The 72,089-nt window shown below is 46.1% G+C and overlaps 2 protein-coding genes across 3 annotated transcripts in view; one reads left to right on the top strand and one right to left on the bottom strand.

The window, feature by feature from the left end:
• The window catches only part of LOC115777894 (uncharacterized), a 15,342-nt gene extending 15,169 nt beyond the window's left edge, over window positions 1-173 (top strand). Inside the window, exon 5 of the mRNA XM_030725920.1 lies at window positions 1-173. This exon is cut by the window's left edge and continues 12 nt beyond it. Coding sequence (XP_030581780.1) covers window positions 1-116 — 116 coding nt within the window. The 3' untranslated portion in view covers window positions 117-173.
• A 26,608-nt stretch (window positions 174-26,781) lies between these two features.
• Window positions 26,782-62,403, bottom strand: LOC115777897 (coxsackievirus and adenovirus receptor-like). Of its 2 annotated transcripts, none has more exons than XR_004019698.1 (3): window positions 62,287-62,403; window positions 30,422-30,757; window positions 26,782-30,294 (listed from the first exon to the last, which is right to left on the bottom strand). XR_004019698.1 is itself a non-coding variant. In XM_030725924.1 (3 exons), exons 1-3 carry the CDS (start codon window positions 55,057-55,059, stop codon window positions 30,212-30,214), a joined length of 483 nt encoding a protein of 160 aa, XP_030581784.1. In that variant the 5' UTR covers window positions 55,060-55,230; the 3' UTR covers window positions 26,782-30,211. The 2 variants fall into 2 exon arrangements, 1 of the variants encoding a protein (XP_030581784.1); XM_030725924.1 differs by lacking the exon at window positions 62,287-62,403 and adding an exon at window positions 54,996-55,230.
• Between the last annotated feature and the right edge of the window lie 9,686 nt (window positions 62,404-72,089).

Here is a 72,089-nt window from a genome sequence, read left to right as displayed (position 1 = left end):
CGGTGATCTACTCAACGGTGAGAACAGAAGACGTCAGTTATGGACAAACAGCCGTCACACCAAAGAGCTGCTCTGTATTTCATTCTGGAAATTTCCAATATTGTGTAAAGAAGTAAAATCAGGTCCCTAATCAAATGGGCCAAAATATATCTTGTGTTTTATCCCAGCTGCAGCGCAGCTTTGCTGGATATGATGTGTGGAATAGATGCCTTTCCCTCCCTGGAGGTCATGCTTAAAGGCTGGGGCTTAAAGGTGGGCAGCATCTTGGGATCCCTCTTCCTGTGAAGGAGCTCTGGGCTGGATGTGAGTTTTTATCCCACCTACAGTGCACTCTTCCTGGATACAATGCCTCTCCCTCACCCTGTCTCTCTCCATGCATCTGCCTTTTTGTCCTCCTTCAACACTCCACACAGTCAGTAGCATCCACTGACTGTGACGGCACGCTGACCAAAACCATATAGACACAACTTTTGAGAGTCCTGAAGACTTTAACCAGCTCCTCACCTTCCAAGGATAGTGGCCATGCTCATTCCGAGTGAGAGAGGAGGAGGAATTTGGACAAAAATTTATCAACTTAGCTCGTTCCCGACCCCAATATATGGATTTAATGCCGAGATGGGTAAAGGACTTTGCTCTCACACTCCATTGTTGGTCATCAGTACAGAAAACAGTCTGTGTGGTCTGTTTCTGGGGTTAAGACTGTGACTTCTGTTCCTGAGCCAGAGAATGAACAGAGCACGTTTCCTGCTGTGAATAAAGATGTTTTGTTTCTGAGCCTTTGAATTCAGCTGCAGAGCCTGAGCACATTAGAACTGAGTTTGATGTTTCTGAGCTGGCCAATTCCTCAGCCTGACAGTAAAGTGTCTCAGGGCAGGTCAATAATCACATAGCATTGTCTGTGTCTGAAACCGATCAATTCCGAGTGAGTCTTTCATTTTTCCAAGCAGGTTGAATCAGAAACAATGTGTTGTGCTGATCAGCCAGCTCACTCAGAGACTGCCAAACACATCACTAAATAAAAGTCTTGTTTTAAACTCCACATGTTTGATTTTGAGTCCTCCTTCATGGTCAGTAGCATCCACTGACCATAATATTACTGTAAACCCAAGTTTATTATTCTTCTGACTGCACCATTTAGCAGATCATCTGCCTCCATATCTTGTTGGATCTGTATGATGTCATAGAGGAGGAATATCCTTAATCTGCTCATCTCAAGCACTAAACCAAACTGACCTGAGGGGCAGGTAATCCTAAAAGAGGAAATGCTGGAAAATCAGCACATAAATAAGGATTTTTTTTCATAACTGAATTCTGCAAAGTCACTCCGGAAATGAGCCAAAGTTTCATTTTAAATGTGGAGAGAGATCAATTTTATTCATATAAGTGCCAAATTACAGCAGTCGCCTCATTTTATTGTAGGTAAAGACCCTACAATAATACAGAGAAATGACCTCCTATGAGCAGCACTTGGCAACAGCGGGAAGGAAAAACTCCCTTTTAACAATGAAGAAACCTCCTGCCTCAGTAGTAGACTTTCAGTCACCATCGTCTGCAGTTCACAGCTGCTTGTGGGGTAGAAACTGTAATCCCTTTTTGTATGTATTATTATATTATCTTTAGTTTACCAGGAAGTCCCACTGAGATCACAATTGCTTTTACAAGAGAGACAGCAGCCATATAAACATCTCAAAATACTGCTTACAATAAGTAGGTCAGACTTTATACACCCACGCTCAGTACACCACCACTGTGCGCCCTGCTCACAGTTAGTCTGCATTGTTGTGTAAAGTTATCAGTGACATGTGACCACAGTAACGTCACTGTTCTTTATCAGAGCTCAGCACTTTGCTCCTGTTTCCACAGCTGCGATTTGGTTTCTCTGCAGGGTTAATGAACTTTGGTTCTCTTAGTTTCTCACGTGGTTCTGCAGGTTTCACCGTTTGACTTCTGATGGAAAATTTGACTTCTTCCGGTCTGGTTGTGGCTAACCGATACACACACCTCTTCAGTGCCGAAAATAGAAAATGAGCATTAAAACAGAAACTTTTCAGCTGTTGTGAATAACTGTTGTAAGTCACTCTGAAATCAGCCATCTTCTGTTTTAATGAATTAACTGGTCTATTTTTAAAATAACCTGGAATTTCTTTGGTGGCAGCTACTTAAACATGAATCTTTTATTATCATAACTGATTACAGTCAGCATGTTAACTTGGACTGAAAGCTCACTGAGTTTATTTCTGATAAACAGATTTGTTTCTGGAAACATTCATACTCAGTACTTTAACCTGAAATCAGAGAGTTGAAGTGTTTAATTCAATTTCAATTCAATTTTATTTATATAGCACCAAATCACAACAAACAGTCGCCTGAAGGCGCTTTGTATTGTGGGTAAAGACCCTACAATAATACAGAGAAAACCCAACAGTCAAAAACGACCCCCTATGAGCAGCACTTGGTGACAGTGAGGAGGAAAAACTCCCTTTAACAGGAAGAAACCTCCAGCAGAACCAGGCTCAGGGAGGGGGGGTCATCTGCTGAGACCGGTTGGGCTGAGGGGAGAGAAAGACATGCTGTGGAAGAGAGCCAGAGATTAATATCAATTAATGATTAAATGCAGAGTGGAGTATAAACAAAGTAAATAAGGTGAATAAAGCCTAGGCCTATAGCAGCATAACTAAGGGAGGGTTCAGGGTCACCTGATCCAGCCCTAACTATAAACTTGATCAAAAAGGAAAGTTTTAAGCCTAATCTTAAAAATAGAGAGGGTGTCTGTCTCCTGAATCCAAGCTGGGAGCTGGTTCCACAGAAGAGGCGCCTGAAAGCTGAAGGCTCTGCCTCCCATTCTACTCTTAAGTATCCGAGGAACCACAAGTAAGCCAGCAGTCTGAGAGAGAAGTGCTCTGTTGGGGTGATATGTGATAATCCTTCAGCTTCCTGAGATCTGTCAGTTTCATGGTGAACTACTTTGGGTTTAAATGGCTTTTACCAAAGGCGTAGCTCCCACTGTGGTAGCTGTGGCTGTGGAGAACCTGTGACCTGTCCAGTCAGTGTGTGAGGGCCTGTGGTTAGTGGGCTCCTCTCTGTAACATGCTGACAGACATTACAGCTTTATGTTACTTTAACAAGGCTGAATCAGCTGAGTGGTAGTTTGCAGTAGCCCGATTTAAGAAGAAGGTGTGAGTTTATAGCCTGAACTAAATAAATGAGTCTGTCCCTCCAACCTCTTAATGCGGCTGCTGTCCATGGTGCTGATCAAAAGAGCAATGGATGCAGGGATGCTGCCAGTGATATTACTGATTAATGTTGTACTTATACAGTGTGTGTGTGGAAGAGCGAATGTGAGATAATGTGTTTGCTCAGATGTTTAAAAAAAAAACTTTAATCTTCCTGCTGATACTGTAACACTTCACAGGCCGTTCCACCCAGTCACACTCCTCCAGGTCTCACTCCAGGTCTCACTGTCATAGCCCATGTGAGCACTGAAGTCTCCCAGTAGGATGACGGAGTCACCATGGAGCACTCTCGAGCGCCCAGCCCAGGAACTCCAAGGAGTCCTCTTACTCTGAACTGCTGTTCAGGACATAAAATACAGTCAGGACTTGTTCCCAGACATGAAGGTGCAGGGCAGCGACCTCTCGCCCACAGGTGAAAACTCTGGTTGTACATGCAGCAGGCCAAAGAGATACAAGAATACCCACCCCAGCTCACTGCCTCTCACTCAGAACCATAAACAACCTTCAGGTCCAGGAGCTGTACCTGAAGATGCTGGGAAGCAACCCTCTTGTCTACCAGGGAAAACCTCAACGTACAGGTAGTGAACTGGGGGCATACAACTCCAGGAACTGGACCAAGAAGCAAGCCAGCAGCACCTGAAGGCTTTGGCTCTGAGGTCTGACCTCTGCTAGCATGTTCACATGGGTTTTCAGCATTAAATGCATGTTTTTTGCTGAAGATGTGGTCTTGGTGGCTTCATCGACCAATAACACAAGGTGATGGAGTACTTTGCATTCTGAAGCTATGCTGTTTTTTTATTTTGTTGTTTATTTACTGCATTTGGACAAAAGGGTGAAGTCCTAATTTACCACCTAACACTAGCGAGCTTTGTTAGCAAGGGTTAGGAAGCTGCATCCACAGACACAAAAACATGCTGGCTTTCTCATTTCTTAGATTATATCCTTGTTATGGGATGGGGTGGGTGTGTAGTGTGTGTGTGTATATGTCTGTTTCCTGGTGGTTCGGTGAGCAGGTGGTGGTGTCTCCACCCTCATGGATGACTTGCCGCCAGATTGTACACCCTCCATGGTGGTAATTCAGCGAGCCCGTTTTTTTGTGCGTAATTCTAATCTGCCTGTAACCTTGCTCCCTTCCACAGGATCGCATTACTGGAATCACAGACCTACTCAGCCTCGCCACGGAGCCAACATACTCAGCCACCATGTCTCCAGCCTCCATCTACCTGCCTACTAATCATGCCAGTCAGCACTCACCCCAGCACCAGACCCCAGAAACTCGGCGCCAGCTCGACCGCCAACTAGTTCCGCCACCGGGGCCTCGCTCTCCAAGATCTACCAGTTCACTCGCTTAAACACTCTTCCACAGTACTGCCTTTTGCCCCGTCTTAACACTCTCTCCTCTCCACAGATTCTCTGTGGATTGCCAGACAAACATTCTGTGCTCCCACCTTGCTTTATCTCCAGCTGGTTACCTCGTGCTTATACAGATAATTCTTGTTAATGAGAACTTCTAAATCTGCTCCTTCAGTCCAACCTGCCCAGCATTCATGACAATACTCAGTTTGCTCGCCTTGACTCCTCCTCTCTCATACACTTAAGGTGAAAACACTTCCACAAAAGATCGAAGTGGGCCTCCTCCATTATAGCGTCTCCTGAAACCTCATCTTCTCGGTACTCCTGATGCAGTTCAAGATGGAGCACGAACTTTGATTCCAGGCTCACATTAAAATAGTATCTATGTAGTGTTTCCAGTCCAGCAGCTCCCTCTAGTGGCCATATCTAAAGCCTGTGGGAGGATGGTGTTAATCTAAAATGTGAATCATAGTGTTCCAGTCAGTCATCAGTGTGTCTCTGCACAGCTGTCATTAACATGTGTTCAGAGGGCCTCAGTGTGTGAATGGTTCCAGTTCAGCTCCATAACAGCAGCGTCCCTGGTTTGATTCCTGTGTTTCAGCTCATATCTGCCTCTCTCACTGAGGGGGATGTGTGGCCATGTATGTATGTGTGTGTATGTGTATACTTATGCACAAAAGATATAGTCCCCCCCCCACTGCCTCTGTACCAATAGTAAAGCTGGTGCTCAGAGGAAGAGGGCGGGGCTTTACTTGGTGTCAGTGAGAGAAATGAAAAAAAGCTCAAATGAGTGAGAAGGACGATGAAGGAAACATCTGTGCTGTGTCTGCTCTGTAAGTAGAATCTCTGTGTTTGTTTGAATTATTGACCTTTGACTGTCTGCTCTCCTGATAACTGATGATGGAGGAGAAGACATGAAAAACTAATCAGGCTGAATTCAAGTTCAAACACCATGAGGACCAACTGCAGGTCTGAACTGACTCTTTATCTTTGCTCAGGAGTCCAGGAAACACAGCAGGCAGTGAAAAGCTCAAATCATTCACTGATTACATGAACACAGCTGCACAGAGGACACATGACTTTACTGTGACACTGAACAGGAGAGACTGTTGTCCAAACTTTATTGAAACTTGCTGCATCAACTCTAAAATGAGCAGATCTATCAGAGAGAGACGAGTTTGTGTGTCTGTCAGCTGTTTGTGTGGAGTTGTTCTTTGTGTTCACCTCAAACCAACCTGAGTGTCATTTCTCTTTAGTTCTGATCTCACTGCTGAGCTGCACAACAAACCAAGGTCAGTAACCTTCTTCTGTCACAGCTTCAACCTGATCAATGCTCACTAATATGACCTGTTTGGCTTCATGTTTCATTGTAACCCTCACAGCTCGTCTGACTGTGAGTCCCAGCAGCTCTCAGTTCTTTGAAGGAGACTTTGTGTCTCTGAGCTGTGAGGAGGACGACAGCTCTGCTGGATGGACTCTGAGGAGGAACACAAGCAAACGACAGAGGACTCAGTGTGGAGATGGGTGGGGAAGATGGTCTGGTTCTTCCTGTAGCATCACTGTTTTCCAATCAGACAGTGGAGTTTACTGGTGTGAGTCCAGAGAGGGTGCCATCAGTAACATGGTTAAGCTCACAGTCTCTGGTAAGCTGAGTGTGTGGAGTTAGTGTTGATGAAGCTGTGTGTAAATGGATGAAATGCTGTAGTTTGTCTCTGTGTTGAGGTGGATCAGTGATCCTGCAGAGTCCTGTCCTCCCTGTGATGGAGGGAGATGACGTCACTCTGCTCTGTCAAACAAAGACCACTCCCTCCAACCTCCCAGCTGCTTTCTATAAAGATGGCTCCCTCATCAGGAAGCAGCCTACAGGTCACATGACCATCCAGCATGTTTCCAGGTCTGATGAAGGCCTCTACAAGTGTGACATCAGCGGTCATGGAGAGTCTCCATCCAGCTGGATCACTGTCACAGGTGACACACTCACCTGTCTGTGTTTCTGCAGGTTTCAACATTCACAATGTGACCAGAACTTAATGACTGTGTTTGCTTTATTTTAGAGAGACACACCACCACACCTCCACCTACATCCACACCTCCACCTACACCTCCTCTTCTGTTCTCTCTGTGTTGTCCTCTGTTGGATCAGTCTGTGTTGTGGTTCTACTGGTGTTACTGGTTCTGCTGGTGAGACGATGTGTTCACAGGAAACCTGAAGGTGAGACTCAGACTTCCTGATCTTTCATCTTTGAGTTTGTTCAGTAGAATAAAGTTCATTCATTATGATCACAGTAACAACTTTCTTTAATCTAATCTCTGTTTACATATTTAATTTCTTTTATCGTTGATTTTGGATCATTTCAACAGATCAAGAAGCTGGAGATGATGACATCATCACTTATGTCATGTACAGTGATGTCACAACATCAAATCATCAACAACAGCCAATCAGATGAAGCAGAGGTGTGTTGTGTGTTCCTCACTTTGGCCCCTTTTTCTTGAGCCCTGTTTCTGCTTAGTTCCTTCAGTGCTCTGATGAACACATTCTGTCACATAGTAGCACATACACACATACACACATACATACATACATACACGCATACACACATACACACACACACACACATACCTACTGGCTGTAGCTCAGTAGGTAGAGCAGGTCACCTACTGATCAGAAGGTCAGCGGTTCGATTCCTGGCTACTCCAGGCTACATGCCAATGTATCCTTGGGCAAGATACTTAACCCCAAGTTGCTCTCCGACTGTCCCGTCGGAGTATGAATGTGTGCGAATGATAGTTAATTAAAAAAAAAAAGCACTTAGCTTAGCAAAACATGGAAGTGCTTGTATGAATGGGAGTGCATGGGTGAATGTAAACATGTTGTAATAGCGTTTTGAGTGCTCATACTGAGTAGAAAAGCGCTATATAAGAGCTAGTCCATTTACCATTTACATACATACATATCTATTTTATACCCTCTGACTGCACCTGTGATCGAGGCCTAAATTGGTTTCTCTCCTGTGGAAAAGACTACTTTGAATTTGGAAAATGGTAGAGTTAGTCCTGTTTATAAAAATGAACATCTGGTCACTTTCAAAACAACGGGACCAGCATTTTTCACTTTGCAGTGGAGGAACTGAAGAGCTGATACCAGAGCTGGTACACTGACTTTCAGCATGACTCTCTGAATAACAGCACCAGGACTCTTGATGTTAGCTATATCAGCCCTGTGAACATTTATCCTCTAAGTCCAGTTTCTGGCTACAGCTTGATCCTGTGAATACAGCTAGCACTGTTGGCCTGTATGCTAACTATCCTTTGCACCACCTACACTGCAACTCACCCCTCCCAGCATGTGGGGGGAGTTAGCCTACCATATATATTTCCTAACACATATTCAGCTCCCTTTGCTGAGTGAGTGACATAAGACTGTACAGTATGTTTGAGTTTAGTATGAAAGAAGACTTCAGTTCATATTATTGATTATTAGGACAGTATTAAGGGATGATCAGAGGTGGAAAATTGCAGGTTATAAAACACGTTTTCCTGGTTTGATTCTAACATCAAAACCTGAAATCACAAAATTTTAGTTTTTACTTTTGTAATAAAAGTTTTTCCTTTATCTAAGCTGATTAAAATGATCATCTGAGTCAAATATATTCTTCAGATTTTGAAGGGAGTGACTGTGTGTTTGTGGTCTGTGGGTAACTGATGCTAACAGCTCTGCTGTCGTCCAGCTTCCTGTTTCAGCTGCAGGTGTTTCAGCACAGGGCTGATTTTTTTTTCTCTAAACTCTGCACAGAGACCAGCACTTCATTCAAGCAGGATATTAATCACATTAAGAATTTCTTCAAGTATTTTTCACTGTTTTATAAATTTACCCTTTGACCTTTTATATTTACGTGACTCCAACATTTTAAATTCTCTCTCAGTCCTGATACTGAAGTTCAGAGTCTGACTTTTATAAATCATTTGGTAGTTTCTGTGACGTCCTGACATGCTGACCACAAACATTCATCCTGTTGATGATTCTAGTTTAGCTGCAGTCTGATGAACCTTCTCACTGCAGCATGTTCTGTTTTGGCTAATAATAGAGTCCGTGTTGTGAGAACATGTTTGCTTTGTGCTCTGTGGCGAAGTGTGTCACTGTGCACTGAAAGAAGATGGCAGCTTTATGGTCGTCCACCTTCCTTATCACTAAGACACCCCCCAGTTCTTTGTGGTCACTCTGTGTTTCACAGCAGAGGTTTTAAACTGTAAAAAGCTTCTGTGGTTTATAAAAGCCATCACTTAATGTCTTCAAAATGCTGCATAAAAATGTGAAACAATATAACAGTTCTGTTTCAGTCATTTCTATGTGTTTATTCTGCAGACAGTGATTCAGCTGCAGCTGACTCAGCAGTGAGAACTGAAGACATTAGTTATAGATCAACAACTATCAGATTAAGGAGGCTCAGGTACAGCTACTCTGTGTCAGAGCCAAGCTAGCTGCTCACCCTGTTTGCAGCCATTATGTTAAGCTAAGCTAAGCTAAGCTACGTTATCATGACTCTAGCGTCCCTCAAATTAAAAATTGGAAGTTGTGCACTTACTGGAAATGACAACTACTAACCCAGAAAGATATTAATAGTATATTTATTCGGGGGAGATTCTAGCTGTCAGTAGACCATCCTGGTACATAGTTCAGTATATGTAGCATACTTTTTAATGTGAACACAGTTATTGACTTACTATGGCATCTGGAACATACACTATCTGATCCATTGTTTGTTTGTGTCATTATTGTTTAACAAATGTTAGCAGGGATACATCATTGAAGGCCTCTGCCCTTTAATTCAATTAATTTTTTTTGTATAGCACCAAATAACAACAAACACTTGCCTCAAGGTGCTTGATAATGTAAAGACCCTGCAATAATTACAGGGCATCCGACTACGATACATCTTGGGTGAGATGTTTCAGGCATGTTTAATGAAGAGGAGAGATTCAGCATGAGAGATTATATCTTTGAACTGGGACTGTGTGATGCAGAGAGGTGCAGATTGGAGCTCTTGATTGAACTACAAAGCTTGTAATCATCAAACCTTAGTTGATAATCCAAAGGGGAGCCAATAACAAAGTCAATTAAAACTTAAAGACAAACGAGAGACAGCAACTGTGACCAAACGGTAACTGAAACAAACTGAAAAAATACAAGTTCAGGATGACAAGACACTGCTGAGGATAACAAAGTACAGGTGAAACTAATCAGTAAGAATGAGATGGGGATATCAAACTAAATAGAAAGGGCAATGGCCAAAAGACTATCAAAATAAAACAGGATGTAACATAAAGGGACACCTAAAATGCAGAGAGGTAACAACAAGATGCTGGAAACAGGAACAAAGGGGAGGCAGGAATAAACTAAAACCAGGAATATAAATAAACTACAACAGAACCCAGATAGCAGACTCATGCAGCTGGGACTCCTTTATTGCTTTATTTATTTACAAGTAATCCATCCATCCATCCATTTTCTTCTGCTTATCTGGGGCCAGGTCATGGAGGCAGCAGCCCAAGCAGAGAAGCCAAGACTTCCCTCTGCCCAGCCACCTCCACTAGCTCAAGACATAGTAGCCAGCTGAGAGATATAATATCTCCAGCGTGTCCTGGGTCTACCATGGTGCCTCCTCCTGGTGGGACATGCCCGGAACACCTCACCCAAGAGGCACCCAGGAGGCGTCGTCAACAGATGCCCGAGCCACCTCAACTGGCTCCTCTTGATGTGGAGGAGCAGCAGCTCTACTCTGAGCCCCTCCCGAATGGTAAAGCTCACTCACCCTAAGGGAGAGGCTAGCCAACTTTGGAGGAAACTCATTTCTGCCATTTTTATTTGCAATCTTGTTCTTTCGGTCACTACCCAAAGCTCGTGGCCATAGGTGAGGGTAGGGATGTAGATCGACCGGTAAATCGACAGCTTCACTTTTACACTCAGCTCCCTTTCACCACAACAGACCTGTGCAGTATCCGCATCACTGCAGATGCGGCCCCGATCCGTCTGTTGATCTCCTGTTCCACTCTCCCATCACTCGTGAACAAGACCCCGAGATAATTGAACTACTCCTCCTGGGGCAAGAACTCGTTCCTGAGCCGGAGAGGGCACTCCACCCTTTTCCGGCTGAGGACCATGGCCTCAGATTTAAAGGTGCTGATTCTCATGCCAGTTGCTTCACACTTGGCTGCGAACCATTCCACTGCGAGCTGGAAGCCACCACCTGATGAAGCCAGCAGGACCACGTCATCTGCAAGAAGCAGAGACAGCCACCAAGGCAGAAGCCTTCAGCCACTTGGCTACGCCTAGAAATTCTGTCCATAAAAATTATGAACAGAACTCGTGACAAAGGGCAGCCCTGACGGAGTCCAACACCCACAGAAAATGAGTCCAACCTATTGCCGGCTATACAGACCATGCTCTCACTGCAGTGGTAAAAGGATTGCAACAATGGTCCAGACACCCCATACTCCCGCAGGACCTCCCGCAGGATACCCCGAGGGATGCGGTCGAATGCCTTCTAAAAGTCCACAAAGCACATGAAGCCCTTCTCTTCCTGCTCTTGTCGGAGACGGTCGCACTATCTCTCTCTCCCTGCCCTCCCCATCTCTCCGCTTGCTGCTTGCTGTGAGAGCGTCTTTTTACACACTGTCCGAATAAGAACAAGATTGAACCATGGATCTGGCAAACTGGGCATTCTCCATCATTGATCGAATTTTTTCCACTATGAGATCCGGGACAGGGGAGCCTGCGTGTCCGAGTGGAACAGACCCGGTTGGATACGTCATCGACTCTTGGAGCTCGTGGAGACCTGTGTGCTTCTCGGCCCTTGGAGTGGAAGACGTGGAAGACGCCTACATATTCGGCTTTTTGGTAGCAGTATCTTCTCTGTTTGGGCTCGGTGGATACCTGCTTTACTGGCAAATTAAGAAAATCTGGACGGCGGTTCGACATCTGCAGAGGCTGCCGATCCAGGTGGAAGGGCTGAGCAGAGCCGTACAAACTCAGACTCAAAGCCTGGTGGACCTGAGCCGCAAGATTGAACTACTCCTCCTCCTCGCAGGCGAGAGGGGTTAGATCAGGAGATATAGTTCGGTTCTGCACAGTGAGGACGGCAATCAACTAATTTGGAATATTGGATTTTCGAATGGTTTCCCAGTAAGACTGAAGGCTGTTGGAAAAACAAGCAGCCTGTTCCAAAACAACATTTGTTATCAGGAATTCGGCTCCCCTGCCGGCCTTGGGTTGGCAACCATATCACTCTCCAGGGCTCTGTGTGTGGCTGCTCTCTCCCCCACTCCGCGTTGTGATTTGTGAAGCTGGGTCTGGTGTATCACGGCCGCTGATGAAATTCCACCGCTATCAGCGAACTGTTTTGGCTGGAACCTGGCATCTGGCTCCACAATGCCCCCACCTCTCGTCTCCGTCTGCATCCCCTCCTGACCTGACCTCACCTACCGCTGCTGTCCTTGCTTTACATGTGCAAATGCTTTGCTAAGGTGGTTTTTTTGGACCCTGGTGCAGTGCTCTTTTGAGCACTGTACCAGATGACTTTTTTTTTAACCTAACTTCCCCATGATGTGTTGTTTTCTCCTCCTGCCAAAGGTAGTGCCGCAAGAAACGGCTGCATGACCCAAGGACACATATCCCCCTATGTGTGTTGTGTTTGTGTATTTGGATGGTGTTCTGTAACTGCAATTTCCAATGTGTGAACTTGTTCACCCACATGGCAATAAAACTTCATTCATTCATTCATTCATTCATTCATTCAAGTAGACTGGTTAGGCAAACTCCCTCAAGAGGAAAAAGAGCTGGTCCGGCATTGCACAACCAGGACGAAAACCGCATTGTTCCTCTTGAATCTGGGGATCGACCAATGGACGGACCCTCTTTTCCAGCACCCTGGCATAGACCTTACCAGGGAGGCTGAGGAGTGTGATCTCCCTAAAGTTGGAGCACACCCTCTAGTCTCCCTTGTTGAAGATTGGGACCACCACCCCAGTCTGTCAATCCAGTGGCACCACCCCAGATCTACACACGATATTGCAGAGGCATGTCAACCAAGACACCTCTATAACATCCAGAGCCTTCAGGAACTCAGGGCGAATCTCATCCACCCCAGGGGCCCTACCACCAAGGAGTTGTTTAACCACCTCAGTAACCTCACCCCAGTGATGGGCAAGTGTTCCCCCTCATCCCCAGACTCTGCTTCCACTACAGAAGGTGTGTCAGTAGGATTAAGGAGGTCCTTGAAGTATTCCTTCCACCGCCTGACGATACCTTCAGCTGAAGTCAGCAGCACTGCACCTGCACTACGGACTGTCTGAGTAGAGCACCACTCCGCCCCGGAGCTGCCTGACAGTTTGCCAGAATTGCTGCGTTCCGCTTGGCCTGTCAGTTCCACCATCTGGTTCAGGGGTTACCACCACAACAGGCACCAACCACCTTGCAGCCACAGCTCTGAGCAGCAGCCTCAACAATGGAGGTGCAGAACATGGTCCATTGGCTGGAGGTGGGAGTTGAAGGTCTTGCAAACTGGGGCTTCTGCCAGGCATTCCCAGCACACCCTTTCTCTTCTTGCTCTCAGCTGAGATGGATGCCTTTTTCTTCTCTCCGTAACCCTGCCTTATCTACCCTGCTTTGCTGCTTCACTGTGCTTTAGAGCCTCTCTTCACACATCTTCCAAACTGGAAATTAAAATTATGGATTTGGTCAGCTGGTGTCTCAATGCTATTGATCAAATTTTCACCACAAGGAGACTGGGAAAAGGAGAACCCTCTTTCCTCTTGTCCAACTGACATCCCCAGCTGGCTATGTTATGGATTCCTGGGGAGAGTGGAATATGACATGCCTGGCTGTACTGTCGATTGAGCAAGTGGCATATATATTTGGCTTTGATACCAGGATTTCTTCTGATTGGACTTGGGGATACCTGGCTTATCATGAAATTTGGGAAGTCTGGGCAGCTGTTCAGGCCTTGGTAAGGTTGCCTGTGAGGGGATGCAGAGCAGTACAAACTCAAACTCAGTATATGCTGGAGGTGAATTGGAAGGGATTAGATCTTGAAGAAGTCTCTGTTTCTGCGGGGCGAGGAAAGAACCAAGAAAATTCGGATGACTGCATTGAATCATGATGAAACTTATTCTTCCGGCTCTTGACTGAAGCACACTCATTTCTCCTCCTCTCCCTGCCCTTATGTTTTACCCTGCTTTGCTGCTTGGCTGTGCTTTAAGAGCCTCTCTCTACACATACTCCCTTCTGATTGGACGTGACGGATACCTGATTTACCGCGGAAGTTGGAAGTGGGGTATGTGCAGAGCAGTACGAGCTCAGACTTTTGGAGAAATGTCTGGTCCTGTGCGGCGGCGGGAATGGAACCATGAAGTTCGGATTATTGGAGTTTTCGCCATTGAGGGTGCCCAGCAAGACTGTTAAGGCTGTCAGCAAAGTTATCAGTAACAGGCTGCACCAAAACAATGGTATTTATCTGGGATTTGGCCCTCCTACCTGGCCTTGGGACAGCTTGGAAATCTCATTATCTCCTGGAGTTATGTAAACAGATGCTTTTCCCCCACCTATCCTGTCTCTTGTGACCTGTGTCATCTGGTATCCTAGCAATCTGGCTACTGATGAACATTATTCCACTCTTATCAGTAACTGTTGAGTCAAGGACAGCTGAAAGGCTCCAAAGTATCCTGGACTTACTCGTCTCAGCTGCAAACCCCCACCCCCGACCCCACCCTACCCTCTTACTTTTCCATGCATTTATGTGTTTTTGCCTTATGCAGAGGTTTTTCAACCTCATGCTGTGCCCCCCATTATGGGGCAAAATATGAGATTATGTTTTTCTCCCTCACCTATCCTGTTTTTTCGCTTTGTTTTCCCTGTTTTGTAACAGCAGCTCCTCTCGGTGATGGTAGCAAGGCCACAGACACCTATCTCCCTATGTTTGGCTGGTTGTTTGTCTTTTTGGATGGGTGTTCTGGAACTTCTTTTCATTACATTTTTCATGTAATGACAATAAATTTATTATGATTTTTTGCCATTGAGAGGTGCCAGCAAGACTGTAAGGCTGTCAGCAAATGAATCACGTATGACAGCCTGTGAACAGATGCTCTATACCCCCACACTGTCTTGTCTTCTGACCTGTGTGAACTGGTCAGAGGTGGCCAAAGTACTGACATTCTGTACTTAAGTAGAAGTACAGCGAGCGTTGCAGGAGCCTCTCCCTGTCATGGCCGGGGAGGAAACGGACGAGGAAGGACTCACATGAAGGACTCCAGAAGCAAACATAACTAAAAAGGGGATTTATTTCAACGGGGAAACACAAATACAAAAACCTTGGAAGGGAGGCACAGGGAGACGAAGGGCAGGCACAGGGAACACAGGAACATGCGGGCACAAAACATCAACGACGCGACAGAGAACAAATGAAAACTGAGGGCTTAAATACACAATGGGTAATCAGGGCAAGAGGAAACAGCAGGGAACAACAGGTGAGGCAAATGAAACTAATTACACAGGGGAAGCAAAGCTAAACACAAAGCACAAGGAAATCACATTGGCAAAATAAAACAGGAAGTGATAAACCAAGGAACACGCAGACAAGTCCCAACACTGGGAACATGACAAACATACTGGGAGGAGAAGCTCAGGAAATAAACTAAACACAAAAACGCTGGGCAAACGGCCCAGGACGTGACAGTACCCCCCCCTTAAAGGCCGGCTCCCGACGGCCAAAACCAGAAAACAAAACCAGACAAGGGCGGGAGGCGGGGGACCAGGAGGGAGGGCCCGAAACAAAAACAGGGAGCAAAACAGAAACCACAGGGCGTGAACAAAACAAATCAAACCCGTACAGGAAGAAAACAAAAACACAGGACCAGAACAAAAGGCGACGGCACAAGGCCGGAGACAGTCCAACAGGGGGCATCAAAATGAGGCAGAGCAGAGGCAACACAGTCCAAACAAGAACAAAACACGGGGACGAGAAGCAAAAAAAAACAACCGGATGAAACAAAAAGCGACGGCACAAGGCCGGAGAGCTCCAATGTCCAAAACAGGGGGCCGAAACAAGGAACAGTCCAGGAGCTATGACAAAACAAAAAACAGCAGGGGAAAAAACAGTCCACAGTTCAGGGGAGTCAGTGGGAAAACCAAAAACAAAAAACACAGTTCAGGAGGCCGCAGAGGCCAAGGGGCCACAAAGCAAAATCCCAACGAGGGAGGCCGACCGCGCTCCCAGCGGCGGCGGCGACGAGGACGAGAAGGAATCACTGGAGGCCGACCGCGCTCCCAGCGGCGGCGGCGACGAGGACGAGAAGGAATCACTGGAGGCCGACCGCGCTCCCAGCGGCGGCGGCGACGACGAGGGGGAGTCACTGGAGGCCGACCGCGCTCCCAGCGGCGGCGGCGACGACGAGGGGGAGTCACTGGAGGCCGACCGCGCTCCCAGCGGCGGCGGCGACGACGAGGAGGAGTCACTGGAGGCCGACCGCGCTCCCAGCGGTGGCGGCGACGAGGAGGGGTCACTGGAGGCCGACCGCGGGGCGTGCGGCGGCGGCGACGGGGAGCAGACACTGGAGGCCGACCGCGGGGCATGCGGCGGCGGAGAAGGGCGACCCCGGGCTCTGGTGGGGAACCCTCGGGTGACGTGGAGCGCTCGGACTGAGCAGAGACCCCCACCGGCTCGGACTGAGCGGAGACCCCCATCGGCTCGGACTGAGCGGGACCCTCGTGCGCGGAGCGCTCGGACTGAGCGGAGACCCCCATCGGCTCGGACTGAGCGGGACCCTCTGGCGCGGAGCGCTCGGACTGAGCGGGACCCCCTGGCTCGGACTGAGCGGAGACCCCCATCGGCTCGGACTGAGCGGGACCCTCTGGCGCGGAGCGCTCGGACTGAGCGGAGACCCCCATCGGCTCGGACTGAGCGGGACCCTCTGGCGCGGAGCGCTCGGACTGAGCGGGACCCTCTGGCGCGGAGCGCTCGGACTGAGCGGAGACCCCCATCGGCTCGGACTGAGCGGGACCCTCTGGCGCGGAGCGCTCGGACTGAGCGGGACCCTCTGGCGCGGAGCGCTCGGACTGAGCGGAGACCCCCATCGGCTCGGACTGAGCGGGACCCCCTGGCTCGGACTGAGCGGAGACCCCCATCGGCTCGGACTGAGCGGGGCCCTCTGGCGCGGAGTGCTCGGACTGAGCGGAGACCCCCATCGGCTCGGAATGAGCGGAGACCCCCATCGGCTTGGAGTGAGCTGAGCCCATGGGCTGAACGGGGCCTACATAGTGAGGCACTGGATGCGTAGGCTGGGACCGCGGAACAGGGCACACTGCTGCTTTATTGAGCAGCAGGGGCTGCTCGAGGAATAGCCGAGGTGCAGGGGACTGCGTGGAAGCAGGCCGGGAGACGACTGGCTGCGTGGAAGCAGGCCGGGAGACGACTGGCTGCGTGGAAGCAGGCCGGGAGACGACTGGCTGCGTGGAAGCAGGCCGGGAGACGACTGGCTGCGTGGAAGCAGGCCGGGAGACGACTGGCTGCGTGGAAGCAGGCCGGGAGACGACTGGCTGCGTGGAAGCAGGCCGGGAGACGACTGGCTGCGTGGAAGCAGGCCGGGAGACGACTGGCTGCGTGGAAACAGACTGCGAGCGAGAGAGAGCAGACTGCGTGGAAACAGACCGAGAGCTAGGGAGATCTGGCTGCGTGGAAACAGACCGAGAGCTAGGGAGATCTGGCTGCGTGGAAACAGACCGAGAGCTAGCTGACACTGGGGCCTGAGAGGGAGCTGACACTACTGGAGCTACAGAAGGAGCAGGAGCTGAGGGAACTGGGACCAAAACCGAAGGAACTAAGACAGGGGCTGAGGGAACTGACTGAGAGGGCACTGAAACAGCTGACACTGGGGACCGAGGAAGAGTTACTGGAGCTGACTGAAGGCGAGGGAGAGCGACTGGAGCTAGAGCTGACTGAGACCCTGCTGCTGCAGCTAACACAGAAAACCGATGCGAAGGCTTGGACCTGGTTGCCCCCACCCGCGGAACAGGAACGGGTGCAGAGGTCAGCCCGTCCGTGGCTGCCCCCACCCGCGGAACAGGTACGGGTGCAGAGGTCAGCCCGTCCGTGGCTGCCCCCACCCGCGGAACAGGTACGGGTGCAGAGGTCAGCCCGTCCGTGGCTGCCCCCACCCGCGGAACAGGTACGGGTGCAGAGGTCAGCCCGTCCGTGGCTGCCCCCACCCGCGGAACAGGTACGGGTGCAGAGGTCAGCCCGTCCGTGGCTGCCCCCACCCGCGGAACAGGTACGGGTGCAGAGGTCAGCCCGTCCGTGGCTGCCCCCACCCGCGGAACAGGTACGGGTGCAGGGGGAGCTGGAGCCAAGGGAGCGGGAGCAGGGTGAGCAGAGGGAGCTGGAGCTAACTGAGGGGTCTGAGACTGCGACTGAGGAGGAGCTGGAGCTACAGCTGACTGGGAACACTGCCACTGAGGAGGAGCTGGAGCTACAGCTGACTGGGAACACTGCGACTGAGGAGGAGCTGGAGCTACAGCTGACTGGGAACACTGCGACTGAGGAGGAGCTGGAGCTACAGCTGACTGGGAACACTGCGACTGAGGAGGAGCTGGAGCTACAGCTGACTGGGAACACTGCGACTGAGGAGGAGCTGGAGCTACAGCTGACTGGGAACACTGCGACTGAGGAGGAGCTGGAGCTACAGCTGACTGGGAACACTGCGACTGAGGAGGAGCTGGAGCTACAGCTGACTGGGAACACTGCGACTGAGGAGGAGCTGACACTGGAGGAACTGACACTGGAGGAACTGACACTGGAGGAACTGACAGAGTGCTAGGGTGAACAGACATTAGGGAAACCGACTGAAGGCTAGAGGGGCCTGAGTACGTCAAAACTGGCCGCGTGGAAGCAGGCCGGGAGACAGAAAGAGCAGACTGCGAGCTAGAGAGAGCAGGAGCTAAGGGCGTTAGAGCTAACTGCGAGCTAGGGGAGACTGACTGCGAGGAGACTGACTGCGAGGAGACTGACTGCGAGGAGACTGACTGCGAGGAGACTGACTGCGAGGAGACTGACTGCGAGGAGACTGACTGCGAGCTAGGGAGAGGAGCTGACTGCGTGGAAGCAGCCTGAGGCACAGCTGACTGGGGAGACTGAGACACAGCTGACACCGGGCACTGAGAATGCGCTGACACTGGGGACTGAGAATGAGCTGACACTGGGGACTGCTGTAGGTGAAGGGTGGAGGTTAAGAAATCCTGCACTAACCCATGCAGAGAGCCAAATAACCAAGGGTAATCATCGACTAGCCCTTGCAGCTGGGCCGTGAGCTGTTGCTGTTCCTGCTCACATGGGTCAGCCAGAAGGTCCATAACCAGTGAATCCACCCAACAGATAATGGTCTGCTTTGCCACCTCAGGGAGGGGAAAGGCAGGGGGGTGACGGGAATAATTGTCCGCAGGCATAGTAGCGTTGAAGCCAGTGTTACTCACGGAAACGGAGGATTGGGTGTGAAGTGGTGAAGCGGTCCGCGGCGTTATACCGCTCGGGTCTCGGGGTGCCTTCCGCCGTTGCTGCCGGGAACTCCCTCTCCTCCGCGGCTGCCGAGGAAGGGAGGGATCAGCGAAAGGGGAGGCAGGTGAGTGACGATGACGGGGACTGTTCAAAGACGCCGGGCCCCCCAGCGCTAGACGAGTGCCGTCGAAAAAATTGGAGCCGGAGGGGGTTTTGTAATGGTCGCGTCGTTCTGTCATGGCCGGGGAGGAAACGGACGAGGAAGGACTCACATGAAGGACTCCAGAAGCAAACATAACTAAAAAGGGGATTTATTTCAACGGGGAAACACAAATACAAAAACCTTGGAAGGGAGGCACAGGGAGACGAAGGGCAGGCACAGGGAACACAGGAACATGCGGGCACAAAACATCAACGACGCGACAGAGAACAAATGAAAACTGAGGGCTTAAATACACAATGGGTAATCAGGGCAAGAGGAAACAGCAGGGAACAACAGGTGAGGCAAATGAAACTAATTACACAGGGGAAGCAAAGCTAAACACAAAGCACAAGGAAATCACATTGGCAAAATAAAACAGGAAGTGATAAACCAAGGAACACGCAGACAAGTCCCAACACTGGGAACATGACAAACATACTGGGAGGAGAAGCTCAGGAAATAAACTAAACACAAAAACGCTGGGCAAACGGCCCAGGACGTGACACTCCCTCTACCGTGTGGGGTGTCTGTTCCCCCCTCCTGCCCTGTTGTTGCAACTTCCAAGAAAAAAAACACTCGCAATCAAAAGCCGGCTCCTGCACTGACCGGAAATGCAAACGTTTCTCAGACGCATTAAAAATAAAGTAATGAGCTTGTTTTGAAAATGTAAGTAGAAAGTACAGATACTTGTGTAAAAATGTAGTGAGTAAAAGTTAAAAAGTTGTCAAAAAATAAATACTCAAGTAAAGTACAGATACCTGAAAAATCTGCTTAAGTACACTAACAAAGTATTTGTACTTCGTTACTGTCCACCTCTCGAACTGGTATCCCTAGACCAAGCTGCTGATGAACATTTCACCTCTAATCAGGAACTGTTAGCTGAGGGGGGAGCTGGGTCAGCTCCACAGTAACCCAAACCCACTCGCCTCCACTGGCTCCCTTCCATCCCTGCCCCTCCCCACCCTAGCGCTCCCATGCAGTATATGTGCTCACACTATGCTATGCAGAGGTTTTGCCCTGTTACGCAGCAAAGTATGAAGTATTTTTTTCTCCTCACTTACCCCATTGTGTTCACTATTTTTCCGTCTTTTTTTACACGGCAGCGCCTTTGATGGCTGCAAGGCCACAGACAGGGGCGCAGCTATATACTTTCTGAGGTGTATGTGGACACATTTTTAGCCCCCCCCTCCAACCCATGGACACACACGCTCGCGCACACACACACACACACACACACACACAACACACTGTTTCAAGGTTTACTGTGTTCATGTTTGCAGATCTCACTTATTCATGGACTGATAAAATACAAGACTTCTATTACAGGCTTTTATTTTCCATCATCTATTTTCGTTTTCATCAAGCCTCCTCTTGATACACTGACATAACTTACCGACTGTCTTTAAAGCACTTTGAAAAGCTTTTTTTCATCCCAACAACATTTTTATCCTTCTCCCTCTTTCGCTTTCTGTTTTGAGCCCCAGAGAGCTTTCTTTTTTGCCTCTCTATCTTTAGTTACCTGTCGTCCGATGATAGCATGATTCTTTTGTGTGTGTGTGTGTGTGTGTGTGTGTGTGGAGGGGGGGGGGGGGGGGGGGGGGGGGGGGCAGGAGGATTGGAGGTGAAGCAGCACAGGGGGGCGTAATCAGCACTGTGCCTCTGTTATTGATCATATCATATGCACAACTGTTAAATGCAGAAAATGCGACTAGAGAAATAATTTTCCCTCATCACTTTGGCACCCCCCCGATGTGGCCCCCCTATGCACTGCATATAGTGGATACCCCCTTTTTGTGCCACTGCACAGAGACACTTATCTCCCCTGTTTGTATGATTTGTTTGCCTTTTCTTGGATGGGTGTTCTAGAAAGTAATTTCATTGTATGTTTGACATATAATGACAATAAATTCTTCTGATTCTGATTCTCACGACACATTTAGGTGCGCCGGGTCTGTCCAGCTTCCTCCCCCGCCACCTGCTCCAACTCACCACCAGGTGGTGATAAATTGACAGCTCAGCTCCTCTCTTCACCCGAATGTCCAGAACATACGGCTGCAGATCTGATGATACGATTACAAAATCGATCATCAACCTGCGATCTAGGGTGTCCCAGTGCCACGTTCACTTATGGACATCCTTATGTTTGAATATGGTGTTCATTATGGACAAACTGCGGTTTGCACACCATTCAGGTTCAGATTAGTCAGGCCGATCCTCCCAATCATGGCCCTCCAGGTGTCACTGTCAATGCCCTTTTGAGTGTTGAAGTCTCCCAGCAAGACTATGGAGTCACCAGATGGAGCACTCTCCAGCACCCCGCCCAGCGACTCCAAAAAGGGTGGGTACTCTGAACTGTCATGTGGCGCATAAGCGCAAAGAACAGTCAGGACCCGTTGCCCGGCCCAAAGGCTCAGGGAAACAACCCTCTTGTCTACTGGTTAAATCTCTGACTTACAGGCAGCAAGCTGGGGGATAGAAGAATACCCACCCCAGCTCGCCAGGTAATTAATAATTACTTGTAATAATTCATTACTTTACAAGTAACTAATAATAAAAAAAAGAAACATTTTGCCATGTCTAAATCACACACTTCCTGCACATGATTTTTACAGTGTGGTTTGCAGCCTGAATGATGTTCCTGCTGTTTTTGGTCTGCATTTTAATGTTTGTTGTGTGCACTGCAGAGAGGTGTGTTTCAGTTTTCTGCAACCAAACAGGAACAACTCAAATTCTCCATCTGACGCCTCAGTGAAACCCACAGAACCACACGGGCAAAAGAGGCGGGGCTAAAGGTTATTAATACTAAATTGTTGCTGTGGGAACAGGTGAAGTTACTGATGACATTATACTTATTGATATGTTTTTTTTTCCCACTGTTGATTTTGCAGCAAAAATACACATTTTGAACTCCAGACAGAAATGGGCTGAATGTTTTTTTTTTTTAGTCATATGAGTCTAAATAAACTAGAATAAATGAATAAATGAGAAAAACTGGTGAAAGCAAAACTTTATTATTGGGATATAAAACATTTATTTTCCTGTTTCTGATTTTGCTGTAATATCCGTATTTAAACAGAGAATATGATTCATGACACGTTTGAGTTTAGTTCAGTGACATCAAACATCTAAAAATCTCTGTAACACATGGATGGTCTGTGAGGTGCTGGGGGAGCAGTCAGAGAGCAGCAGCTGGACGTCAGTGGTTGGACTGGTGGATACTTCAGTGAAGAGTAGACGACGTCTGGCTCTGGTTTAAAGTCTGAACACAAACACACAGTTCAAACAACAGGAAACATGATTACAAGCTTTGGAGTTCAATCAAGACCTCCAACCTGCACCTCTCTGCATCACACAGTCCCAGTTCACACTTTACTAATCTAAACTGGTTCCCAGTACAGTGTGAACTGGGACTGAGCTCTGAGCTTGAGTTAGCTTAGCTTAGCATGATGGCCGTATACATGGTGAGCAGCTAGCTTGGCTCTGTCACAGAGCAGCTGTACCTGGGCCTCCTTGATCTGATGGTTGTTGGTCCATGACTGACGTCTTCAGTTCTCACTGCTGAGTCAGCTGCAGCTGAATCAGTGTCTGCAGAATAAAACACAGTTAAATTACTGCAGGTAATTAGATTTTAGATTAAATGATAACTTTTTATTTACTGTAGACGTTTCTCATTGTAGCACTTCTGCTGTGAAACAGAGTGACCAGAAAGTAGTGGGGGAGGGGTGTTTCCTTGAAACACAGCATGTGGACGACCACAAAGCTGCTATCTTTTATTACAGTCTGACACTCTTGGCCACAGAGCACAAACAAACATGTTCTCACAGCATGAACACTATTGTTACACAAACCAAAAGTCTGATCACATTCATCAGGATGAATGTTCACCATGCAGCATCTGTCTGTCTCTGTCAGTGGGACTCACCCGTCTCTTTCTCCCGTCTCCAATCAGCCTGAGTGCTTGGACTGCACTTGCTCAGGCTCATATCTTCTAGTTAGCTGAGGTGTTGCTCTTGCCTTGTGCTTCATTGTATTCATTCACCTGTTTCTCCTGTCACCTAGATCCACCTGGAAACTCTGCCTAGGACTGACCTTCCTGACCCCTCTCAGCCACTCCTGTTGGATCTTTCTCTGGATTTCAGTTCTCCAGTTGTGTCACCACATGCAGTGAGGAAAGGAGGAGAGCCTGAGAGACTGTTTTAATCACTCATACTGTGAACCTGTAAACCACTTTCCATCTAAAGATCTCTCCTGTCTGAGTACCAATAACTGTCAGACTGTTTAATACTGATCAGCTCCCAGTTCCTGCTGTTAGAGTCACATCAGTCTGAGTCTCCTGTTTATTTACCTCCTCATAGTATCTGTATATTTACCTCCTCCAGCCTCTGGTTGTGTCTGTGCTCTGAACCTGTGAACAAACTCATTCAGCTCGTGTTCATTAAAGCTGCTGAACTTTTCCACAGTGTCCTGTGTTCAGGTGTCCCTGACATTTATTTACCCTCACTCCTACTGTCCTCACAGGTGACCACACTGTGAAGCTGCACCAATGTCCTTAAAGCAAATCTAACCAGTCAGCAGCCATCTTGGTGACACGTGTCCTTCATGAAGCTTCATCATCACTGCATGAACTGAGAAACACTGCAGTTCCTCTAACGTCCACACGAGGCTCTAAAAGTAAATCAGTCCCCACAGACTGAAGGTCCAACACAGTGACCCAAGAAAAACACTACCTCTGCTTCGTCTGATTGGCTGTTGCTGATGTGATGTGGTGACATCACTGTACATGACATGAGTGATGATGTCATCATCTCCAGCTTCTTCTTCGTGTGCTGAAATGATCCAAAATGAACAATAATAGAAATTAAATATCTAAACAGAGATTATAATAAGAAAGTGACTGTGATCATAATGAATGAACTTTATTCTACTGAACAAACTCAAAGATGAAAGATCAGAAAGTCTGAGTCTCACCTTCAGGTTTCCTGTGAACACATCGTCTCACCAGCAGAACCAGTAACACCAGTAGAACCACAACACAGACTGATCCAACAGAGGACAACACAGAGGGAAGAGGAGAGGAGGATGTAGGTGGAGGTGTGGATGTAGGTGGAGGTGTGGTGGTGTGTCTCTCTAAAATAAAGCAAACACAGTCATTAAGTTCTGGTCACATTGTGAATGTTGAAACCTGCAGAAACACAGACAGGTGAGTGTGTCACCTGTGACAGTGATCCAGCTGGATGGAGACTCTCCATGACCGCTGATGTCACACTTGTAGAGGCCTTCATCAGACCTGGAAACATGCTGGATGGTCATGTGACCTGTAGGCTGCTTCCTGATGAGGGAGCCATCTTTATAGAAAGCAGCTGGGAGGTTGGAGGGAGTGGTCTTTGTTTGACAGAGCAGAGTGACGTCATCTCCCTCCATCACAGGGAGGACAGGACTCTGCAGGATCACTGATCCACCTCAACACAGAGACAAACTACAGCATTTCATCCATTTACACACAGCTTCATCAACACTAACTCCACACACTCAGCTTACCAGAGACTGTGAGATTAACCATGTTACTGATGGCACCCTCTCTGGACTCACACCAGTAAACTCCACTTTCATGATGCATCATCATACTGATGTTACAGGAAGAACCAGCAGGTTTTCCAAACCCTTCTGTTCCACACTGACTCCTCTGTAGTTTGCTTGTGTTCCTCCTCAGAGTCCATCCAGCAGAGCTGTCGTCCTCCTCACAGCTCAGAGACACAAAGTCTCCTTTAAAGAACTGAGAGCTGCTGGGACTCACAGTCAGACGAGCTGTGAGGGTTACAATGAAACATGAAGCCAAACAGGTCATATTAGTGAGCATTTATCAGGTTGAAGCTGTGACAGAAGAAGGTTACTGACCTTGGTTTGTTGTGCAGCTCAGCAGTGAGATCAGAACTAAAGAGAAATGACACTCAGGTTGGTTTGACATGAACACACAAAGGTCAGAACAACTTTGTATTGATTTACAGTGATGCTTCCCTCTGAGAGGAGCAGAGAGCCAAAGCAGGTCAGAAAATGGTGCCCGTAGTCTAACAGAGGCTCCAGGATTGAACGTTTCATCCTCACAGTGACACAATTATAAAATAAACTGATCACAACATTTTGGACTTCATGCTCCACTAATGGAGTTCCTGCTGAACCAGGAAACGCTTAAAGTTACAGTATCATTATGACAGGAGGATTTACACAATCCCACTTTAACTGGTGTGTGTCCGCTGCACTGTTCTGTTCACACAATCAGCAACATTTGATTGAAGCTTCTCACTGTTAGATTCATCAGTAACATTGTTACACTTCCTCCTCAGACCTGCAGTTGGTCCTCGTGGTGTTTGAACTTGAATTCAGCCTGATTAGTTTTTCATGTCTTCTCCTCCATCATCAGTTATCAGGAGAGCAGACAGTCAAAGGTCAATAATTCAAACAAACACAGAGATTCTACTTACAGAGCAGACACAGCACAGATGTTTCCTTCATCGTCCTTCTCACTCATTTGAGCTTTTTTTCATTTCTCTCACTGACACCAAGTAAAGCCCCGCCCTCTTCCTCTGAGCACCAGCTTTACTATTGGTGCAGAGGCAGAGGGTGTGTGTGTGTGTGTGTGTGTGTACGTCCCCCTCAGTGAGAGAGGCAGATATGAGCTGAAACACAGGAATCAAACCAGGGACGCTGCTGTTATGGAGCTGAACTGGAACCATTCACACACTGAGGCCCTCTGAACACATTTTAATGACAGCTGTGCAGAGACACACTGATGACTGACTGGAACACTATGATTCACATTTTAGATTAACACCATCCTCCCACAGGCTTTAGATATGGACACTAGAGGGAGCTGCTGGACTGGAAACCCATCCATGCTTCTGTGTCAGGGTAACAACTTTATAATAACTATGGGAGCAAAGCAAAGTAAAGATGAGAGACCAGGAAATATAATTTTATTTGTTTATTATTTTGATGCAGTTGAACAACAGTTATAAAGTAAGATTACTGCTGATGTTTATTCATCACATGATCCTCATGACAGTGACAGCTGTGGTGTTACAGTGCATAGAAAACAACACTTCCTGTATTCAACATAGAGAGAAATCATTCATTTCTTAACAAGATTTCCATTGTGAAGCATTTGAAAATACTTTTTAACTGTAAACAAAAAACAAACAAACTAAAGAAAATAAATTAAAAATGTGTGAAACTAGAAGCACTCAGAGAGAGCAAACCTCCGCCGAGGCCATAGGGTCACTGACGCTGTGATATGTGTATCTAAATACTGTGAAATAATATTTCATGTTTCCCAGACAACAATAACCCCCTATCCTGCAATAGTGAAGAATCCTTAAAAAAATTCCTGGATCCAGATCGTGATCCGGATCACCACCAAAATTTAATCACTTCTTCCTCTTGTCATTTCCAACCACTCCACAAAATGTCATCGAAATCCGTTCATAACTTTTGGAGTAATCCTGCTGACAAACAAACAAACCAACACGACCGAAAACATAACCTCCTTAGCTGAGGTAATGACTAAACTGCAAACAAACAGACTGCAGAGCCTCCTTCATGAAAGGAAAAGTTTCACAGAAGCAGGAAAAGTCTGACTGTGCAGCTACATGGAAAACATTTGTTTTCATAACACTGTAACACTCCTTCATTTGTAGCTGATCAATTAATTCTGAACACCTATTAAATTGATGATTGTGTTTAATCAACAGTACTTCACTTTGAGTTCAGTCAGTGTGATGATGATGCTGTAACAGCTGATCTCTGCATGAGGATCAAACCTCACAGAGCAGGTGTGATCCACACACAGATGAAGATAAACACACACACTGATCCTGTAACACTGAGCACACTGAACTGCAGGATGAGCAGAAACAAACAATAAATATCAATAAACTATAATTTATGCTGACATTTGCAACACTGTGCAAAAGTCTTGAGCCAGCCCTCAGACCTTGTTGTAATTTTTCTTGAGCAGCAGCTCTGCAGGATTTCTGAAGGTCTAACAAATGCTGTTTTTGTTCATTGGCTGCTTTTTCACTCATTTTCAGTCCTGAACATTCCACAGGAATGTTTTTTCTTTGGTTTTAAGACACTGGCCTATGAAGCCTTAAAGGTTTAAAAAGGGCGCCTACCTTAAGGGATGAATCAGGGTTATATTTACACATAACTTGGCAAAAAAAAAAAAAAAATTTAAATTGTATCTTTAGGCTCTTGGTTAGTAGCAGTCTGTCCCCAAAATACTTGTTTAGATGAATCTATGAAAATGTACCAACAAGGTGATTCACAAATGGCCAAAAACCTACTCGATGATGCTGTGCAGTGTGTCTTTAAAGAAAAAAAGAAACTGGACAAGCGGGGGACAGAAGAAGTGGTAGGTTTAACACTAGAACTCCCAGAATTCTGGAACTACTAGAACTCCCATAGGTGGTCATTTTGACCACCATACATTATTTGCTTACATTTATAATAAATCAATATCATATGTACAAATATAATTTAGAATCAATTAAAAACATCAAAGATTAAATGGATCTGTAATGTTACCAATCAACTAAAGATGGTTGTGGCAAGGAACATCAGTAACCGGAACATATGTGTGTGTAGATTCCAGGTCATGGTTTTCTCAACAACTCAAAAAATGTTGAGAGGACTTCTTTAAATTTTTTTTGAAGTCGGTTCCCCTCTTATCCAAGAAGCTTCTTTAGGCTTTTCCACCAAAAGTATTTAAACCTTAATGGAGTTGTCCCCTTTGGAGGTGGTCATTGACCCACTATTATTCATGTGCTGTAGCACACAAGCTAAGGTGTAAAACAAAAGTGTGGGTCATTAACCCCAAGGTCGCACCCCCTAAAAAAAAGGTGTGAGTCAGGGTTAAGGTACCTGGGGAGGGATCTCAAGACTACACTGTAGGTAGCTGACAGCTGATGTTTCAAGCCACAATCTCAGTAATGGTCGTTTATAGTTGACATTGATGGCTTCCTTTACTCCTCTTTCAAATGATCCCACCTTCCCAGTCCAAAATGTCAACAGTTGGAAGAGTGTCCTTCATCCTTTAGGTGCAGAAGTACAGCTGAGTTTTGTCATGCTGTGATGGCCGTTCCATGTTAGGCCTTTGTTGAGTGGCTGCTCAGTTTTTCCAATGTAGAAGTCTGAGCACTCTTTGCTGCAGTGCACAGTACATTAGGATGGAGTTGTGTTTGGGAGTTTTGTCCTTGGGACCATTTTTTTGTCCTAGAGTGTGGCTGGGTTATCATGCTTGGAGAAAATTCTCCTGCATTTGCTGACAAACCTGCTACATTAGAGATATTGTTACAGGTTTGCTCTTTCTTCCTAGCTGGTGTCCGACTTTCTTTCCCGTTCATCTTCACTGAGTTGATGAAGGCCCAGTTGGAATAACCACATCTTCTGAGGATGCCACTGTTCATATTTCGGACCGAGAACAAAGATGGTTTGAAAGAGGAGTGAAATAGGCATTTATGTCCCCTGTGAACGACCATCATTGAACAGAGGTGGTGGTTTATGATACCAGCTGTCAGCTTCTTACAATACAATCTAGAGATCCCTTCCAGGTGCCTCAAACCCCACTCACACCTTACTTCAAGTTACCTATTGAGGCCACCTGAAGTGACCAGGTCTCACAGGTACCACAGTGGTTTCATAGGTCTCCCTTTGTGATAATGATCCACATGTTTTTTCACACATTGGCTCATGTGATGATGAATACCAATGGGTTTTCAACCACCTCCACAGGGTACAGCCCCCACTAGGGTTTAAATAAAGTCCAGTCACATGTTCTCAAGTTCTTGAGAATACCAAGAACGACACTTTGCCCATCAACAGCAAGTGGTAGCTATCAGGAGCCAAAAAGCATCCAATTTCACTAAATTACGCTGTATATGGATATGGTCAATATAACAGCTATGACCCTGGCCACGACAATCTTTAGTTGATTGGTAACATTACAGATCCATGTATTCTTTGATCTTTTATTGATTACTAATTATATTTATACATATATTTATTTATCACAATTTTATGTAAATAATGTTTTGTGGTCAAAATGACCACCTATGGGAGTTCTAGGTAGAAACACTCATAACCCTCTTGTGTCTTGTAATTTTTAAAAAATTACAATGTTAGAATAAAATACACACATATTTAGGAAAATTCAGGATCCTACTGTTACATGGGGTTAATAGCAAAAAAGATACTGCACTGCAAAATTTGAAAATGGTCAAAATGACCACCTTGGGAGTTCTAGTGTTAAAAAAATGATCTACAGCATCTGAAAGTCACATCCTTAAAAAACAAGAAAAACTCCAGCAAAGACCTGACACAGGAGCCAAGAGGTGCACCTGGACCTTCAGGTGATCCATCTGCTGTTCACTGCAGCCTCACCAAAAATGTTCTCAGTGGAAGGTGGCCATCAAGAAGCCGTTCTTGAGGAAGGGAATCAAGGAGAATAGACTGAGATTTGCCACATTACACAAGAACTGGACTGAAAATCAGCATCGGCAGATCTGATGGATCTAAATTTTGTTCCAGTTGTTAACCTAGAGGAGGTCAGGATGGAGGTACAACTGTGAGTGTCGACAGCCATCTGTAAACATGGTGAAAAATCTCTCATAGTTTGGGGCTGCAGTTCAGTCAGTGTTGTTGGGGAGTCTGATTAGCAACGGTTTCATTTTCAGCATGACAATGATCCCACACACACACACTACCACCTGGATATTGAAGCAGTGTGGGATCATCCTGACAGAGAACAGAACAGTTCAGCTGGAAAAAACAGATTTCAAACAGGCTGCAGCTCAGTGGGAGGCTGGTGTGGATCCTCACTCTGTTGGTCTCTAGACTGCAAAACCAACGGCAACAACAAGGAGACTGAAAACTGGCAGACCAACCATCAGTCCAGCAGCTCCTCCTCCTGGACCTGCAGGCAGAAACAGATGTGAGGTGTCAGCTGTCAGGTAGGTGATGAGTGAAGAACAGAATCCAATCCAACAACCAGGAAGCAGCTTCACCTCTGATCACAGACACAATAAACTCTGCTCACTCACCTGCAGGAACAACACTCAGGGTGATGTTTTTGATGGATTTCCATGAGCCAGTTTCTCCCACAAAGACACGACACATGTATGTTCCAGTGTCGTTGATCATCACGTTCTTCAGAATCACAGACACGTTTCCATCCTTCATCTGTTTGTCCTGCAGATCCACCCGGTTCCTAAAAGATGGATGCAGGTCATCTGGATCAGACTGACCATCCCGGTTCAAAAGGACAAATTCTGGCTTCAGGTCAGGTCTTCTCCACTCTATGACTCTGATGTCATTACTTGGAGCTCGACATGTCAGAGTGACGTTCTGTCCAGGATCAGCTGTGATGATTTTCTGCTCTGAAAGAGGAAACAACACAGAGCAGAGAGGTTAAACTGTTCACTTGTACAGGTGCTGTTCATAAAATTAGAATATCACGAATAAGTTGATTTGTTTCAGTAATTTCATTCAAAGAGTGAAACTTGTATATTATATTCATTCATTAAACACAGACTGATATATTTCAAATGTTTGTTTCTTTTAATTTTGATGATTATAACTGAGAGCTAATGAAAACCCCAAATTCAGTATCTCAGAAAATTAGAATATTATAAAAAGGTTCAATATTGAAGACACCTGGTGCCACACTCTAATCAGCTAATTAACTCCAAACACCTGCAAAGGCCTTTAAATGGTCTCTCAGTCTAGTTCTGTAGGCTACACAATCATGGGGAAGACTGCTGACTTGACAGTTGTCCAAAAGACGACCTTTGACACCTCGCACAAGGAGGGCGAGACACAAAGGTCATTGATAAAGAGGCTGCTGTTCACAGAGCTCTGTGTCCAAGCACGTTAATAGAGAGGCGAAGGGAAGGAAAAGATGTGGTAGAAAAAAGTGTCCAACAACAGGGATAACTGCACCCTGGAGAGGATTGTGGAACAAACCCATTCAAAAATGTTGGGGAGATTCACAAAGAGTGGACTGCAGCTGGAGTCAGTGCTTCAAGAACCACCAGCACAGACGTATGCAGACATGGTTTCAGCTGTCGCAGTCCTCGTGTCGAGCCGCTCTTGAACAGAGACGGCGTCAGAAGCGTCTCATCTGGACTAAAGACAAAAAGGACTGGACTGCTGCTGAGTGCTCCAAAGTTATGTTCTCTGATCAAAGTCAATGTTGAATTTCCTTTGGAAATCAAGGTCCCAGAGGAGGAAGAGAGGAGAGGCACAGAATCCACGCTGGCTGAGGTCCAGTGTAAAGTTTCCACAGTCAGTGATGGTTTGGGGTGCCATGTCATCTGCTGGTGTTGGTCCACTGTGTTTTCTGAGGTCCAAGGTCAACGCGGCCGTCTACCAGGAAGTTTTAGAGCACTTCATGCTTCCTGCTGCTGACCAACTTTATGGAGATGCAGATTTCATTTTCCAACAGGACTTGGCACCTGCACACAGTGCCAAAGCTACCAGTACCTGCTTTAAGGACCATGGTATCCCTGTTCTTCATTGGCCAGCAAACTCACCTGACCTTTAACCCCATAGAAAATCTATGGGCTAATGTGAAGAGGAAGATGTGATACGCCAGACCCAACAATTCAGAAGAGCTGAAGGCCACTATCAGAGCAACCTGGGCTCTCAACACCTGAGCAGAGCCACAGACTGATGGACTCCATGCCACGCTGCATTACTGCAGTAATCCAGGCAAAAGGAGCCCAACTAAGTACTGAGTGCTGTACATGCTCATACTTTTCATGTTCATACTTTTCAGTTGGCCAACATTTCTAAAAATCCTTTTTTTGTATTGGTCTGAAGTAATATTCAAATTTTCTGAGATACTGAATTTGGGGTTTTAATTAGTTGTCAGTTATAATCATCAAAATTAAAAGAAACAAACATTTGAAATGTATCAGTCTGTGTGTAATGAATGAATATAATGTACAAGTTTCACTTTTTAATGAAATTACTGAAATAAATCAACTTTTTCATGATATTCTAATTTTATGACCAGCACCTGTATAGCAGTCAATCCGGGGCCAGCGGTAGCATAGGACAAGGGTGGGCTCAGCCCACCCAAATTTGATTCTTGCCCACCCAATCAAAACCTCTCATACTGCCTGTGGGCAGCGAAAGGTCCTCCCATCAAGCTACGCCCACAATAGTTTTGAATTTCCACGCTTGAACGCTTTCTCACACTCTGATTCTGCGCTGCACGCAGGTTCAACTGAACAGCTCTCATTTCGTGCTCTTCCTTTATCTGGGCCACACTCTATTTTCCGTCTTAATCCTTTTGCTTCTTTTTACCGTGAGCATGTATCGCTTCTTTAAGCCTATCAGTAAGTCTAGCCCTGGAGTATCCCCAACAGCTCCCGCTGCTGCCCGTGCTGAAATCTCTCCCCCTGAGCGGGTTACCTGCTCCGTGTCCTCCTCTGTCCGATGAGCAGAAATTCTACTGACTAGTCTATCTGCATGTAATAGCACAGGCACCCCTGATGCTAGTCCTACTCTAGCCACATCCCCAGACCCAAAGCAGGTCCTTCCTCTAGCCGTTTCAGCACCAGGTGCTACCGTTGCCGACCTGAATAGCACTGTGCCCACACAGCCAGTGCTAGCTAACTATCCAAAACATGCGTTTGCCAGTACGTTCCGCTCATTCAACCCGGCGTGGTACCGCACTAGACCTTGGCTGGAATACTCTGTGGCTCGGGACGCATGTTTCTGCTTCCCGTGTCAAGCAGAGGGACGAGAGGGACACAGTCTTCACTTTGCGGGGGTTTAACAACTGGAAAGCAGCTCTTGAAAGCGGGAGGGGTTTGCAAAAGCACGCATCCAGCCACAGTCATGTGCTGGCTGCTGGAACATGGGCTGAGCAGCAGCACAGAGAGGCAACGGGAGAAACCATTGCTTCTATGCTAGTGGGTAAAACACAGGTTGAAAAAAAACGGTACTATGTTAAAAGCATTGGTGATGTCATCAAATTTATCTGCGTTAACGAGCTCCGTGGTACAACTGAGAGACTTGATGAAGGAGAAGCTGATGATGCTGCTGGTCTGTTTTTGAAACTTTTTGAGTACACCCTTGAAAAAGATAATACGTTGGCTGACATTACCAAAAACATCCCCCTAAATGCAAAATACACATCCAAAGACATACAGAATGAAATTATTGAAACATTGGCAAACATGGTAATTGAAGAGATACAGATGTAAAAATGCAGATTCCAGTGGGTTTTGTCTAAAATGTGATGGGACCAGGGATAGATGTAATGTTGAAAATCTGTCCATCATTATCAGATTTGTGTGTAAATCAGTCCCAGAAGAACATCTAATGGGCCTTTTGGACTTGCCTCAATTAGATGCTGAATACATGTCCACAGAAATACTGAGGTATCTTGCAGATGTTGGCTTCAGTGGAGAGCACATTGTGAGTCAACGTTATGATGGAGCATCAGTGATTAGTGGAGTAAAAGGTGGTGTGAAGGCATTAATTCAGAGCAAAACTGACAAATACATCCCCTACATTCACTGCTACAACCATCAGCTACACCTAGTTGTAGTACATGCAATGCAGAGTGAGCCATATGAAATTCTTTGATCTTTCCAGTTCTCTCTACAGTTTCTTTCGACACCACTTTGTGTGTCATAATTATGATGCCCCATGTCTGAAAAAGCTTTTGGAAATCAGTTGGACTAGTCATTATAATGTGACAAAATGTAATTGACAACGAGGAGCGTTGTCAAATTCTGAAGGAAATCTCAGAAGATGACAATGTCAGTACTCCTTTGTGCACAGAAGCATCAGGCCTGCTTACACAAATTAAAGGCATCAGTTCTTTGAAATTGGAAACTTTTTGGAGAGAGTACTTGTCCTTCTAAAACCTGCAAACACAATGCTGCAGTCCCACTCCACTGATATGTCTGCTGCATGTGGCTTGTCTGGAGGCCTTAAAACAACTTAGGACAGAATGCTCCACAGAACAGGCTCAGGACTTTGACGATGCTCCTCCTGCCAAGCAACAGCGGGTATTGTTTAATAAAAGAGCATCTCTCAACATATTAGACAGGGCCATTTCAGAACTAGAGAACAGATTTTCCCAAAAAAACAGAGACCTGATGGATGCCATTTCATGTCTCCTGCCCCAGTCAGCCAAACCCTTGACCCCACACTTTTGCTCCCTCTACACAGTCTTGCTGGATCTAAAGAGACTGAATGTCTCAAAAACAAAATATTTGTGGCAAAACCACTGCTGCTTAAGAAGTACCCAAATGAAAAAGACCTGTCCACTCTGTGTTTTAACCTGCAGGAATACAAGGACACCTTTCCTGAACTCCTTAAACTGTGTCACAGCACTTGTAATTGGTGTGTCTTCTGCATCCTGTGAGAGTTCCTTCTCCACACTATCAAGAGTCCTAAGCCCTTTCTGCCGCACCATGCTTAACAAGAGAAAAAGAAATTTAGTAATTTTGGCCCATGAAAAGTCTATCACAAACCAGTTAGACATGAATGAATTTGACACAAAATTTGCCCCCAAAAAAACAGAAAACTGATTCTGTAGGAGGTGGCTGGGGAGAGGGAAGCCTGGGCTTCTTTGCTTAGGCTCCTGCCCCCGCGACCCGGCCCCGGATAAGCGGGAGAGAATGGATGGATGGATGATTCTGTAGTTTTTCACATTTTGCATTTTTGCAGTTGCTGTTCTTGTTTTGTTCTACTGTTGTTGAATAAAAAAAAAAAAAAAGAATAAAAAAAAAAAAAAAACATATATATAATCCAGCGACAGAAGGTCACTAATCTGTGTACTTTCTGTGATGGTCCCAAGCCCAGATAAATGGAGAGGGTATATACAGTTGTGCTCAAAAGTTTACATACGCCGGCAGAATTTCTGCTTTCTTGGCCTTTTTTCAGAGAATATGAATGGTAACACAAAAACATCTTTTCCACTCGTGCTTAGTGGTTGGGTGAAACCATTTATTGATAAACAACTGTGTTTTCTCTTTTTAAATCATAATGACAACAAAAAACATCCAAATGACCCTGATTAGAAGTTTACATACCCTGGTGATTTTGGCCTGATAACATGCACAGAAGTTGAAACAAATGGGTTTGAATGCTACTAAAGGTAACATCCTCACCTGTGATCTATTTGCGTGTAATCAGTGTGTGTGTGCATAAAAGCTGAGTGAGTTTCTGGGATCCAGACAGACTCTTGCATCTTTCATCCAGCCACTGATGTTTCTGGATTCTGAGTCATGGGGAAAGCAAAGGAATTGTCAGCGGATCTACGGGAAAAGGTAGCTGAACTCTATAAAACAGGAAAGGGATACAAAAAGATATCCAAGGAATTGATAATGCCAGTCAGCAGTGTTCAAACTGTGATTAACAAATGGAAAATCAGGGGCTCTGTTAAAACCAAACCACGGTCAGGTAGACCAACAAAAACTTCGGCCACAACTGCCAGGAAAATTGTTCAGGATGCAAAGAAAAACCCACAAGTAACATCAGCTGAAGTACAGGACTCTCTGAAAACTGGCGGTGTGGCTGTTTCAAGATGCACAATAAGGAGGCACTTGAAGAAAAATGGGCTGCACGGTCGAGTCGCAGAAGAAAGCCATTACTGCGCAAATGCCACAAAGTATCTCACATGCAATATGCCAAACAGCACAGAGACGAGCCTCAAAACTTCTGGAACAAGGTAATTTGGAGTGATGAAACCAAAATTGAACTTTCTGGTCACAACCATAAACGTTACATTTGGAGAGGCGTCAACAAGGCCAATGATGAAAGGAACACCATTCCTACTGTAAAGCATGGAGGAGGATCACTGATGTTTCGGGGATGTGTGAGCTACAAAGGCTTCAGGAAACTTGGTCAAAGTTGAAGGAAAGATGAATGCAGCACGTTATCATCAAATACTGGAGGCAAATTTTCACTCATCAGCCCGGAAGCTGTGCATGGGACGTACTTGGATGTTCCAACATGACAACAATCCAAAGCACAAGGCCAAGTCGACCTGTCACTGGTTACAGCAGAACAAAGTGAAGGTTCTGGAGTGGCCATCTCAGTCTCCTGACCTCAATATCATTGAGCCACTCTGGGGAGATCTCAAGCGTGCAGTTCATCCAAGACAGCCCAGGAATTTACAGGAACTGGAGGCTTTTTGCCAAGAAGAATGGGCAGCTTTACCATGTGAGAAAATAAAGAGCCTCATCCACAACTACCACAAAAGACTTCAGGCTGTCATTGATGTTAGAGGGGGCAACACACGGTATTAAGAACTGGGGTATGTAAACTTTTGATCAGGGTTATTTGGATGTTTTTTGTTGTCATTATGATTTAAAAAGAGAAAACACAGTCGTTTATCAATAAATGGTTTCATCCAACCACTAAGCATGAGTGGAAAAGATGTTTTTGTGTTATCATTCATATTCTCTGAAAAAAGGCCAAGAAAGCAAAAATTCTGCCGGGGTATGTAAACTTTTGAGCACAACTGTATGTATATCTTCGTTGCTACTAGGGCTGTATTCAATCCCCATAAAACAAACAAATATAGCCTAATATTGTGTACATTTATATTTGCCCACCTACATTTTCAGTCTGCCCACCCAGCTACAGTGGGCTAGAACCGGGCCTGAGTCAATCAGAGGAATGATCAGATATGCCACATTTCCACTAGTACCTACCGGGTGAGTGGGTACTAACACACTGATCAAAGGAACTTTGAATTACCGTAATTACGCAATGTTTGTCCTCTCTGGAGCTTGAAAAAGGCGACTGGACTTCTTTTTGTTTCTTGAAGACGTTTCACCTCTCATCCGAAAGGCTTCTTCAGTTCTCAACCAAATGGTGGAGAGACCCAGGTATTTAAACCCCTGTGGCCGTAGTCCCCTGGAGGTGGTTATGACCCTCTATTGATCATGTGCGTGAACACATGTGCCCAGGTGTGAAGGGGGCGTGGGTCATATTTAATCAGTGGTTTCAGTTGAAACCAATTTAGGACTCCGCTCCATTGTTTCCTGTGGCCTATTGAGGTCACTGGAACAAAGGTGTGAATGAGAGGTGAATGAATTGAGAGGTGAAACGTCTTCAAGAAACAAAAAGAAGTCCAGTCGCCTTTTTCAAGCTCCAGAGACTACTATGACCTGGATGACTGAGAATCTACACAGACACAATGTTTGTCCTATTGGAAAAATTCAAATGGTTTCTGAAAGCTGAGAAATTGTGCTTCACAGCCAACATAGGGATGGTGGTAATTGTTGCCAACGTACTTCAAAAGTCTGCGAATGGTGGTACTTTTTAAGTATGTTGTTTCACCCTCAGTGATGGCCAATTCATCCTCCTCATCCTCGAAGTATTCCCTCCATCGCCTAACTATAGCCTCAGTTGAAGTCAGCAGCGCCCCACCAAAGACAAACCTGATCTCCTGCAGTTTGCATATAAACACCACATTGGAGTAAATGCTACTGTCTTCTCATTGCTTCACTTGCTCATTTGGAGGAACCTGGTGCTTTCAACACAATCCAATCAAATATACTCAAAGACAAGCGCACAGAGATGGGTGTAGATTCTTCCTTTGCTTCCTGTTTGCTTGACAGAAAGGCCACAGTTTGTCAGGTTGGGGAACTGTATTTGTAGGACATTAATTCAATTCAATTTTATTTATATAGCACCAAATCACAACAAACAGTCGCCTCAAGGCGCTTTGTATTGTGGGTAAAGACCCTACAATAATACAGAGAAAACCCAACAGTCAAAACGACCCCCTATGAGCAGCACTTGGCGACAGTGGGAAGGAAAAACTCCCTTTAACAGGAAGAAACCTCCATCAGAACCAGGCTCAGGGAGGGGGGGGTCATCTGCTGAGACCGGTTGGGCTGAGGGGAGAGAAAAGACATGCTGTGGAAGAGAGCCAGAGATTAATAATAATTAATGATTAAATGCAGAGTGGAGTATAAACAAAGTAAATAAGGTGAATGAAAAGAAACAGTGCATTATGGGAACCCCCCAGCAGTCTAGGCCTATAGCAGCATAACTAAGGGAGGGTTCAGGGTCACCTGATCCAGCCCTAAGCTTGATCATAAAGGAAAGTTTTAAGCCTAATCTTAAAAATAGAGAGGGTGTCTGTCTCCTGAATCCAAGCTGGGAGCTGGTTCCACAGAAGAGGGGCCTGAAAGCTGAAGGCTCTGCCTCCCATTCTACTCTTAAGTATCCTAGGAACCACAAGTAAGCCAGCAGTCTGAGAGCGAAGTGCTCTGTTGGGGTGATATGGTACTATGAGGTCTTTGAGATAAGATGGTGCCTGATTATTCAAGACCTTGTAGGTGAGGAGAAGAATTTTAAATTCTATTCTAGATTTAACAGGGAGCCAATGAAGAGAAGCCAATATGGGAGAAATCTGCTCTCTCTTTCTAGTCCCTGTCAGTACTCTAGCTGCAGCATTTTGGATCAGCTGAATGAGCAGCATTTTCCAAGGTAATGGGGATGCATCATCAGGGTGGAAAACGATTATGGTAACTCCAACGGATAGCCGAAATGGCCCAGCTTCTCCCAGCCAATAAGCAAAGATCAGGCTTATGTCAGATATAGTGACATCATTGCATCTGATGAATCAGCAGTGGCTTACAGCATTTCAAACTTCAGTGCTCTTCTGTAAATCAGGAAATTTGGCTTTGCATTCCCACCTCCCACATCGATGGCCATAACATCTGAACAATGGCAAGCTGAATGTTGAGATTGGTGCTGTTTGTGTAGGATTTCTACACACCAGTGAAATTTTTGGCATGAGGAATGATCCAATCAGATATTTGACAACTGATCGTGAACTCATCCACTTATACTCTTGCCTGATGCATGTAATTAACTATAACGATAGTGCTCAATGGTGCATTTGGTCCAGCAGGTTTGTATAACATAACACAGTGATGCAGTGTGAGATTTCCAAGTTATAAACAGTGGCTGCCTATAAATCACCATACTGAATTTAAGATTCTCTCCTCACCTACAAATCTCATCATAACCTTGCACCCCCATCCATCGCTGCTCTCATTCATTTTTACACTCCCTCATGTACACTTCACTCCTCTTCTTCCATGCTTCTCATTTCAAAGTTTATACAGAACAGCACAAAGCAAACCTGATCAAAAAGTCCACTGTGTTCACTGCTATACATCTCCACAGGTATGTCATCTGCACCAACCAACACTGCAGATCTTCTATATAGCTGTCTTCACTTCCTCCTTCCTCTACACTTCTTGATTAACGTAGTCTTCCATTCAGCCTCCTCTCTCATTTTCTTCTTTCATCAGCTTCCCTTCAAAGTACTACTTCCACCTTCTCAGCACACTCTACTAGGGATGCACCGATCCGATATGCAGTATCGGTCCGATCCTAAATTACTGGATCGGATCTCGGAAAGAAATAAAAAATGCAATCCAATCCGATCCAGCTAATGTGAGCGTTTCGCTCAGTTCTCCATCGTCTTCTTCCTCTTGTGGGTTTGTGGTCAACCAAACTAGCTTAGAGCTGCATTACCATCACCTACTGGAATGGAGTGGGTATCAGGAGTTAGTAAACAACCCCCTCAGTTCTCCGCCTCTGTGACGGATTCCCTTTGACAGTAAGTGGATCATCGCTGACATGTTTTTCCGCCTCCACCACTCTCTACCGTGTTTGTGTGCTGTGCTCACTGTGCTGAGAATCAGCTGTTATTTTTTTTCTCTACTTCAGCTCCCAGTTTAACCGCAGTTTGCTAGCAAGTGCCGCCATTAGCACTAGTGATTGTCCGGTACCGGAAGAACCCCTTCCCCGTCAAAATATTTTTGATACTTTAATCCCTGATTAGTGACTAAATATAGACCTGCAGTAAAAACGTATTTAGGAGAATGCTTTTGAATATAATGCATTACAAGATAACGCTCACGCAGCCCCCAGTTTTTCATCACAAACACTGATAACACAACAGCAGCAGTCAGCTGATTTACTGCAGTCTGTCTGCACAAGAGCAAAGAGGCGGAGCCGGCGAGCTCAGATGGAGCGGAAGGAAATTTTTCTAAATGAAGCTTTTCCCTCTGTAACCTCCATTAAACCTTTACTCTGAAACAGCTGGAGGTCCTTCATCAACCACCTGATCAGTAAGTGAAGAAAAGAACTTTGTAGCTGCTCCATCCACCCTGTTTGTTTCACACAGGGAAAAACTGCAGTACGGAAGTTAAAATATGCAGATGTACTGGTAATACAAAAAAAGTATTTCTTATCCAGTTACTTGGGTAATCGATGGAATAATCAGTAGAATACTTGATTACTAAAATAATCAATAGTTGCAGCCCTAATAAAATTTGCAACATACCATAAGCCAAAGCATCACCTTCTCACACAAGAGCAACAGGATTCAGGTGATAGAGCGATTGTTGTAAGTAAGTAAGTAAAGTTTATTTATATAGCGCTTTACACAGACAAGACAAAAAAAACAAAACAAAAAAAAAAAACACCATGGTAAAAACGTAATAATATTAACATATAAAAAAAAATAAAAATAAAGTCAACAGAAAGACTGGTTAAACAGAAAAGTTTTCTTCTGCTTTTTAAAAGATGCCACAGAGTCAGCTAAATGGAGCTGGAGTGGTAAACACTTCCAGAGCTTTGGCACCACTGCCTGAAAAGCTCTGCCCCTCCCTGGTCCTTAGTCTTGTATGTGGGACTAAAAGATTTTTGATTTTTTGTGTGACAGACTGTTGACTTATTCTAAATGTATCCAGGCATTTAAAAACAATTGGGGTTTTTTTTTTCATTTTTTTTTTTTTAAAACATCGGATTTGTATTGGTATCAGCAGATATCTAAATGTAAAATAACAGTATCGGACAAAGTGGTATCTTGCCATCCCTACACTCTACACCAGTGGTCACCAACCTTTTTGACACTGATGCTACTTTCCCACCACTGAGGAGCCAGTTCGTGTGCCAGTGCCCGTGCTGTTCCCAATGAACCGGCGAAACGCTTAAGAACGGGCCCGTGTTTCCACCGCATTTCTGTGAACTGCTCCTTTATGTATGAGTGTGGGCGGGTCCTCGTCTGGACACAGAAGCCAAAGCGCACAAATGTGGGAGAACACGCTCCCCTTTCTGTTCTGCAAATACATTTTAGGGTCCAAACCAAACTACTGCAGCATCTGTGTGCAGCACAGAGGGAAACACAGACAGATTAGAGCAAGACGACAAGTACGCACTTTGTGTCCTTTTATCTGTGATATGAACTGATACAAAGCAGCAAGTTCAGCCTTAGAGCCCAACCTAATTCACAGCCGTGAAAATCGCTTCGCTTTTCTCATGTAATACACATGTAATATGGTAGAAAACTTGATGTTGAGACGGCAGAGTCACGCCCTTCTGCTGCTTTCATCACGCGTTCTTGGTTCCAGACCAACTAGTTTGCAGGGCCGGAGTTGAACCCGTTTTTCAGCCGAGCACCGAGTGCGTTTGTGGTGGAAAACCCGCCTAACGGTTCAAATTAAGGCAACGGCTCCAGAAACCCTGTTGGTGGGAAAGAGGCTACTCCAAGGGTACTGAGTAATATAAGAATCTACTTGTTTGATACAAAACTTACAGAGTAACAAAGTTGCACAGTTCACCTTAATTAATAACAATATTAATAATAAAAACATCTGAAGAGACTGATCACTTTAGTGTTATTCATTCTTCACTATAAATATTAATGATAAATGACAGAAACATCTTTAAAATGCAACAGTATTTTTTCTGTTAATAATCAATTTCAGCATTTGTCAGAGTTACCACATCTGTTATTTTTGTAAATATTTGACTGTATGAAAACATTTTAAGCATTTTAACCAGTTATATTTTGTACAAATTAACACCTCTGTAACAGTTTTTAGGAAATCATTAGCCATCACATCAAATGTTTATAAAATTTTTGAACAAATCATGAACTCTGTGCCATGTTTCTACAAATGATCAGTTATGTCATTAATCATCACATTTGTACTAATCACCAAATCAGTAGCATTTTAACAAATTATAACATTTGTGTAAGAAAACGTGCTGTTGCCTCTCAAAGGTTGATAAAGGCCAAAGCGAGGACCGGGGATGGGAGCAGAGGGAGCGGGCTCAGTGTTTAAGTGAGGTTCAGGGATTGGAGGGTGGAGTCGAAGTGAGGTCTGAGCGATGCCAAAGTGTACAAAGGGACGCAGTTAAGAAGGCTTTATGTACACAAAACATGGTGACAGTGGAGGATTTCGCGGTTGCTAGTCGCTTTTTGGGAAGGAAAAAAAAAAAGGTCACTACGGGGTTTGAAAATCTGCTAAGTTGGCAACACTGTGCCCAACTGAGGTCCAGTTTTTCTTCGTTTGTTCCCGCTATCTACACTAACCTCACGAGAACTACCACCCAGGATACTGTAGATGGCAGTTCTCGCGAGACTAGTGACAGAATTCAGGTTGGAGCGGCACAGGAACACTTTTTGAAAATTATTATATTAATATAGGGGAAATAAACGGGAAAATAATAATACAGGAGGACGGCGGGACAGAGGGGTAAAATACGGGAGTTTCCCGGCCAAAATGGGAGAACTGACAGGTGTGCATTTTAAATAACCTTATGCTAAATGTAAAAGCTGATAGCTAAATAAGTGCCATTTCATATCATAATTATGTGATTCATAATCTGATTAGTCAACTAATCGTTTCAATAATTAATGGCTAATCGACTATCAAAATAGTCATTAGTTGCAGCCCTATTTTGCAACGTTAGGATTTCAATCTCTACCTGTCCAGCATCCAAGGTGAGCGTTGCACTGAGCTGCTCAGCAATGCGTGTCATGTCCACTTGCATGAAAGGATTTGAAATGAAGGACACACATGGCTCAAGCTGATCAAAATGTCTAAACCTGTTCTCCAGGGTTCGTACACCTTTTCCAGGATCAAATTCAAGCACCTTTTAAGCACTTCCAAGGTCAATTTTCAAGATTTTCCAACACATTAAGGGGTCATTAAGGGGTCATTCACAATTATCAACATTTTCCAAAGTTTACTCTTTTTCAGACCCCCTCCCCAAAAGTGTACAAAGAAAATGATATTTTTTCATGACATTTAATTTCTCCTGGTTTGGTGGTATTTTAATGTAATAGGAAGTATTAAAAACACATCCTGGTGTTGAAAAATTCTGGATATCTTGGTATGAAATATACTCTTGCCTATCCATTAAAACGTTGTATTGCACTGCATGTACGCAAAATGTACATGGTTTAGGGGAAGGATCCAAAAAGCTCTCTCAGAGATTTCCACTGTAAGGAACATAGTGAGGAAATGAAGACCACAGGCACAGTTCTAGTTAAGGCCTGAAGTGGCAGGACAAGAAAAACCTCAGATAGGCAGAGGAGAAGGATGGTGAGAACAGTCATAGTCAACCCACAGAGCAGCTCCAAACACCTACAACATCATGTTGCTGCAGATGGTGTCACTGTGCGTCGTTCAACTATTCAGCGCACTTTGCACATGGAGAGGCTGTATGTGAGAGTAATGCAGAAGAAGCCTTTTCTATGGTGGCCCAGAGGTGTCAGGTCAGATACAAAACCCGCAACACAAATACAAAACCCGCAACACAAATACAAATGCTGCAACGGATATAGAAAACCACAACGGAAGTGACGCAACATAAGTTTTTTTTTCTTCTTTTTTTTCAGAACTTTCAATAAAGACGGTAATTGTAATGAACAACTCAAGGAGTCTGTGGAGACGATTTAATAGAATATAGTTGAATTTATAGCTTCCAATTCGGGAGTTTCTGAGCGATCAAGTCTCCGTTTTTTGCGCCGTACTGTCGCTAAGCAACGCAAGTTATCTGAAATTGCTTCATTGTGTCGCAGAGAGAAGCCGACTCACAGCCGCCTTTCATCCCGAAGCCCTGCTGGGACTTCAACCTGTACTTTTCATGAACTTGACAGATTTCCTCAAGTAGCTCATGGCAGCTGTGTGATAAAGAACGTCACCAAATTCATAAACTATTTCATCCGAAACTGCCGGTGATTTAAATCTTTGCCACTTAAAAAGTTCACTGTCTGTGTTGCGGTGCTTATGACACGTTCTGTCTTCAGGACTTTGCTGCGCGCTTCCTGCTGTGTGACGCAGTGATGCGCTGTCAGCTCACCTGTGCAGGTCTCCCTCTGCTTCTTCTCCCATATCGAACATAGCAGGCGAGGAAAAGAAACACACGGTTTACCTCCGATGTTAGCAATCAGGTCCTTTGCATTGCTCCTGTTTCGAAAGATCCATTCTCCACTTTTCATTTGGCCTTTTTTTTTTTTTTTTTTTGGGGGGGGGGGGGTCAGGCTAGCTTAAATGTCACTGTAAAACGTGATGATTGTTGTTTTTATCAGCTGATAACTGATCATTGTGTCATTGGCAACGGAAAATGAGTTTGTGCACAGGTCTTGGCCTGCGCGGCAGCTGTTCAGTGCATTGTAGGATTTGTAGTATACGGTGGGAGCACAAGTTACCCGCTAGCCATTAATAAAAGCGATATGAAATCATCTTACGGACATATAAAATTATATCGCGACCCAGATGTGGCCCGCGGACACTGAGCCTGACACATGTGCTCTAGCTGTTGCGTCTCTCGACTATCGTCTCTGTCAGCAAGCAAAGCTTCTCTTCGTGTTGTTTCATTCAACGGGTACTGTTACTTATGTTGCAGGTTGCGTCACTTCCGTTGTGGCTTTTGTATTTGTGTTGCGACTGTTGTATTTGTGTTGCGGTTTTTGTATTTGTGTTGCGGTTTTTGTATTTGACCTGACACCTCTGAGCCACTGTACTTTTCTGCACACACACCACAAACAGAGTCGCTAAAGCATATTTGGACAAGCCAGCTTCATTTTGGAATAAGGTGCTGTGGACTGATGAAACTAAAACTGAGTTATTTGGACATAACAAGGGGCGGTATGCATGGTGGAAAAAGAACACAGCACTCCAAGACAAACACTTGGTGCCCACAGTAAAATTTGGTGGTGGTTCCATCATGCTGTGGGGCTGTGTGGCCACTGCAGGTACTGGGAATCTTGTTAAAGTTGAGGGTCGCATGGATTCCAGTCAATATCAGCAGATTCTTGAGAACAATGTTCAAGAATCAGTGACAAAGTTGAAGTTGTGCCGGGGCTGGATACTTCAACAAGACAACGACCCTAAACACTGCTCAGAATCTACTGAGGCGTTTATGCAGAGGAACAAGTACAACGTTCTGGAACGGCCGTCTCAGTCCCCAGACCTGAATATTATTGAAAATCTGTGGTGTGATTTAAAGCGGGCTGTCCGTGCTCAGAAACCATCAAACCTGACTGAACTGGAGATGTTTTGTAAAGAAGAATGGTCCAAAATACCTTCAACCAGAATCCAGACTCTCATTGGAAGCTACAGGAAGAGTTTAGAGGCTGTTTGTCATGGCCGGGGAGGAAACGGACGAGGAAGGACAAACATGCAGGACTCCGGAGATGGGCATAACTAAAGGCGTTTATTAATGTAGGGAAAAACAATACAAAAACCGTTCAGAAGGGAGACGAAGGGGAACCACAGGGAGCACAGGAACACACGGGCACACAACATCAACGACGCGACAACAGGCATAGAAAACGCAGGACTTAAATACACAGAAGGGCTGATGAGGGAAGAGGAAACAGGTGGGAACACAGGTGACACTGATAACTAAGACGAGACCAGAGGGAAGCAAAACTGAATACAACAGACGGGCTGGATGAATATCAAAATAAAACAGGAAGTATGACAAGGGAACAGAGACGCAAACCTGACAGAATACAGAGAGACACGAGGGACTAGAAATAACTGAGGGCAACTCTAACAGATAACAAAACAACCTGAGAAAACGGAAACCATACCAAGAAAACATAAAACACTGGGCCACCGGCCCAGGACATGACAGTACCCCCCCCTCAAAGGCCGGCTCCTGACGGCCAAAACAAGAAAACAAAACCAGACCAGGGCGGGAGGCGGGGGACCAGGAAGGAGGGCCCGAAACAAAAAAACAAAAACCAGGCAGGGAGCAACAAGGAAGAAGGCCCAGGGACAAAACCAAAACACAGGGGACAAAACAAAAAACAACAAGGCAGGCCAAAAACAGTACAAAGTGCAGGGGAGTCCAAGGGAAAACCAAAACAAAACACAGGAATCCAAAAACAGGTCAGAAGAGTTCAGGGGAAGGCCCAAAACAGAAAACATAGTTCAGGAGGCCGCAGAGGCCAAGGGGCCACAAAGCAAAATCCCAACGAGGGAGGCCAACCGCGCTCCCAGCGGCGGCGGCGGCGACGACGAGGAGGAGTCACTGGAGGCCGACCGCGCTCCCAGCGGCGGCGGCGACGAGGAAGAGTCACTGGAGGCCGACCGCGCTCCCAGCGGCGGCAGCGACGAGGAAGAGTCACTGGAGGCCGACCGCGCTCCCAGCGGCGGCGGCGACGAGGAAGAGTCACTGGAGGCCGACCGCGCTCCCAGCGGCGGCGGCGACGAGGAAGAGTCACTGGAGGCCGCCCGCGCTCCCGGCGGCGGCGGCGGCGACGAGGAAGAGTCACTGGAGGCCGACCGCGGGGCAGGCGGCGGCGGCGACGGGGAGCAGACACTGGAGGCCGACCGCGGGGCATGCGGCGGCGGAGAAGGGCGACCCCGGGCTCTGGTGGGGAACCCTCGGGTGACGTGGAGCGCTCGGACTGAGCGGGACCCCCTGGCTCGGAGTGCTCGGACTGAGCGGGACCCCCTGGCTCGGACTGAGCGGAGACCCCCATCGGCTCGGACTGAGCGGGACCCCCTGGCTCGGAGCGCTCGGACTGAGCGGAGACCCCCATCGGCTCGGACTGAGCGGGACCCCCTGGCGCGGAGCGCTCGGACTGAGCGGAGACCCCCATCGGCTCGGACTGAGCGGGACCCTCTGGCGCGGAGCGCTCGGACTGAGCGGAGACCCCCATCGGCTCGGACTGAGCGGGACCCCCTGGCGCGGAGCGCTCGGACTGAGCGGAGACCCCCATCGGCTCGGACTGAGCGGGACCCCCTGGCGCGGAGCGCTCGGACTGAGCGGAGACCCCCATCGGCTCGGACTGAGCGGGACCCCCTGGCGCGGAGCGCTCGGACTGAGCGGAGACCCCCATCGGCTCGGACTGAGCGGGACCCCCTGGCGCGGAGCGCTCGGACTGAGCGGAGACCCCCATCGGCTCGGACTGAGCGGGACCCTCTGGCGCGGAGCGCTCGGACTGAGCGGAGACCCCCATCGGCTCGGACTGAGCGGGACCCTCTGGCGCGGAGCGCTCGGACTGAGCGGAGACCCCCATCGGCTCGGACTGAGCGGGACCCTCTGGCGCGGAGCGCTCGGACTGAGCGGAGACCCCCATCGGCTCGGACTGAGCGGGACCCTCTGGCGCGGAGCGCTCGGACTGAGCGGAGACCCCCATCGGCTCGGACTGAGCGGGACCCTCTGGCGCGGAGCGCTCGGACTGAGCGGAGACCCCCATCGGCTCGGACTGAGCGGAACACTCTGAGGACTCTGGCGGCGCGGACTGAGCAGGACTCTCCGGATGCTCGAACACAGGATGCGCAGGCTGGGGCTGCTTTGCAAGGCATAGTGCGGGTGAGTCTGATGGTGAGGATGATGGCGACATGGGAGTTAACTGGGACTCTGACTCAGAGGCCAGAGACTCAACAGCAGTCGACGGGAGAGACCGGGGCTGAGACAAAGAAGCTGAGTGCGTGGGAGCTGACACTGGGGAAGCTGAGTGCGTGGGAGCTGACCCTGGGGAAGCTGAGTGCGTGGGAGCTGACCCTGGGGAAGCTGAGTGCGTGGAAGCAGGCCGGGAGACGACTGAGTGCGTGGAAGCAGGCCGGGAGACGACTGGCTGCGTGGAAGCAGGCCGGGAGACGACTGGCTGCGTGGAAGCAGGCCGGGAGACGACTGGCTGCGTGGAAGCAGGCCGGGAGACGACTGGCTGCGTGGAAGCAGGCCGGGAGACGACTGGCTGCGTGGAAGCAGGCCGGGAGACGACTGGCTGCGTGGAAGCAGGCCGGGAGACGACTGGCTGCGTGGAAGCAGGCCGGGAGACGACTGGCTGCGTGGAAGCAGGCCGGGAGACAGAAAGAGCAGACTGCGAGCTAGAGAGGGCAGACTGCGTGGGAGCAGGCTGCGAGCTAGAGAGGGCAGGAGCTGAGGGAACTGACTGAGAGGGCACTGAAACTGCTGACACTGGGGACCAAGGAAGAGCGACTGGAGCTAGAGCTGACTGAGGGCGAGGGAGAGCGACTGGAGCTAGAGCTGACTGAGGGCGAGGGAGAGCGACTGGAGCTAGAGCTGACTGAGGGCGAGGGAGAGCGACTGGAGCTAGAGCTGACTGAGGGCGAGGGAGAGCGACTGGAGCTAGAGCTGACTGAGGTCGAGGAAGAGCGACTGGAGCTAGAGCTGACTGAGGTCGAGGAAGAGCGATTGGAGCTAGAGCTGACTGAGGGCGAGGAAGAGCGATTGGAGCTAGAGCTGACTGAGGGCGAGGGAGAGCGACTGGAGCTAGAGCTGACTGAGGGCGAGGGAGAGCTGCTGGCTGCGTGGGAGCAGACTGAGGGAGAGCCGACTGCGTGGAGACTGACTGAGAGCTAGAGAGAGCCGACTGCGTGGAAACTGACTGAGAGCTAGGGAGAGCTGACTGCGTGGAAACTGACTGAGAGCTAGGGAGAGCTGACTGCGTGGAAACTGACTGAGAGCTAGGGAGAGCTGACTGCGTGGAAACTGACTGAGAGCTAGGGAGAGCTGACTGCGTGGAAACTGACTGAGAGCTAGGGAGAGCTGACTGCGTGGAAACTGACTGAGAGCTAGGGAGAGCTGACTGCGTGGAGACAGACTGAGAGCTAGGGAGAGCTGAGGCTGAGGGAGACCCTGCTGCTGCTGCTAACGCTGAAAACCGATGCGAAGGCTTGGACCTGGTTGCCCCCACCCGCGGAACAGGTACGGGTGCAGAGGTCAGCCCGTCCGCGGCTGCCCCCACCCGCGGAACAGCTACGGGTGCAGAGGTCAGCCCGTCCGCGGCTGCCCCCACCCGCGGAACAGGTACGGGTGCAGAGGTCAGCCCGTCCGCGGCTGCCCCCACCCGCGGAACAGGTACGGTTGCAGGGGGAGCTGGAGCCAAGGGAGCGGGAGCAGGGTGAGCAGAGGGAGCTGGAGCTAACTGAGGGGTCTGAGACTGCGACTGAGGAGGAGCTGGAGCTAACTGAGGGGTCTGAGACTGCGACTGAGGAGGAGCTGGAGCTACAGCTGACTGGGAACACTGCGACTGAGGAGGAGCTGGAGCTACAGCTGACTGGGAACACTGCGACTGAGGAGGAGCTGGAGCTACAGCTGACTGGGAACACTGCGACTGAGGAGGAGCTGGAGCTACAGCTGACTGGGAACACTGCGACGGAGGAGGAGCTGGAGCTACAGCTGACTGGGAACACTGCGACTGAGGAGGAGCTGGAGCTACAGCTGACTGGGAACACTGCGACTGAGGAGGAGCTGGAGCTACAGCTGAGGTCTGTGGCGCTGGCTGTGGATGAAGGGTGGTGATGACAAAGTCTTTCACGAGCCCATGCAGAGAGTCCAGCAGCCAAGGATGGTCACACACTAGCCCTTGCAGTTTGGCTGTGATAGCTTTCTGCTCAATCTCGCATGGGTCAGACAGCAGCTCAAAGACCAACGAGTCCACCCACCGAATGATGGTCTGCTTTGCCACCTCAGGGAGGGGAAAAGCAGCGGGGTCAGAGACGGTAGTTTGCGCATGACGCGGTGACAATATCCGCGGCGTTATACCGCTCGGGTCTGGGGGGGCCCCCCACCGATGCTGCCGGGAACTCCCCCTCCTCCGTGGCCGCCGCGACTGCAGTGGAAGGGGGAAGCCAGTGAGCGGAGCCGCAGATGAAGGACGCTGACGGGCACTGTTCTGAAATGCTGGGCCCCCCAGCGCCAGACGAGTGCCGTTGAAGTAGCCGGAGCTAGCCAGGTCTTTAGTATGGTCGCGTCGTTCTGTCATGGCCGGGGAGGAAACGGACGAGGAAGGACAAACATGCAGGACTCCGGAGATGGGCATAACTAAAGGCGTTTATTAATGTAGGGAAAAACAATACAAAAACCGTTCAGAAGGGAGACGAAGGGGAACCACAGGGAGCACAGGAACACACGGGCACACAACATCAACGACGCGACAACAGGCATAGAAAACGCAGGACTTAAATACACAGAAGGGCTGATGAGGGAAGAGGAAACAGGTGGGAACACAGGTGACACTGATAACTAAGACGAGACCAGAGGGAAGCAAAACTGAATACAACAGACGGGCTGGATGAATATCAAAATAAAACAGGAAGTATGACAAGGGAACAGAGACGCAAACCTGACAGAATACAGAGAGACACGAGGGACTAGAAATAACTGAGGGCAACTCTAACAGATAACAAAACAACCTGAGAAAACGGAAACCATACCAAGAAAACATAAAACACTGGGCCACCGGCCCAGGACATGACACTGTTATTTCTGAAAAAAGGAGGATCTACTAAATATTGATGAAATGTTTCTGTTGGGGTGCCCAAACTTATGCACCTGCCTAATTTTGTTTAAATAATTATTGCAGACTTTCTGTAAATCCTATAAACTTTATTTCACTTCTCAAATATCACTGTGTTCATCTGCTATATGATAGATTTAACTGAAACTGCTGATCCCAACAACCAATGATTTATAAAGGAAAATCATGACAATTATCAGGGGTGGCCAAACTTTTGCATACTACTGTATCATCTGAATAGCCGGTCTTGTGCCAAAAAATGATTTCCAGTATTTTTGGCTGCTTTCCACACCTGCTGCGCCGCACTCACAGCTTATTCAAGTCCAATATCGTTATTGAGTCTTTCTGTGAATCGATGATGGCCTATTTTAGAAAATTCAATGAAGCCTTTGAATTGATCCGCCAGATCGGATGCCATATTGCTGCCAACCACACAATGGCGCAGTGGTGTACAAGTGAATGAGAGGGCCTCCGTGGATGCGCTGAGTTCTACGCTGTTGAATTTACTCGCGAGGAATGACATTATTTGCGGGGATTATGTTTGGTTAAAATTCAAGGATTTTCAAGGATTTCCAGCACCCGTATGAACCCTGGTTCTCAAACTCTTGCCCAGGTCTGTTTATGACATCCAAGTACCTCTCTGCAGCTTTGTCAAAGCCCCAGATGCACAAACATGGTCATTCAGTGCTGAATGACCATGTTTGCACAGAGAAAATGTTCATCTTAGATTTAAATGCTTTTACAGCACTTATGTCAGCAACAGTCTTACCTTTACCTTGCAGCTCACAATTCACATGGTTCAGTTTCCCAGTGATATCAGTTAAAAATGCAAGGTTGAGTATCCACTCAGTGTCCTGGAGAAGGGAGGTGTTTCCCCCTTGGTTTCCATCAACTCTTTGATTTCACACCAAAGTGACAAAAAAAACGCTGTAAAACTCGTCCCTGCTGAGCCATCGGATTCCTGTGTGTAGCAGCAGGTCACCATATTCAGCTCCTCTAATTTATGATCTTCACAACAGGGGTCATCACATGATCAAATCCATTCACTTCTGCACATATCGCCTGCGGATGGATGACGCAATGATCATGTTGACATTTGGGGAAGTCTGTGTCTCTTTTGCATTGTGCAGTGAAGCCTGCATGTCGGCCTGTCATGGCGGGACCGTCTGTAGCTTTTCCACTAGAAGCTTTTTGTCCACAAAAACACTTTTCACTGCGTTATAGACGTCAGCTCTCTGCGTTGTTGTCTTCAGCGTCAGGAGTGTCAGGAGGTCTTCTTTTGGACAGAAATCATCAAACACCATCCGGCTAAACATGATCAGCTGGGATGTACTGCTGTTATCCACAGACTGATCACACTGGATGCTGAACCGCCTGCGCTTCATTAGATCCTGGTCCAGCTGCTCTGTCAAACTCTCGGACATCGCCGACACTTTTCTAACCATCGCACTCGCCCCCAGTTGGACATCGGAGAGCGTGGAGATGGCATCGGGACCATTCTTCTCGTATCTGAAGAGAGTGTTTGCAATCATCACCGTCGCTCCTTTCAGCACCTCCCATCGGAATAGGCTTTCTTGTTCTTGATCAAAAATGTGCAGCTCTAAATGAAGGTTCAGCTGCTTTATGGGACTTTCTCACCGGCCTTGTGAAAAAAGACTGCTGTCTGCTCAAAGCTGCCTTTAACTCACGGCCTTTTTCTGCCCGTAGTGCTGCCAGGTGGGTAGTTAGCGTGGAAGCTTGCGTGACATGTACTGAAGTGTCTCTCCACATGGTGCCGCTTTGCCATCGCCACAGTCACCCCGCAAATAAGACCTCCGCACTTTTCCTTCACTGTGGTGAAAAAGAGCTCTTCCTCCCAGTCACAGTGAAGATGAGAAACTTTCTTTCGCTTTGCTGCCACATTTTTCTTTGGGGTAAAAACCACACCTAGCTCCCCATCAGAGCTACGCCACTGTTCTTACCTCTGCTAACTTAAGATGGCAGTTTGTATTACGCACAATATTGAACTTTGACCCCAGACAAGGTCCGTGTTCATTTATACATTTTTTTTAATTAAAATTGTTTCAATTGTATTCAATATTGTCATTTTCAAATCTACATTAATGCAAAGGCTATTTATTCAAAAACAACAACAATACAATTAATTACAATTTTTAAATGACTAAGTGCTATTTCTAGAACATGTCACATGGCCCATGCAGGCAAACAGGTGCCCATGGGCACCTTGTTGGATACCTGTGATCTACATGCAGTAAGTTTCCATCTTAATCCTTAGTCATTCTAACCTGCTGCTCATTGCACTATGTAAATATTATAATATTCTATAATTCCATGTAAAAGTGTGTATAGTGTATAGTATATAGTGTGAATTACTTATTTTTATTCTTCTTATTTATATGTGTGTGTATATATGGTTGCAGGTACAAAATACATTTCACTGTGCATTGTACTGTGTATAACTGCTCATGTGACAAATAAACACTATCTTATCTTATCCTTTCCAGCTCTCTGCCTGGCCAATCAAATTTGGGGCTACAGCCATAAAAAAGTGTAGAATTGTCCATTTTCACAGACAGCAGCCTGTAAAGTCTGAATCATTTATTTAGCTAGCTGTGGTTCACACGCTGAAGCCGCGGTGCTTTGTGGGACAGAGAAAGCTGTTACAGGGCGGGTTCCCCACCAGCGTCCATTATGGAGAGAAAATTGACTCAAAATATCTGTGTCTGTAATGCAGGATTTGTGCGTAACCTGCTGGATTTGTAATTTTTTGTAATACACGATTCACCTGATACACACGCACAAAACTAAAGTTACACACGAATCACCTGATACACACGCACAAAACGGCGGTTACGAGTGCACAAAGTTTTTGAGACACATTGAGAGGCATTATAATACATCTGAGCCTGGAGATAAATTTAGAGATGGCTTTCATAGATCTGGAATGTACTGTCTTAGCTACCAACAGCTAAAGTAGCTTAGCTCACATAAAGATGAGTTCTAGCTAACAGAGAAATGCATGGAGAACTGTATCAAACTACTTGACACATAAAACGCAATCTCTAAAAATAATCATTATAATCGGATAGCAAAGTGTGCAGATTTTAACTTTAAATTACTTCTGAGGGTAGACCACCGTGATTCCCTGCCATAACAGTCGCCTACTCTTCCTTTGTGCCTCTCGCTGTTTTCCGAGCCAGAGAAGCATTGCACCACCTAGTGGTCGTTTCGTTTAACCAAATAATTACATTTGTACAGCTCACAAATGCATATGTAAATAGTATTAGAATATTAAAAAATAGATGTAGGTGTATGTGTTATAACTAAAGGGTGCTGAGGTATCCCATCTTCCACAGAAAATCGTCTTTTCCACTTCGGCACAAGTATAGAGTGAAATAAGTTCAGCGGGAAAAAAACACTAGACCCAGAACAAAACTCAGATGACCCAGCTTTGTACTAGCATTAAACGCACCAAGTTACGCACGAATCTGGGAGCTCACCGGAAGCGTGAAATGTGTCTCAAAAACTTTGTGCACTCGTAACCGCCGTTTTGTGCGTGTGTATCAGGTGATTCGTGCGTAACTTTAGTTTTGTGCGTGTGTATCAGGTGATTCGTGTATTACAAAAAATTACAAATCCAGCAAGTCACGCACAAATCCTGCATTACAGACACACAGATATTTGAGTCACGCACAAATCCTGCATTACAGACACACGGATATTTGAGTCACGCACAAATCCTGCATTACAGACACACGGATATTTGAGTCACGCACAAATCCTGCATTACAGACACACGGATATTTTGAGTCAATTTTCTCTCCATAGTCCCTCACATGTTATCTCTGCCACGATCACGAGTCCTGAAGGAGACTCCACCCAGTCTCACGAGGCCGTCACACACACGGACACACACAATCACTATGAAAATAATTATTTGGGATGTTTTATACGAACCATGTTGTTGATGGCCTACTCTTTATTCCTCTGTCAGAGGGATGAACACAGTTTGGTGTGTAACAGCTAGCTCTCACCTGCAGAGACGAAGACGATGCTGACAAACAGCAACCAGAGTGCCGCAGATGTTCCAGCAGACATTTCCGTGTTCTGATGATCTGAGATCGTTATGAATGTCTGAGGATGTTGGTACGTTCAATGAACAACAAAAACCCGAGTTTAAAGCCTGACTACATTCATTAACGAGCTAATTAAAGCACATTTTAACCAAAGCTCAAAGTCACCGTCAGAACTTCGTCTTCTCTCAGCACTTCCTCTGACGGTGTTGCGTTCTGCTTGAATGGGAATTCCGAAATCTGGAGTTCAGCTGCGACCTGCAGGTCAGGATTTTTAAGTCTCACAGTTGGAGAAGCCGATCTTCATGATCCACGGTAGCAGCAGAGCTAATACACAGTAGAAAGTCTCTTAATCAGGACTACGACTGCAGTTTATTTGTTTCTTTGTGAATGAATGAGCGGAGCACTGAGCGGCTCCAGCTGTGAACGCGCTTCAGAGCTGCTTTTATCCACCAATGAAACAGCAGCTGTACTGTTAGTGATGGACGAATGACTCTGACCTGCTGGGGAACAAACAGATCCTGTTTTTCTAGCTCGTCCGACTCTGTAACGCAGTTTCCACGGTAACGGGAACGCAGCATCAGGGCGGAAAACCATATATGGTAACTTCAATGGATACCCCAACATGGCCCTCCCCACGCTTCACTGACTTCTCCCAGCCAATAAATGAAGCCCGGGCTTACGTCAGCGATAGTGACGTTCTCACATTTGACCAATCAGCAGCAGCTTGTAGCATTTCAAACTTCAGGGTTCTTCCGGAATTCCGTCGAGTTGCGTTTCCCCATCAGATACAGATACTAAGTGGAGAGAGGTTTTATACACACGCCCGATGCTGTTATTTATTTAAATCCCTCAAAACAAAATATAAAGAAATTAGGGGTGGCTCAAGACTTTTGTACAGAATTATATGTTTGATTTTGGTCAATTTTATAATCTTATAGCAGATCTTATTGCATTTAAATGGCACATGGTATTTATTTGTACTGTGAGATTACTGCATGAAGTGTAATTCCATATTTGTGTTTTTTTTCCAAATATATTTATTAATTTTCATTTTTAAGAACAGAACACATCCCAAAGGGTCAACAGCACAGTCTACAAGAAAATAAATAAATAATAAAAAAGTAGTTCCGGCGCCGCGCGAGCAGGCAGCCAGTTTCAGCAGCTCCGCACTAATTCCGTGTTTTTTCTCATTTTGTTTAGTATTAGATGTGTTTTTGTGTTTCTGTATCTTCTGCTCTTTTTCCTCATGATGGAGCAGACTTTTTTCTGGAAAACTTTGTTTTTATTTACCCTTTTTATGGTGTTTATGTTTGGAGACTGCGAGAGTGGCCACGCTCCTATTGTTTACTCTCGGGACCAGCTGATCTCCATCGGGAGCTCCGCTGTGCCTGCTCCTGCTGAACGACTCGATATTCCCCGCGAACTGAGAAGGAAGAGACGCGGGAGACGTGCGGGCATAGGTCGTCGTTGCCAGGGGAGAAGGTACAGGCCCGTCATCCCGTCCATCATCATGGGAAACGTGAGATCTCTTCCCAACAAAGTGGACGAGCTGGCGGCGCTAACGCGACATCAAAGGAGCTACCGGGAGAGCAGCCTCATGTGCCTGACGGAGACGTGGCTAACCGAGGTAACCCCGGACTCACACATAAACATGGACGGCTTTCATTTGATCCGTGCCGACAGAACCAAGGAGAGTGGTAAGAAGAGGGGCGGGGGTCTGGCTGTGTTTGTAAACGATAGATGGTGCAACTCCAGACATCTAACCATCAAAGAGACGCTCTGCAGTAAGGACATTGAACTGCTCGCTGTTGGTATGAGACCGCACTATCTTCCTCGGGAGTTTTCACATGTTATTGTGATAACTGTGTATGTGCCGCCCTCTGCTAACGCTGCTGCAGCCTGCGATGTCCTCCATGCTACTACCAGCAGACTCCAAACACAGCACCCACAGGCCCTCTTTCTGATCTCAGGGGACTTTAACCACGTCTCCCTGTCCTCCACTCTCCCCACCTTCACCCAGTATGTCACCTGCCACACCAGGAATACCAACACACTGGATCTACTGTATGCCAACATCAAGGAGGCATACAGCTCATCACCTCTGCCTCCCCTGGGGGGCTCAGATCACAACCTGGTTCATCTCCAGCCTGTGTACAAACCCTTGGTACACAGAGAACCAGTTGTGACACACACAGTGAAGAAATGGTCTGAGGAGACTGAAGAAGCTCTGAGAGACTGCTTTAGCTTCACTGTGTGGGAAGAGCTTTGTGCCCCTCATGGGGAGGACATCGACAGCATCACGGACTGCATCACTGATTACATCAATTTCTGCGTGGAAAACACTGTGCCCACCAGGAGGGTACGGTGTTTTTCAAACAACAAACCCTGGATCAACTCCGAAATAAAGGCTCTCCTGAAGGAGAAGAAGAGAGCCTTTAGATCAGGAAATAAGGAGGAGCTGAGAGCCGTGCAGAAGGATCTGAGAAGGAAAATCAGGGATTGGAAAAACATCTACAGGAAGAAGATGGAGGACCAGCTACAGCAGAGCAACATCAGTGGGGTTTGGAGGAGTTTGAACTCAATTTCAGGCCACAAACCAAGCCCTAGGGTTGTGGGAGACTTAGGTGCCGTTTACACAAGACCGTTTTCATTTTGAAACGGTGTCGTTTTGATGCGTTTCGGCCTTGCGTTTACACGACAACAGAGTGAAAACGATGTGTTTCAGAAACGGGGTCCAGAGTGGAGCGTTTCAGAAACGCACCGGCTTGCGTTTTCGTGTAAACACTTGAAACCGGGGTGATTTGAAAACGCTCGACTCGCACATGCGCACTATGGTTGCGACGGCCAGTTTTTCGCGCATGCGCAAACTGATAAACAGTACTCGCGGATTCACGAGTGCTTCTTATGCTTTTCCTGTGTTTTTACCGTTTTGTAATTCAGCGTTCTGTGCAGCAGCGATCCAACCTCATCATCGGTCCACACAAAACCTCTCACATTGGCCGTTTTGTTAGTAATGAACAATTTGCCGCACTACCTACTGTGTCACTCCACGCATGCGCGTCTTGCGTAAACAAACTTTGCAAAGAGAAAACCAACGCCAACTTGTGGCCTGGCATGGGAACTACATCGTTTTCATCGTTTCACATGTCCTCGTGTAAACGCGGATCGTTTCTGAAACGCCATCGTGTAAACGAAAGGCTGAAACGCATCAAAACGACACCGTTTCCAGTGAAAACGGCTTCGTGTAAACGGCACCTTAGAGTGGGTTAACAACCTGAACCAGTTCTTTAACAGGTTTGACCAGCCACCCACCCCTCCCCCAGCCCAGTCCCCCCTGCTGTCAGGCCCACCATCTTTAATGACTGCCAACCTTTCTTCTTCTTGGGACCTCACACCTCTCAGCTCTCAGCCATCACCCACCCCCTTCAATTCTGAGGACTCCATCTCACAACCCCCACCCCCCACCTCCATCTTGTCCCTCTCAACTCATCATGTGAGGAAGGAGCTACGTAAGATCAAGGTGCGAAAGGCTGCTGGTCCAGACGGCATCAGCTCCAGGCTCCTGAGGTGCTGCGCAGATCAGCTGTGTGGCATCATGGGATACATGTTCAACCTGAGCTTGAAGCTGGGGAAAGTACCACAACTGTGGAAGACCTCCTGTGTGGTACCGGTACCAAAGACCAAACATCCAAAGGATCTTAGCAGCTACAGGCCGGTAGCCCTGACATCGCATCTAATGAAGACCCTCGAGAGGCTGGTCCTCAACCATCTACGCCTCATGGTGTCGTCTTCGTTGGACCCGCTGCAGTTCGCCTACCGGCCTGGCATCGGGGTGGATGACGCCATCATCTACCTCCTGCACCGAGCTCTGACCCACCTGGAGAAGCCTGGAAGCACTGTGAGGATCATGTTCTTTGATTTCTCCAGTGCTTTTAACACCATCCAGCCAGGACTTCTGAGAGACAAGCTGGAACTGTCAGGAGTGGACCACCACATCTCCGAGTGGATACTGGACTACCTCACTGACCGCCCACAGTACGTGAGGACACAGGGCTGTGTCTCTGACAGGCTGGTCTGCAGTACGGGGGCCCCACAGGGAACTGTGCTGGCACCGTTCCTCTTCACCCTCTACACTGCAGACTTCTCCATCAACTCCCCACGCTGCCATCTGCAGAAGTTCTCTGACGACTCTGCCATAGTTGGCCTCATCACAGGTGAGGATGACTCAGAGTACAGACAGTGGACTCAGGACTTTGTGGACTGGTGCCAGCGGAACCACCTCCTGATCAACGCCGCTAAAACCAAGGAGCTGGTGGTGGATTTCCGCAGGCGCAGACCCACCACACGGACACCGGTGAACATCCAGGGAGTGGACATTGAGATAGTGGACTCTTATAAGTACCTGGGTGTTCACCTAAACAATAAACTGGACTGGACTCATAACACTGATGCGCTCTACAGGAAGGGTCAGAGCAGACTCTACCTGCTGAGAAGGCTGAGGTCTTTTGGAGTGCAGGGGACACTCCTGAAGACCTTCTATGACTCTGTGGTGGCATCAGCCATCTTCTATGCAGCAGTATGTTGGAGCAGCAGCTTGTCTACAGCTGAGAGGAAGAGGATAGACAAGCTCATCAGGAAAGCCAGCTCTGTCCTAGGATGTCCTCTCGACTCAGTGCAGGTGGTGGGAGACAGAAGGACTCTGACCAAAATAACATCACTGATGGACAAGGTCTCCCATCCCATGCATGAAACTGTTGCTGAGCTGGAGAGCTCCTTCAGTGACAGACTGCTGCATCCTAAATGCACAAAGGAGCGTTACCGCAGATCCTTCCTCCCAGCAGCTGTAAGACTTTATAACCATCACTGCTCCCAACAAAAACCACAATAGCCTACACAATGTAGGATAATATATAATATACTGTAAATAGTCCGGCCTGTTAAGGTTCAACACACAGGCACATCATGTACATTGTATATAGTGTTATTATTAGTAGTATTAAGGTTAATATTGTTTGTTGATTTTATATATATTCTTTTCTTAATAGTGTGAATTATTATATCTTTATTTATATTTATAATAACTGCGGCTGCTGTTACACCCAAATTTCCCCTCTGTGGGACAATAAAGGCTGTTTCTTCTTCTTCTTCTTCTTCTTCTAGGTTAAAAAAATACAAAAAAAAAAAAATTAAAAAAGGAAAGAAAAGAAAAGAAAAAAAAAAGACCAAAGAATTTATAGGGGGCTTACATATTTTTTCATAATTTTTTAAGTCTAAGTCTTAAGAGGTAATAAATGCATGTGTCATTGTGTATAGTCCAAGAAGGGTTTGTTATGTTATACAACTTACTCTTGTTTTTGTTCTTAATATATTTACTCAGTAGACCAAGGAGAAGAGACACTGGATCAAGACTGATGTTAATTTTAATAATTTTCCTGATTTTGACCAAAATGGATTCCCAGTATGCCTGGATCTTGGACATGACCAGAGACAGTGTTTCAGGCTACCTTCATGCATTTTACATTTAACGGCACCGTGGAAATGAGCCTGGTTTAAACTTAGACACCTGGTTTGGGGCCAAGTGCGCTCTATGCAGTAATTTAAATTGTAAAGCCCAGTGTTCTTAGCTGTGTACGGCACTTTGGCCAACTGCATTTGCATTTTAAAGTGCTTTATAAATAAAGTTGAGTTGAGTTGAGAGGAACGATTAGAAATAGAAATTTTTCTGGCAGAGTTCCAAATACTGCTCCACATTTCTTCTGTGATCTCGGTATCCAGTTCTTCTCCCCAGGTCTGAGCCAGAGTTATTAATGAGTCAGACTTATGACATTTTAATGTTTTGTAACACATACTTAGTGACACTTCACGAATTCCAAAAAACAGCTTTTCAATACCCGGGATCTCAGTGTCCTCAAGAAAAGTTGTTTCTTTTTCAACAAAATCTCTTAACTGAAAACAGCGCAAAAGATTATTTTTCCCTATTCCACAGGCTTCTACAACTTGATTAAATTACATGAGAGTCCCCTCTTTGAAGAGACAACGAAAAGAGGAAATATAGTGCCTTGCGAAAGTATTCGGCCCCCTTGAACTTTTCATCCTTTTGCCACATTTCAGGCTTCAAACATGAAGATATAAAATTTTAATTTTGTGTGAAGAATCAACAACAAGTGGGACACAATCCTGAAGTGGAATGAAATTTATTGGATGTGTCAAACTTTTTTAACAAATAAAAAACTGAAAAGTGGGGCGTGCAATATTATTTAGGGTAGGGTTTGTCTGTCCCTGAGGTTGTTCTGTTTTGGATGTTGTGTTTTGCAGCCTCTGAATGAAACAGTTCTCTGGTAGCTCCTGTCTGTGTTCTGTGTCTTTGTGTTCTCAGCATCACAGTCTGCATGATCTGCAGATCATGAAGCTCACAGAGCAGCATGAGAAGTTTTTGAATGTTTTATGAGTTTCTCTGTTTTTCCTATTTTTATGTAGACAAATATCCAGAACATGTGTGAGTGAGGTGGAGGCAGGTGTAGCAGTGAGGTTTGTTTATGATGAAAAGTCCTCAGAGAGGTTTTCATATCAGCAGGAGATCATTTTGAGCTTTGCTTCCTCGTTGTTACAGCTCAGATCATTAACTGAGTTCCTGCAGAACAACAACATGTCCTGATAATCAGTGAACAGAGTCTGAGAGAGAAAGCAGCCTCTGATTATCAGACACTCTGCATGCTGTCTTTATGGAGCTACAGATACACTCAACACAAAGATACTGACAGCTGACTCTACAACACATCACACACACACACTGACACACACCTCTGTCACATCTGGATCACAGTGGCAGATGTTGCACAGACAAACTGAACCAACATGAAAATCTAGAAACGTTGTTAATGTGTAAACCAGCTGTTTGTGTGCTCAGCGCTCTCTCACTGACACTTTTGTGTCAGGAGGAAGTTGTGTAAGACGTTTGGTATGTGGGACTGTAGGACGATCAGAAATCATAAAGAGAGCCGACATCAAGAGAAGATCTAAATGTTTAAAAGCTTTGGAGCTTGAATGATCTCCACAGATCACCAACCGAACAATCTCCTCATCAACCATCAGCTACATGATGAAGAAGATCATCAGAGTTCACAGTGAGGAACAAAGAAGCAGCAGAAACACCCACAGAGGAAACATGTAGAGACAAGCAGCAGCAGAGAGAGAGCTGCAGAGCTCGGCTTGTTGAACTCAAACACTGAAAGAGGTTTCAAACACTCACTGTGGTTCTGGATCCATCTCCACAATCCTCAAAGACTCCTCAGATCATCAGGAGCAAAAATTATCCACTCAAAAATAAAAGTGAGTCTGGGTGAAGTGACCTCTGAGCCAAACAGCCACAGACTAAATAAACCTGTTTGTGTCGGCCTGTTTATACAGGCCACGCCCCCTACCTGTGTGACGTCAATGCCCATGGCAACACCTTAGCAACCACATTCCTGTCTTCTCTGTTCAAAGTCCACCTGTGGGAATAACACAACAACACACAGTAACACACAGTAACAGAGGTCTGAGAGGGTTTAGCTTTAATTACTTTCTCATTAAAATCAAACATTGTTTTTGAGTTATGGTTCAACAGAATAATTAAAAAAAAAACTAATGAATCCTACTTGGACAAGAACAATGGCTCTTCTAGAAAGGAATGAAACTAAGGCGACCACAGGGACGTGTCAAACTTATAAACATGTTTCCATTAGTACCTACTCAGCATGGCTCGACTCAACTCAGAATGATTTATAGGCTTTTCCAGTAGTACCACATACTTTTTTGTACCCACTCAGCCAGGGTTCCAAGCGATCCAAAAATGTGATGTCAAAAAACAGCATGCTGCTGATTGGACAGGGAGTATCGTTACTAGCTGAGTCATGAGAGCGACTTCTTCACCAGAATCAACTGCATCATTTTTAAAACCAGACAGCAACAAACCAACACTGTGGTCGAATGAGGCGGTGCAGACATGTCTGTGCTTGGTGGGAGACATGAGAAATGAGAAGGTTTATCATGACGTCTCCGAGCTAACGGCTGCTCACGGGTACCATTGCACAACACAGCAGTGTAGACATTGTTATGTTTGAGTTGCATACAAACTACATTAAGAGACTACTGCCCATGTTAATATAACAACTCCACCCACATTAAGCTGGTCCTCAATTGTAATGTAAACAAAACAAGACCATGTCAAGTTGAGTCGCACAGAGTACGTGCTAATGGAAACCTGTCCTGTAATCAGCACCACAGGTGTTCTAACCTGCAGTCAGTCAGTCTGCTTATTTAAAGAGTGAAAAGTCATCACTGTGCTCTGTGGAATCACACTGAGTTATATATAGATCCAAAAAGCAGACACCATAAATGAAGCAGGTATGATTCTATGACTTTTAAAACACACAAACACCGTTCACTAGAAACGTTTCACCAATGTTTGAAGGATTGAATGGAAATTAATCAGTGTCTGAGTTACCTAACCCTCACAATCAGCTGATTTTTAGGAGAAGGAGACCGAGGAGAAAACTGTGAGTTTGTGTTACAGGATGTGTAGCAAAGTGCTCCTGTTAGTTAATGTGTGTGTTTGAATAAAGTGAACACAAAATAAAAGAGTGTTAAAGGTGTGTTTGCTGAGTGCAGCTACAGACTGTGGATGAAGACTTTAACCTTCACTTAAATACGTGCTGAGGATGAAACAGACTGACATTGAGTGTTAAACAGACTGCAGGCTCCCTGATCAGGATCTAATACTTCTGATATAAACTGAAGAATATCTCATTCATTCCAGAGTGCAGCAAACATCAGTGAACATAAGTACAGTCAGCAGTACAAACTACATCTTGCTACCAGTCTGCACTCTGCTCAACAACAAAGTTAATGTGCAGCAGCTGAAGTTTAAGTTCTGTTTAATGATTCACAACGTAGTCACTGAGTAACATGTCAGCTTTCTTAATCTAGTCTGTAGTTAACTATTAAGATTCAAAGTCAGGAAACTAACTCTCTAAACCAATAGTGACAAAAACAAGATGAGTGAGCAGTACTGACATGTACAAGTACTTAAAAAGGAGAATAAAAGTACTCAGTTACAGTCACCAGCAGGGTGCACTGAGACAATAATTCGAACATCATCCAAGGCCAATGTGTTCACTTTCACACATGATCGAAACCATTGGTTTGATTCTTGTAATCTGTATAGAGAATTTGAAAAAAGAATGAATGAATTATTAATTGTAAGAGAATTACCCTCATATAAAAACATGACAATAAGGAGAAGGTTGGCCAATGTCTCTTCTAGATGGGCTCCATGGGCTAAAGCCTGGCAACCAGGCCCCCTCCCTCAAGCTCCTCCTCCAGGCCTGGCTTGATGGTGGGGCCCTGGTAACTGTGTCCCAGGCAGGAAAAATTAATTTCTTGGTTATTTTCCTTCTATAGACTTCTTCATAACTGCTTTTCATCTGACCCCTCACCCTGTACCAGGTTGCCTTGGGAGACTGTCACTGTATGTTTTTTGCTTGTGAAGGAATGAGTCATAAACACTTTAGTCTTTATGCAAGAGATTTTATATATATATATTGAAGAATCAGAAAAACCACACGTACATGGATCCTCTCAGCACAGAAAATCGCAGTCTGCAAGCAGTTACCTACAACCAACCTTACTGAGAAGACGACTTCCTCTAAGCTAACCTAACATTTTATTTCACTACTACTCACAACCCTATTGGTTCAAAAAGGTGGGGGCGGGCTTTGGTTTAGAACTGTGCCTTCCCTTGTTGGTGCCCTGAGCTGGTCCCAGCCCCTTGGCACGGCTCGTCCAATCGGCAGCACAAAACAGGTGGGGGCGGGCTTTGGTTTAAACTCTTAGCCCGCCCCTTCGTGGGTGCACAGGCTGGTCCCAGCCTATTGGCACATCCAATCGGCAGCCCAGAAACCCTAAACAGGAAGGAAAACACCTACAGAGCAGACAATGCTCTCAGAACGTGGCTATTCCTGAAGCAGTGGGAGGGGGTTGACGTTTACTGTTCACCTCTCACTTTAATACGTCCAGTGTTTTAGCGATTTTATCAGGGACTTTACGTACCAAACATATTTTCCCAGCCACGAAAGCTGGGCAATAAGATTAGTGCATCACTGAGGTCTGAATTTACCAAGGTTTACCAAGGTCCTTGTAGGGACATATTTGAGCCGTGATGGCTCAGCTGAATACCAAGATTAACGCATCTTTTTATAGCTGAGTGAGAACACTCTGACCTCTGATTTTACATTTTATCTGCTCTCCGTGTCTCTATCCCTTTATTTGAATTCTTTAGCCCACTGCTTCAGACACTGCATAGTTATTTAGTTCAATCATTATTTAAGACAAATAACAGTTTTTAATTCCCTTCTGCCCTTTAGCATTTTGAGCCAGCTGCTGATTTATTATTTGAGTAAAGACAAGTCCCAACAAGACCCTTCCAGGGTCACAAAGCCCCATCAACATAGCCCATGGTATCACTGGGACACACAGACCCCTCAACCATGGTAAAGTGGTAACTTGTGGAGGGATCCCAAAGAAGAGACATGGGCCTGCCATGGACGACACCCGGTTACGCCAATACGAGGTCATTATATTAATATTGACTCGGTGTTGTTGGGATATTCATGATATATGCCACATATATATCTTATGTACATTTACTTCTCTGAGAAATTTGTTTTTGATTGGAAGATAAACATAACTGATTAGAAATACAGAAGCTTATAATGTTTTGTGTGATCATGAACTTTGTGTTCTGACTGTACAATGAACCACACTGATGAAGACTAAACAATGATAGAAATGGAGACTTCAAGGTCACCCTGTTGTTAAAAAAATTCTCCGTTTTCCACATTCTGGTTTGTATAATTGTTCTGTCTTGAGTGTTTATATTTTGCAATAAGAACAGAGGAATTGTATTTCTGTTATATTCATCAGAAATTTCTGGAGCTTTTATTTTGACATTTGTATAGGCAGGAAGTGCTGAGAATTGTGGGGAAGGCATGGCTGCACACTGAAGTCATTTATGTTACATCCAAAACAATCCTTCGACTGGATCCTTCAGATAGAACTCACTGGCTGTGAGTTCTATCCATTCTTTACATGTATGGAGATTTATAATAGTATGTTTTGTGACATTTTCTCTCATCCTTTGTGAATATAATGGTTATAACTAGGGATGCGCCGATCCGATATTCAGTATCGGTATCGGGTCCGATACTGGCCTAAATTACTGGATCGGATATCGGAAAGAAATAAAAATGCAATCCGATCCGACCCACATTAGCTGCATTGCAGTTTTCGGTCATCTTCTTCTTCTTGTGGGTCTGCGGTTGAACAAACCAGCTTAGGTGCATTACCGCCACCTACTGGAATGGAGTAGATCAGGAGTTAGAAAAAACCCTCAGATTCTATAAAGTTCTCCTTCGCTGCGACGGATTCCCTTTGACACTGAGCGATCATCGCTGACATGTTTTTCTGCCTCCACCGCTCTCTGCGTGTTTGTGTGTTGTGCTCGCTGTGCTGAGAATCAGCTGTTATTTTTTTCTCTACTTCAGCTCCCGGACATACTGCTAGCGAGCGCAGCTATTAGCACTGGTGACCGTCCGGTACCGGAAGGACCCCTTCCCCGTCAAAATATTTTTGATACTTTAATCCCTGATTAGTGACTAAATATAGACCTGCAGTAGAAACGTATTTAGGAGAATGCTTGTAAATATAAAGTATTACAAGATTGCGCTCACGCAGCCCCCAGTTTAACAACATAAACACTGATGACGCAACAGCAGCAGTCAGCTGATTTACGTGCAGTCTGTCTGCACAAGCAAAGAGGCGGAGCCAGTGAGCTCAGATGGAGTGGACTAAATGTTTTTCTAGTGTCCAAATGAAGCTTTTCCCTCTGTAACCTCCATTAAACCTTTACTGGGAAACAGCTGGAGGTCCTTCATCAACCACCTGATCAGTAAGTGAAGAAAAGAGAACTTTGTAGCTGCTCCATCCACCCTGTTTGTTTCACACAGGGAAAAACTGCAGTACGGAAGTTAAAATATGCAGATGTACTGGTAATACAAAAAAAGTATTTCTTATCCAGTTACTTGGGTAATCGATGGAATAATCAATAAAATACTCGATTGCTAAAATAATCAATAGTTGCAGCCCTAATGAAATTTGCAACATACCATAAGCCAAAGCATCACCTTCTCACATAGGAGCAACAGGATTCAGGTGATAGAGCAATTGTTGTAAGTAAGTAAAGTTTATTTATATAGTGCTTTACACAGACAAAAAGTCACAAAGTGCTGTACAATAATTAAAACACAATGTCCAAAAAAAACCAAAAAACAGATAAAACACCATGTTAAAATGTAACATTACCATATTAAAAGAAAAAGAATAAAAATAAAGTCAACAGAAAGTCTGGTTAAACAGAAAAGTTTTCAGCTGTTTTTTAAAAGACTCCACAGAGTCAGCTAAATGGAGATGGAGTGGTAAACAGTTCCAGAGCTTTGGTGCCACTGCCTGAAAAGCTCTGCCCCCTGGTCCTTAGTCTTGTATGTGGGACAACTAAAAGATTTTGATTTTGTTGTGTGAGAGACTGTTGACTTACCTAAAATTGATCCAGGCATTTAAAAACAATTTTTAAAAATAATAATACAAAAAAGATCGGATTTGTATCGGTATCGGCGATAGCCAAATTTAAAATATCAGTATCGGACATAAAAAAGTGGTATCGTGTCATCCCTAGTTATAACTTCTGAGTCAATGATACATGTGTGCTTAACTGTTACCTGCACTTTTGTGTTAATCTCACATTATATATCTATAGGATGGTTACTTTGATGTCTTTTGTGTTAGTGTTTAACTGTGCTTACCTGTAGATTGTATTACAACCTATTGAGAGTTTTTTTTATGTGTCTTTGTAGTTTCACTCCAGTTCATTGACGTCAGTTCAATGTGATTGCTATGTATGAAGTCATTAAAGGAGCAAGTACGCTCACTTTCCTGGCCCTAGAAAAGGAGTTTGGCTGGCTGTTTATCTATGTTCACGCTTAGGGAGTACAACACATAGAGAGAACAGTATAATAATGCTGTAACCAAGACTGATAAGCTGTGAATATATGAAACTGTAAGTTGAATTAGAAGGTTACAGTACTTCATGCCATCTCACACGGGCATGGCATGCAGTCCTGACCCAGATTAATCTGTAAACTGTTTGAAATGATTTAATTAAATTTAATAATTGGACTCCTTATTCCATTTGTTTTGTGTCATTACTGTTCAATAAAAAAAACATGCAGAAACCTAAAGACTTAAGCAGCACACACTTGTTATTTAAATTCCTTCAGTGTGTAACTTTTCAAAAACAATGTCGGACTCTGTAGTTTTCTCTGGGCCCCTCCCCAATCAGACCAGGAGCGACATGTTTAGCCGCATGTTCTCCTTGAATCGCTGGCTGTCTGAGTGGTGTCCAAAAAACGACGTGGGTTTCATAGATAATTGGCAAAGTTTCTGGGGAAAACCTGGTCTTGTTAGGAGAGACGGCATCCATCCCACTTTGGATGGAGCAGCTCTCATTTCTAGAAATCTGGCCAAATTTATTAACCCTCCTAAAACCTGACTACCCAGGGTTGAGACCAGGAAGCAGAGCTGCAGTCTTACACGCCTCTCTGCCGCTTCTCTCCTCCTGCCATCCCCCCAAAACCCCATCCCCATAGAGTCGGTGCCCCCTGCACAGGCTGGCGGAAGGGCTCCAGGGCCCCCAGCACCCGAGGACCACCCGACCCCCCACGGACACCCACGTACACATTTATGCACAAATACACATACATGCACATACACACTCACATACAAACATATACACTGCTCAAAAAATAAAGGGAACACTCAAATAACACATCCTAGATCTGAATGAACGAAATATTCTCACTCATCTGTACAAAGTTGAATGTGCTGACAACAAAATCACACAAAAATCATCAATGGAAATCAAATTTATTAACCAATGGAGGCCTGGATTTGGAGTCACACACAAAATTAAAGTGTAAAAACTCACTACAGGCTGATCCAACTTTGATGTAATGTCCTTAAAACAAGTCAAAATGAGGCTCAGTATTGTGTGTGGCCTCCACGTGCCTGTATGACCTCCCTACAACGCCTGGGCATGCTCCTGATGAGGTGGTGGATGGTCTCCTGAGGGATCTCCTCCCAGACCTGGACTAAAGCATCCACCAACTCCTGGACAGTCTGTGGTGCAACGTGACGTTGGTAGATGGAGCGAGACATGATGTCCTGGATGTGCTCAATCAGATTCAGGTCTGGGGAACGGGCGGGCCAGTCCATAGCTTCAATGCCTTCATCTTGCAGGAACTGCTGACACACTCCAGCCACATGAGGTCTAGCATTGTCCTGCATTAGGAGGAACCCAGGGCCAACCGCACCAGCATATGGTCTCATAAGGGGTCTGAGGAACTCATCTCGGTACCTAATGGCAGTCATGCTACCTCTGGCGAGCACATGGAGAGCTGTGCGGCCCTCCAAAGAAATGCCACCCCACACCATTACTGACCCACTGCCAAACCGGTCATGCTGAAGGATGTTGCAGGCAGCAGATCGCTCTCCACGGCGTCTCCAGACTTTGTCACATCTGTCACATGTGCTCAGTGTGAACCTGCTTTCATCTGTGAAGAGCACAGGGCGCCATTGGAGAATTTGCCAATCCTGGTGTTCTCTGGCAAATGCCAAGCGTCCTGCACGGTGTTGGACTGTGAGCACAACCCCCATCTGTGGATGTCAGGCCCTCATACCATCCTCATGGAGTCGGTTTCTAACCGTTTGTGCAGACACATGCACATTTGTGGCCTGCTGGAGGTCATTTTACAGGGCTCTGGCAGTGCTCCTCCTGTTCCTCCTTGCACAAATGCGGAGGTAGCGGTCCTGCTGCTGGGTTGTTGCCCTCCTACGGCCTCCTCCACGTCTCCTGGTATATTGGCCTGTCTCCTGGTTGTACCTCCAGCCTCTGGACACTACACTGACAGACACAGCAAGCCTTCCTGCCACAGCTCGCATTGATGTGCCATCCTGGATGAGCTGCACTACCTGAGCCACTTGTGTGGGTTGTGGAGTCCGTCTCATGCTACCACGAGTGTGAAAGCACCACCAACATTCAAAAGTGACTAAAACATCAGCCAGAAAGCATAGGTACTGAGAAGTGGTCTGTGGTCCCCACCTGCAGAACCACTCCTTTATTGAGTGTGTCTTGATAATTGCCAATAATTTCCACCTGTTGTCTATTCCATTTGCACAACAGCATGTGAAACTGATTGTCAATCAGTGTTGCTTCCTAAGTGGACAGTTTGATTTCACACAAGTTTTATATATTGGAGTTATATTGTGTTGTTTAAGTGTTCCCTTTATTTTTTTGAGCAGTGTATATGCATAGATACACACATATGCACACGTTCACTCACCCACCCACACTCACGAAGTCTATGACAAATACACAAAGACACACATTCATCCATATCCACCCACCCTCTGAAGATGGGGCGAGCGGAAAACCCCCAGGGCCAACAGCGATCCCAAGAAGCTGCCAGCCCGGTCTCCGAGGAACCACCCGACCCCCACCCAGGACGAGGTGTAAGAAATCAGAATGTGAGATTACCCGTCCACCCCTCCCCCTCCCCAACTTGTAAGTGTATGTGTTTATGTTTGTGAATGAATGACACTGCATAAAAAGTGGGGTTTTCGACAGTTTCTGGCATGTAATATTGCCGCACGCCTTGAGATTTCGGGCTCTTAGCAGGAGGATTTATGTGAATTTAGTCTTGTTTGAATGTTTCACTGTAAAATCATTTATGTGTAGTCACATTGTAATGAAAAAGGCTTAAAAGATGATAATATAAATTTGATTATATATATATCTCAAAATAAAAATATGCTGCTTACAACTGTTGGGAGTGGTAGACCACTGGTGAGTACTGGTGACCATTGGTGAATACTTGATTTGCATTTGTATGACTCACAGAAACCTCCTTTACATATGAGAGCCTGCCCTAGACCTGAGGAGAGGGGGGAGCTGAGGGAGCACTGACACAGAGAGTCCACGGCAGTTTCCCTACAGTTTATTGTTCTGACCAAAGCCTCCTGCTGAGAGCCCGAAATCTCAAGGCGCGCGGCAATATTACATACAAGAAACTGTCGAAAAACCCACTTTTCATGCAGTGTTAATGGTCCAGCTGTCATGGTCCAGGGTCTTTTTCACCCTGTGTTTTGTTTTGCTTTGCTTTATTTGGTCTGTTCTGGGTTTCTTTTTTTGTTGGGTTTGGTTAGGTTTTGATTTTCTACCTTCTTGTGTTTCCAAGTGTGCCGTGTCAGGTCTGTGTCTTTGTTCCGTTGTCTCACTTCCTGTTTTATTTTGATAGTCATCTGGTCCCTGTTTGTTGTGTGTAGTTTTGCTTCCCCTTGTCTCGTCAAGGTAATTTGGCTCACCTGTGTTCCCAGCTGTTTCCACTCCCCTCATTATCCCCTGGGGTATTGAAGTCCTGTGTTTTCTCTGCCTGTTGCTGTGTCCTTATTGTTGCATTGTTGTTGATATCCTGCGGTTTGCCTGGTATCTGGAATTAAGTCTAGTTTATTTTTGTTCTTAGTTTCTGCCACTGGTTCCATCCAGTTCTGTTTTCTGTTTGCACTCCTGCTAATAAAGTAGAGTTCAAGATTTTGGCTCTGCCTGGCATATCCTGCACTGGGGTCCTCTTCCTGCCTGCCACACAGCTGTTCCATGAAACCAACACAACAAGAATAACTGAGCTCCAGATGAAATGTTAAGCTGTAGAAAAAGAGAAAAAGATTGTGATGTGTCTCTAAGTGTCTATGGAGAGATGTATGTCTTTGGATATCTATCTATCAATCTATCACCATGGATGGACTTACAGTCCAGCAGCTCCCTCTAGTGTCCATATCTAAAGCCTGTGGGAGGATGGTGTTAATCTAAAATGTGAATCATAGTGTTCCAGTCAGTCATCAGTGTGT

The sequence above is a fragment of the Archocentrus centrarchus genome, unplaced genomic scaffold, assembly GCF_007364275.1.
Source record: "Archocentrus centrarchus isolate MPI-CPG fArcCen1 unplaced genomic scaffold, fArcCen1 scaffold_84_ctg1, whole genome shotgun sequence".
NCBI classification, from domain to species: Eukaryota; Metazoa; Chordata; class Actinopteri; order Cichliformes; family Cichlidae; genus Archocentrus; species Archocentrus centrarchus.
The sequence above is the reverse complement of the archived record's forward strand: the minus strand, read 5'-3'. Positions and strand labels throughout refer to the sequence as shown.

Excerpts from the sequence above, each read along its gene's own strand:
- LOC115777897 (XM_030725924.1), bottom strand. The coding sequence starts at position 55,059 with ATGTCTGCTGGAACATCTGCGGCACTCTGGTTGCTGTTTGTCAGCATC. Across the intron at positions 30,758-54,995 it reads CATCGTCTTCGTCTCTGCAG|AGCAGAAAATCATCACAGCT; the intron begins GTGAGAGCTAGC and ends TTCCTCTTTCAG. Across the intron at positions 30,295-30,421 it reads CCTGAGTGTTGTTCCTGCAG|GTCCAGGAGGAGGAGCTGCT; the intron begins GTGAGTGAGCAG and ends TTCTGCCTGCAG.